Genomic DNA, 72,089 nt, shown 5'->3' with positions numbered 1-72,089 from the left:
ACATATGCTTTGCGGTGACATTTAAAGGTTCACTTGTCTACATTTGTACTTTAAATTTTAATCATGTAATCGTGGTTAGTTTCTTTGTAATATCGATTTAATTCTTGTTTTGTCTATTTATAATTTTAAGTATAAGGATGTGGTATAACTTTATCAAATGTTTGCATTTTATGTAGGAGGACTCAATATAAATTTTAATTCATCATAGAGTATGTATACATTAAGATTACATTATAATTGCTTCATGCGTCATGAACAATATATCATTAGACCATATATTTACACTAAGGTTACCCCAATAAATAGGCTCTTGGATAGGAAATAAAAATATAATACTTATGAAGAAAAACACTCAACGCGTCGTGCGCCATACAATTTTATTTTCAACATTCAAATCGCCGAATTGATGCCCACAAAAATATAATCCCTAAATACAATAACTTTAGAAACACAATGTAGTGGGGTAACAGTTTAATATTTGTATTCTTTTTAAACAAAAAGCTATATTTTGAGCCTTTTATTAATCTTTAAACATTGTTCAAGTCATATTTTAAAATGTAATTTTACAAACATTATAACGAATACTCATTATCCGGTATACAAGGTTATTTTAAAATAGTAAATAATTGAATCGAAAAAAGTAATCATTTCATTCTTGATAATTATATAACTAAGATCTTTTACTGCCATTTTAATCATCCACACATAAGCATACAGTTATGTTTAACCTTTTGTTCAATGCTTATCTGTTGAACGAAGACAAACAAAATTATATCTCTACTGTGTGATTTTTTAAAACTTGATTTTGCAAAGAAAAAACACCTAGCATTTTTGAATAATCTCTAACCACGATCTACTTGGTAAAAGTAGAAATACAGAGTTATCTCTCTTTATCCAACAATCTATACCTCTCTTCCACACCACTTCTTGTAAATTTTACCATATTAGTGTGCTGAACCTAATTAGCATATTCATAGTGAGAAAAGTGTAATAGTGTTGTCTATGCTCTATGGTCGGGTTGCTGTCGCTTTGACACATTCCCATTTCCTTTCTCAATTTTATTGTATGGGAGTGTGGATCAACATGTCGAATATTTATATTCCGAAAAGGGCCCTATGATTATAGGAATAAGAATGAATTTAAATTTGAATTTAAGATATTTATAAAGCCAATAACGCAAAACATATAGCTATTAATGTAAACATTGACAATAACCAAGGGAATCAACTGTCGAATTCAGATAAGATTTTAGTAAAAAAAAAAAAGGCATTTATAGCAATAGCTCATATACAATAGTCGATTAATGATTTTAAAAGACATATATAATTGATAAAGGAGTAAGTCCGGTAAGGACCGATTTTTGCCTCAAATTTCAGGTTCATCTTACGAAAGATTTTGACCACTTTTTAAACACTTAAGTGTCTATTTCATTTGAATCAATTAATTTATTTGAAAGATTTTAACTGATTTAGTCATTAAAAACAACCCGATTCAAGCTCAAATATGAAAAATCTACCAAATATGCCGAAAAATGTCACTTTTCAGATGATTTTTGTCAAAAATGAAATTGGCCGCATCCGTGTTCATCCTCAACATTTATATTTGTTATGTATTATCATAAAATACAACTTACATTTCAATATTAAGGATGAACACGAATGCGGCCACTTTCGTTTCACACGAAAACTTTCTAAAATTTAACTAAAATGCTAGAATTGTGAAGATTTCAGTAATTTAGCACGACTTAATGGTGCTAGTACCCGATATATGTGCATTGTATTGTCAAAAACAGCCCATATTTATGTAGCAGAAGCATTCTACTGTCCAATAAATAACTAAAAGTTTACATTTTAACAATTTTGTAAAACTGCTATATTTTGGGGCCAAAAAGGGGCCCTTACTGGACCTACATTTCCAGCTGATAATTTTTAATTTTAAATTTCTCCCCACTTACTTTATAAAATATATAAAGACAATAGCACAAAGCTGAAAAACTTATATTAATGATCTCGAATATCATTTCGAACTCATAAAATTTTCAATTGATTTGAATCAACGATACCGGTTATGATCTACAGGGATGGAACCCGATTTTTTTTTATTAAGGGGGAAGGGGGCACTGACTGACACAAACAGGGGTGGCGCTCCAGTCATGCATCAGTGGTTCCCTATATATTTAACCAAACTCCCCTTGGATCGGCCTATGATCTAGTACGTGACAAGAGGAGCATTTCGTCTTTCAGAGGCCAATAAGCAGTATTAAAGAATTACAAAGTTTAAGGACATTAGATATGAAAAAGTCCAAGTCTGACCTGCTTTTTGCTAATTTATGTTTTTATAATTATTACAGTTTAAATATCAATTATATATTATAATTCAATTTTTTTAATTGTTAAAGTTTAGCTTTCTTACTTAATTGTTTGCCTGTTCTACATGTATTTAATATTAGTTTGACCTAATTTAAATATCTAAATGCAATTCATTTTTCTCAGAAAACTTTTTATATATACATCTTTTCATGTCCAAACCTCAAACCACAAGGTTCAATGAAATAAATGTCATTCTTTTTTCCCGATAATAAACAAGGAACTACATGTAGCCTTTATATCTACCGTATTTACAAAGGTAAGCATACAAAGTATATATGTACACTATTATTTTACATGAATTACGCTCAAAATACACTATCAAATTCAGATATATGTACGTACAATGCAATCATAATTTAAATTATCCTACACATAACGACAATCATGTATTGAAAAAGATAATGTTTTGTATAATCTTCTATTAAAATCAATATTACAATTGATTTGGTTTATCATGTTTATGTTTACAATACGATTTACTTCCGGGGAATACCAGTTTCTATTTTTAGAATAAAAATGAAAAGACAATATCAAATCAAATACATTTATATAAATATTCATCATGGACTAGTTAAAGAGGTAATTATATATCAAGTATTTTAGTATTGTGTTCGAGTAATATTATCTTTATATTTTGAATATTTGATTTCTAAAAGTACAAGCGGATTTTCCGCGTTGTCATCTGGATTTCCAATTTATTTTAAAATGCCCGCTGACGTACTACTGCAGATGTAATGTAAAAAGGTAAGAAATGATTTTGAAAACATAACCGCTCTTTTTATAGTTTTCTAATTTATTTTCATAAAAATATTGAAACTAGGTTTGCCGCAATCATTATATTACCAAAAAAATATAATGTTCAGCGACACTTTCGTTTCATTAAATTTATATCGCTGATAAAAAAAACTATAATAGATAAATAATTAGTATTCAAACAAAGAAACTGTTCATGTGTAGCACCGAACGTTCATTGTCAGGAGAAACAGGGAAGACAGATGCATTTTGGCTGTTAATTAAAGTTATATATATGTAAGGTGAACTGTATTTCTTTTCTTGCACGTTATATTAATTGTTTAGAGTAAAAAAAGGGGGGTTCTTATATTTGAATGACGTACAAACAGATAATTATCTCCGTTTTGGCTTTGGCAATGACTTACCAGTATTTCTTGAAGTAGGCGAAGAGTTATTTTTTTTATGCGATTTGTTTTTTATATTTTCTTTTCTTATTGTGTCCTGTGAGTATTGAAAATGAAACAAATTTAAATGCAAAGTAAAATCGTTGTTATCGTTGATTCTACGTCTTAAGTAGATTGAGAATCTTTTTACTCAGACCAACATTGGCAGCGGTGGGTATTCACAGACATCAATGTCCCATCTTAGACATCATTACCTATAAAATGTATGTCAGAAGTTATATCCAAGCGAGTCGTGTAGCTATAATGCATTTTTTTTGGGTTATTCATTGTCTTATACAACGTATAAGGGCGAGGGTCATCTTTCAGTTATAGACGTGGTTGAAAAGGTACTTATGTAATAAGTAGATCTCTCTGGTCGGTTTTTCCTTCTGGAAAATCGCCAAAAATGATGGGTTACAGTTTGGAAAAGCGCCAAAAATGTGAAACATAAAAAAATATTGTAATCGTCCGTGTATTACTGAAAGAATATATAAGACAGTTGAAAGTGCACGAATAGGTTAATCCAGAAACAGCACAGACGTTAAAAATCATTACCGCAATTAGCATACAGGCGGAGGTGGCAGTTTATTTAAAATGACATGAAAAATGAGTCAAATGAAATAACCAAATTGAAAATTGCAAGGAGAGGTTCAAATTTATGTGGGAAAAGGTAAATACAATGTTTAGTTGAAATTGATAAAATTGATGTTCAGTTATCATTAATGGTTAACCACGTTACGTTCAGCTGCAAACATTTCGGCTAGGGAAAATAGTAATATGAAAATAAAATAGAGAATGGAAATGAGGAATGTGTCAAAGAGACAACCCGACCTAAGCAGAAAAAAGCTTAATATGACTGTGTTCTATAATATGCTTTTAACAGAGAGGATCATATTCTGAAAAAAAACCAGAGAGAAGCAAAGTACAGAAGCTTGTTATTGTGTACCTATTCTGACATCGGACTCGGACTTCTTTGTAATCGAGTTTTACTGTGTGTATTGCTGTGTGTTTGCTTTTTCTACATTGGCTAGAGGTATAGGAGGAGGGTTGACAGGCCCATATACAGGAATTTCCATGGGGGATTATTTGGACTCGCGTACTCAACTTGAACAGTCACAATTCACACAGAATGATGACTTTAGCAGTGCTTTCTTGTTTTCAAAGGAGGGGGTGTCCGAACCCCCTGGCTACGGTTATGGTTGAAATATCAAATACCATGTTTATCCCCGCCGCATTTTAGCACCTTTCCCAAGCCATGAGCCTCTGGCATTTGTTAGTCTTATACGATTTTTAATTTAAGTTTCTTTTTCATATTTCGGAGTTGAGTATGACGTCCATTATCACTGAACAACTACTCATTTTTGTATAGGGGCCAGCTGAAAAAAGCCTCCGATTGCGTCCCCATAAGGATGTAATTGCGTGTCTATATGTATCCGTCAAGCATTGCGGCACTCCCAAGCATAGGTCACGAGTGACCAACCTTAGCTACCCAAGATTAAACAGATGCCGCCAATATCTTCCTTATTTTCGAAAATTAATGAATATGATCGTTTTAACAATTTACGGAATAACGCAAACAGAGGTTTTCTGAAAGTTTGTAAGAGTGTCTTTTGAAAATATATGAAAACAAAATGTTTGCCTGAACAATTAATCAGGTTCTAGGTATACAGCAGCGTTGTACTACTACTGTCTCTTAAAACATGAACCATTATCTTACCTAAATCACGCCTACTAACCCCATATTAAATATACACGTTCTCCACGCGGTCGCCTTTAAACAATAATATTCCTGGAAATGTATAGCATTACTATTAGTTACACATTCGTTCTCATCCCATATGGAATTTACTGACCCTATTTTATTATATATATATGACATGTTAGTTCACTAGTACACTGTGTAACTTATACTAGTATGACCGCGACTACAATGTAGATCTGTGTTAGTTATAATTCTGTTTCTAAGAATATTCAAAATTACAAAGAGCAAAGTAGGTAATAAACTTATATATTTATCATACTTTGTCAACCTAGTAGACAAAGTTGTTATTACGTATTATATATGTACCTACATGTACGTTTGTGATCTATATTATTTTACAGTTTCTAAATTAAGTTTTCCATGAACTTTTTCATTTTAAATTAACAATTTGTAGAATGAAAGGAATTTCCTTTCAGGATGCTATTTCAATTGATAAACTTTATAATTAAATTGTCCATTCAACAATTTGAAAAATCACGGAAGAGCTTTCAAAAATGCATTTTTATACACAATAAGACCGCCATAAATAGACATAGATATGATTTTGTATTGTATCCTACTTTCCTCTTTATTACCTTAAAGCCCTATAAGTACTTTAAAGTGCAAAATACGGAGCTTTATATACAATCGAGTTGAGACTTTAGACGGAGTATGTTTTAAAAAACACTTAAGTGGGGAGGGGTATGTCATATCCAAATAATTACAATTGTTGATGAAAATGTGCTAATTTTCCACAATAATCACGAAATATCGATCCCTATGTGCGGCCTCCTATACAAAAGACGTAGCTTCTTTCATTTTGAAAATTTTCATTCATATTAAACGGAAACTGGAAAAACAATAAAATCATTAATGTGAACACGTGAATGAAAGCATTGTTTATAACTAGAATCTATAAATACAATAGAACAAGTTAAAAAAAAAAACGCGGAAGAATTAAGAATAATTTTATTTTAATACTGAAATAAGCTTTAGTGTTTTTGTAGAAAAACCAGTTTAGAAAGTTTATAAGGTAGAACTCATTAAATACATTACATATTTCAAATCTTTTTGCACAATTTTTATTCTAAGTAACCAAAGGGTTTGGCAATTTACGGACAAATCTTGACTAAGACTGTAACCATGGAGATGATTATTTACGTACAATTTGTTTTCTAGCTTAGACTGTGACAAAGGAGGTGTTAATTTATGCACAATTTTTATTCGAAGATTGTAATCAAAGGGTTCGGTAATTTACGGACAACTTCTATCGAAGACTGTAACCAAGGAGATGATTATTTACGTTCACTTTTTATTTTAAGACTGTAACCAAGGAGATGGCAATTTACAAAGCAAGGAATGGAATATGTAGGAGAAACTGTTAATCATTATTACAGCTTGAAGGATAGACTGGGACAAGGAGCATTCTCTTGTGTATTTCTCGGATACAATAAGGTATGCTGGTGTTGAACTGCCAAAAAAAATGAGACAACCGAACCAAGTATGTCGCCACTCTATTTCAAAACTACAAGCTTTTCAAAAGACAGTTTAAAGTAAAAGTATATAAATTTAAAGGAACTAAAAAAGCAGAAAAAATGAAGGGTCCGTGTGGTTGATTTTGAGATATAAGCCATTGAAAATTTGGCGGCAATATAGTCTTTTTAGAGTTTTCAAATATGTGTTTTTGAAACTATCTGAAATAAAATTATGAAAGGAACAGTAGGAGTTAGTGGACAATTTTTATTTTGGGTAAAGCATGATTGGATAAAACCAGAGGATTTCAAAAATATGGCAAACATTCAAAAACCAGAGGAGCTAACATTTAAAAAAGAATATTTGAGTAAAATAAAGACACTTAATATATCCATAAAAAGCAGCAATTATAGATCTTAGTCGAAGGGAATATAAATGATAAACATGCAAGAGTGAAATATAAGAAATAAAAAATTGAGTTGGTGAACTAAAATGAACTTGGGCATTAAAATGTTTTGCAAGAACACAAAACAAAAACTCACTTAACTCTTATACAAAGATGGTAGGCAACAAAAACCTTACGCATACACAAAACTATAATAAAGAGTGCCGTAAAAGGCGAGTGGATTATGGATAAATTTCAGCTTAACTAAAATTGATAATACAGATACCGACTTATCTGATGTTTAAAAAGCTTAAAAAGACGACAATGGAAAGTAGCTTTTAAATAAACAGGAAAGGAAGATTGACAATAGAGAAGATAATTTATCAAAATAACACATTTTGAATGGATATTTGAACTTTCTATTCCTTTTGACTCTACGAACAGATGCTTCAATGGAAATCATGCTCGCCAGATATTATTCATAGTTGGTAAACTATTACAAAACATATGTACATAATTTTTGTTTTGTTTTCTTTTGTTATTGTTTTATAGTTCCAATCTGAATGTTTTTATTGTTTACTTACAGGTAACTGGTGAAAAAAGAGCTTTAAAAGTACCGAAACGTGCAGGGGCCGATAAAGCAACTCAACGGGAAACAGATGCTCTTCTGTCTTTCCGGCATACAAATATTGTCCAGCTGTTTGGCATTGAAGATGAGGTATACAACATAGACACATTAAGATAATTCTTTATAAAACGAGAAATAGCAATACACGGATTGCCATTCACATTCTCAGAAAAACATTGCCTAAATATATAAACATGATTGAATCTATGGATATGAATAATACATGTAGTTAATTAATTATTTTAACGGTACAGATTTTATAGCAATAAATATGTATTTCCAACATTAATATCTTATTAGGGGTGATCGATGTCAAAATAATTGAAAATCGAAAACCTAGTACCAACTTTGTAGAACTGACAACCAAAAATGGCCAGATCACGTACAAGGAATCAGTTATGCATGAGGAACATAATATTTAAAGATATAAAAAGAAAATATTCAAATATTCAAATATTACATTTTATATGAATAATAGTGAAAAGAACAGAAAAGGCAAGACATAAGATTATTATTTACATGATTCTTAATAGTTGTTCAGCAGTCACGGGTATGTCGTCCCGATCACAAATAATGGTATTTACTGGAGCTGGAATGATAAATTCAAAGCTACAACAATTAGCTTAAAATATTATATCAAACTTTGGTAAATTGTTGTAATCTATTTTCAGATGGTTTCAAATAAAACGGTAATAGTTATGGAATTTTGTTCCGGCGGAAGTTTACAAACCATGCTACAGGAACCAGAATACATGAACGGATTACCCGATATTCTCTTCACATTATTACTAACCCATTTAGGTATGAAATAGATCATGGCTTATTGTATTACATGTGTAGAAATTATTGTTCCTGTACGAATACGCCTCATTACGAATACGAATACGAATACGAATACGAAAATGTTATAATAATTAACTAATTTATAATTATTGTCCCGTAATTAATGATTTTTTTTTAACTCAAGGTTTAAAAAAAACCCAAATTATTTGCAACGAAATGTTTGTATTTAAAAATTTGCCATCAGCATGCATTTGTCTATCTTAGTTTCACATAATACAACGACAAAAGTAGGAAACGGTAACAGAAAACTTCATAGGAATCAATTCATGCTTTTTTAATTTGTTTAAATCCCTTGAGAGAACAATTGTTAAATATTTTATGGTACATATAATTTTCTCAAATTCGATTTAATTAGCTTACGATCAAGGAAGACCAAATATACACAGCATATAAAATATCTCGTCACGCAAAACTGTTATTGTTTTAAAAGGTTCAACTAATGGTGTAAAGGAGAGATGGGGAGGGTACGAAAATAGCAATACAAAGTGGCCGAAAAAATATTTATCTGACCAATGCATGTGCCAAAAAGCTACGAAAAGCTAGTTTTGCTATAGCAAGCACAGAATCACGAGAAGGAACTGGAAACACATTGCACAAAAATAACTCAGATAAAAAAGATAGTGTTTAAAAAAACCCGGATAGGTTCAAATCGCATGTTTTAAATTACACTATTAAATGTTGGACTCTTAGGTAATCACTGATTAACAACAAGAGGGTACTAAAAATAAATATTTATGACTTCCTCCTTAATTGTATAGCACATCCGATATAGATAAATTCTAGATTTCCCTTCAATAAACCTCCACGTGGTCTTTAAAATAGAACAAAATAAAAGTTTGACCATATTTAGTAACGTAATGATCTGCTACTTCATCGATCCATAATATGATTGATAAAACAATTTATGGTCATGGTATAACCTAGTCCGGACCAGATAAATCTTTTCAGCTGAGGGTATTTTTTCAATTTTGAATTTCATAGATTTATCTCAGGAAGGCGTCAAAGCAACTATTGAAATAAATTCCCACACTCGTTGAAATAATCATCAAATTTATGAAAATGTTATCTTCAATGAGTGTTATCCGGTGACTTTTTCTTTCTATTTTTTTTTAAAAACAGACGAATATAGTAAAGATTTATACCTACAGACGAGAATCGAAATCATTTAGTTTTAGAAACAGTTTTCTTTATCTTATAAACAGTCAATGGAAATATTGTCATTGCACTAATTTCTTCCAAGTAATGTATGTCCCCCTTTTTGTTTTATTAATAAATCATGGTTTTGTGAAAATTTGAATTGGAAACGTATGTAAACAACGTACCCTCCTTCATGTGGAAAGTGTACAACATAGACATTCGGTAGCCCCCCTTTTTAATTATTTTATTTTATTAATATATTTTGAATATTGAAAAGTATATTTCTAGCCTGCCATGTATTCTTTAACAGTTTAATTGACTACTAGTTATACTACGGTATTTCATAGAGAGTAAAAATAGATTACTTATGGTCAAGTATCTGATGAATTAACGGCTGGTTTTAAATGTAACAAAAATAAAATAAACATTTCAAATACTTATGACAAAATCAATAATCACGTTATATGTTGAAGAAAAATGTTTCAACATAATAAATTAGTTTAAAGTTTGAAATAATAACACATTCTACCACTATCAGAACTTCTTTTGTGTCGTAACACTGTTTTGCAATATGTTCTTAATGTAATAAATAGTGTGAGACCACTAATAACAATTGTCTCAGCATAAAGAAACTATTGCATTATATTCCAATTAACTCGTAGTTTTGCCTTTTATAAACAACTTGTTTTATTTATAATATCTGTTTCAGCTTCAGGTTTACAAGAATTACATTCTAAAGACTTTGTTCATCGTGATATCAAACCAGCAAATATACTCATTACCAAATCCGTGCCAAATATGTAAGTAATGAACCCCCTCCACCCTCCCCCCCAAAAAAAAAATGAGTATGTTAGAGGGAAAGTAAATAAGAAATTATACGATTTACAATATACTTTCGATTCAACTTTTGTTATTTATTTTAAATACAAAGATAATGCATATAAAATACCTAAAGATAACGTTACTGGTATAATTTATATGTCATTCCAGCTACTTGAAATTGATGTCATCTGATTAATAGCTACAATGATCATCTGCAATCGTTCATTATCTTCGATTTTATTCTAACAAACAGTTTACTCCTTTTTTTACAATTATTTTCACATTTAAACTTTGTTATTCTTATTCTAATAATTTTTCTTTTAACAGAATAACCTTTAAAATATCTGATTTTGGATCCTCAAGACAAAATCATTCCCAGTACGACGAGGAAATGTGTCTTTCATTGGCGGGTACAGAAGAATATCTGGTAATTGTTTCTAATATCTACATAAATATAAAGTTATACGGGTCATGATGGGGTTGGAGGGGGGTAAGGCATATTCTTTATTTCCTTCGAAATGCGCATCTGATCCAGAAAAAATGGAACCGTTAATGTTATTGACAGATTATTTTCTTTTCTATAAACCCATCAATTTAAGACTTTGCAAAGCAGTTAATAGAGGTGTTAAATCATAAATGTAATTATAACAGATAAATATTTTACTTTGACAAGCTTTAAACAACGAGACAGTTTACTGGAATATTTATAATAGACATATTTTGCAAGATTTTTGTGATTCTTTTGGTATTCATTTTGAGAAAACAATTTCTTTCATGGTAATGCTAGAATGAGACATATTTGGGTAACTTACTAACATTACTTAACTGAACTCACAAATCTACGGTTAGCGTAAAGCAACAATACATTAAAAGTAAATGGCTTTGTCTGTACTAAAGTTTACCTCGCATGTGAAACTTTTATACTGAATGTATTCAGGATGCATTGCGGTAAGAACATGATCCGATTGCAATACATAGATTATGTAAATACTTCTTTTAAACACGTCAGAGCTAAAATGTGGTTGCACGAGAATTAAGTTTACTGGGAGTGTATGGGGAAACTAATGCATTTGTGATTCCCCTTAAAAATAACACCAGTAATCACCAAACCTGTTGGTTTAACTACGACCCATTAGTTACTTGAATATTTTAAATAAATAAATTATATAGTTAAAGTGTACATATATATATATATACCCAAAACCCAACATTCTGTTGTTAATGATTTGTTTTTGTCAAAACCATTTGACAATACATACTTGCATATGTATATTGAAGCCTAAAAAATAGGATTTTTCTAATTTATCCGATTTTCAATTACTTATTTTAACATGTCTTTTATTTCTAGCACCCGTTACTTTATAAAGGAGCTTTCATACAGAAATCTAGTCATGTAAAGGTGAACTCATGTGTTGATAAATGGGCATTAGGGGTAACGTTGTTTCATGCTGCATCGGGTAATGTTCCTTTCAAGCCTTATGGCGGCGCAAGAAGGAATAGGCAAACTATGTAAGTACTAGTATTATAAAGTTACGTATTTGTATAGAAATGCATCTATTTCATAAATTAATTTGAATAATTATGTTAATCATTGTTGGATATTTACTATGTTTAATATATTAATTGATTTTTTTCTGACGAAGTAAGAAAGCTTCTTGCAGCAGATAGTGGGTTGTTGATCGTTCTAATATCAAAATTAAGTTGAAATTATAATTGAATTTTATAGATGAACCTTTAATTATTTCGTTTCCGTTCTGAGATTATGAATAAAATAATGACAAAAGTACAGAAAAGGAAGTTTTCTTTTGTTGCGTTACAGTTATATTTACATTGGTAAATAATTTTAGTTTTAAAAAAGTCCATTGTTTGTAAGTGTCTCATTGTAACTTAAAATAGATAAGAATATCAGTCCTGTAATTTGGAAAAATTCTTTTTTTGTTCTATTGAAATCCGAGGTAGTTTTCCTCGTTAAGACTATATTTTTGTTTTATGCAACACCGGAAGAGCATGACAATTGAAACTTTCGGGAGGAAATGCAAACTCAAATTTCAGAAGTATCAAATTTTTTTAAAATTATGCAATGAGGAAATATCGGAATTAAATTTTATTTTATATATTTTACGCAATAGTAACAATGAAACATTCTTTTAAGGTTTTTAATAATTAGTCAAAAACCAAGAGGAAAAATATGTGGTATACAGGAAACGGAAAACGGAAAGATTCAGTGGAGTTCTGAGTTTCCAACATCATGTAACATATCAAGGTATCTATTCAAATACTCTTGTCTGATCTAATACACGCTGAAGCAATAGAAAGTGAAATATCAACTGAAAAAAAGACAACAACCCGGAAGCTTAGTGTCAAGTGCCATATCAATAAATGTAGGGCGATACCCAGGAAGTAAAAATAGGAATAGGGAAATTTTTATTTGTATGCATATGACCATGACAAATATAAAATGTGGTCTACATATATATAAATAGTATATAATAGTTAAAGATACAAATGATTAATGATTTTATTTATAATACCCTCTTCAAATCGAACACTTTCAATTAATAGTATATAAAGATATACAACAATCTTGACGTACTCGATAAGAATCAAAGGTCCTCCTAAGCACATAAGGAAATGACCTTTATTCAAAACTTTACTATAGCTTGTTTGATATTGGAATATTTGAGTTTTAATCTTAAAGTCATAAATATTGACTTCGACGGTAATACTACCTAAATTACAACTTTGTCATTGTAATGATTTCGAAATGTAACGCCCTTTGTAAATATATTATGACAAATGATCATGCAGGTATTCGTACAAAAGAATATCCGAAACTAAGGATGGAAGTAAAAACTAACAACAATTCGAAAATTACTTAGAAGTCACGCCTTCATAAGAAAGAAAAATCGTCATCATGACTTATGCAGAAATTAACTTTAAACATATATCAAAACTAAAACAGACTGAGCCTTTATTGACAGAACAATGAATATTTTATGAATAAACTAACAGACAAACACTAAAAATAAAATGCCCGAAATGGAAGAATACGAATCGGAACATCTCAACAATAACCCTTACGAATACTCCAATTTGTACACCAGAATTTAAAACCAGAAATGACACCAACAGATCAGTTGAATCATCTCAAATTTGCTCGACTTAAAATACATCAACAGTGCAATCGAGATGTTAAATAACTATACAGTGGATAGCAACCGTCTTCAAAACAACATTTATGCAAATATATGGTTAACATAGTTCAACAATGAAAAGATATTCAACAAGATAAGTTGAAGAAAAGAGGGACGAAAGATACCAAAGGGACAGTCAAACTCATAAATCTAAAACAAACTGACAACGCCATGGCTAAAAATGAAAAAGACAAACAAACAACAGCACACACGACACAACATAGAAAACTAAAGAAGAAAGAAGAAAGACAGACAACACCAATTATTTATTTTGGAATAATAACATTAGATGTATGTTTCATTATAATATTTTATTCTGATTGGCTAACTGCACATCACGTGTTATTCCGTAAGCAGTTGCATTGCTCAATACAACTTTTCACTCATGATAACACGTGCTCCAACAATAAAGTGCACAGGTGAATTAAATAATAAAATATATAAAATTCGTGTTTTCATGATCATAGCTAAAAATGTAATTATAAGTATTAATTTGAATGCTTCTTTTTGTAACTTTATAGGGTTGTAAAAGCGTTGACCGTGCGTACATTTTTAGAATGAAGCGCTTCCGCGCTTCATACAAAATGTACTTCGGTCAACGCTTTTACACCCCAATAAATTTACAAAAAGAAGCATTCAATTCTTAAATCAATTTACAATATACATCACTATAATTTCTCAAAATAAGAGTCAAACACATGCCGTAAAGATAGTTTACAGATTTATAGTAATTTCAGCTTTTTCATATTTTGAATCAAAATAATAATGATTATACACCCCATATTAGATTTGAAAATGCTGTTCAATTTTTTAGTGGTCTAAAATCAAGATTGGTACCTTTGATGTCCGGATTGTTGGAAGCTAACAACGCACACCAGTGGTCCTACGAAACCTTCTTCCAGGAAGCATATAATTTAAATAATGCGGTGCCTATTCATATTTTGAACATATGTGATTGTCAATACTTAACTGTTTATTTGAATAAAAGCTCTAGGTATGTGAAAAACACTTTTAAAAAATTATATTATTTCAACAAAACACACAGATTTTCGTGAAACTAAGATTTGTTTTTCTCTTTTGTCATTCAGAACAATTGTTTCTTTTTGAAAAAAAAAGCCAAACAGGAAACATATTATAATATTACAGTCAATAATTGTTCTACATCAAACTGTTTTCAATATATTATATTTTAGGGTTTCTACATGATATTTTATAAGTGTATCTTTAATGCTATACGTCAAGAAAATATGAATATTATCATGATTTTCCGAAGAATGCATAAGTGTTTCGAAGTCGTATTTCTAATTTTGAACTTGCAAGTAGATCGAGGCATATCAATAAATGGTATATCGCACCTTATACAGCCCTTCAACTTTTAATATTTTGGCCTGCCAAATTTATAAAAAGAAAAGATAATACAATTATTTCTAGCATTGTGTCTGCTTACATCTCGGACATTTGATTTTTCTGTTGTTGTATTAATCAGACCATTTGTTTTATCTTTTGAGTTATTTAAAATATTTTTATGCTGGGTTCTTTCATATGGCTATCGATAAGAGATGGATGTGGTTCGTTTAACGTTGAAGTCCTTACAGTAATTTTTCAAAGTTTTTCTTTGCTCGCTATCTTTGTGTGTCTTTGTTAATAATACCGCCTTTCATTATTGTTATCTGGCGCAAAGTTTTTTTTATCTTAAAATTTTGTATTAATTCTTTCGTTTTCTAGTTGAGACATATGCAAATTATATATTATGTTGTTATATGAATAACCTGATTATATGAGTAGCCAAATATTTAAAAACTATATATTGCATTTATCAAATTCAATACATTGCAGGTTATCGATGCTTTATGAAATGATTGCAACAGAGACTGATATTGACAGACGTTATCAAACAATTTATTTTGAGAAAACAAATATTGAACATCTTAGCTTGGACACAACAATAAAAGATTTACCAGTTACATCTCGGGAAAATCCCTTATTGTTAATTTCCACTATTGATGTTGATATTTTTAATTCTTCACGAATTCAAAATGGTGAGTTTAATATGCATGTTTATGACATACATGTAACAGCAGTATTTTATTAACCTTAATTCTGTCACAGTTGTTGCCAATTGGCAATAACAATAACAATGATCACCGACCATGGACAGTGCAACAGACAATATCGATTCCTCCGGAAAAGCAGACGTACTAAAAGACAAAAAATGACGCACACCATATGGTCCTGATAGCCTCACGATGAATAAGCACAACATGAAGTGGGTTATACCAATTACATACATGGAAACCTTCCCTTTGAATCCTCAGACCATATGCTATAAAACTAGATTTAAACACGCATTCGTGTTGAAAATGCATTCTTAGATAACTATGAATTTGTCATTGGTGGATTCATTAAGATAACCGCTAAGTACTAAATAGAGGCAACAGTAGTATACTGGTATTTAATAGTCCAAATCGTTTGAGAGACAAAAAAAATCGGTTTACAAACTAAAAGCGAGGGCAATACACCAACTAAAAGAGGAAAACATGAATAACAGGAATAATGAAGTTCAACAAAAACAAACACCAGCACACTAAAATTTCGCACATCATTAATCCTCATGCAGCTATTTGAGCTAAATAAAACTTTGAAAATAAAACTTTTATTTTATTTCAATCGAAAAATATAAGTCAATCATATTAATTTACTCTAGCAAAGATGAACTCATTTATACAGTTGAGCAACGATTCGTTATGTTTAAGCTTGTATAATCTGAGTCGTACGCGGCGTCAACATAAAATAGAGATTGTCACATGTACATAGGTTGGCAAATATCGCGTAAACAGTTCGGCCAACCACAGAATAAAAATATATCCCAATCTTCATGTATCAACCATGTTCGTTTGTACATTTATAGATATTTCAACACTGGACAATGCAAATTTAAGAAATGAGATGCTTGTCAAAGTTGGTCGAAAGGCAGCTTGTATTATAGCTTATTTGTGCAATACTGTAGAGGACATACATCGAGCTAAAAAATGTGTTCAAGCCTTTCGATCGGATTTAAGGTAAGATGCCTCTTTTGATTTTCTTTTTTGACAAGACTATATATGATTGAAATACACTTCACTTGATGGTGACCATTATCCTACACATTCATGCATTTAAGCCTTAAATTGTGATACGTCCGAAGAACGTGACTGGATTAACCTTTATACCTTTAGCAGGAACTCTCAACCCCAAAATGTTAAAGTCTTGGATGTATTAATAGTTGAGACTAAAAAATAGCTAAATACATCTTGGGTAAACTCTGCATGCGAGAGTTGGAACTTAAGTATCTGAATAATTTCTGAATTAACATTTTGTCGGTTCCAAAGCACCACAAGATAATAGAGGTAAAGACCCAGTATTCAAAAACGTTTTTCATTTTTGATATCATACCTGATACCATACAATATATGTTTTGGTGTTACGCAGTAAATTTCTTTGGGGTTTCTTCTGGAATAGTGGAGTTTGCATCAGTATTTTGTAATTTTACTTTTGAAATAATCAGTAAATACTGGCGAAAAAAAATCTTTATATGAAAAGAATTGTCTCATAAAAATTAAATACACGGGAAATGGAAAAGTTCACGAAGTCTAGTCTAAGTCCAAGCAAAAAGAAGGAGGGGCGTACGCCCTCATGCCCCTTCTGTATCCGCCACTACACGCAGTTACTGATACATGTAGCTTGTTCAAAACCAATTACAACTATTAAAAAAATCAAGCATCTAAGACTAAATTCTTACCAAGATTTCTGTAAATCAGTGTTGATTGAGACCCACTGGAAAGAAATGCACCACTATTATTCTGTGTAACAGATTGTCATTGTTGCGTCAACCAGATTGATTTCTTGTTTTACTTCATTTGAATTTTAAAAGTGTAAAAAAAATTGATTTCTTGTCCAAAAATATCGTGTGTTGCACTTTTAAACATTTCTTCCTGTTTTTAAAACATGCTTAATGTTTATAATTACATGATTGTGTAAATTTACATTCAAACATTAGATGAATTGCATTTATTTCAAACGTGCCAGAAAACATGCACATATTCGAATAAGCCGACAGTAATTCAAGTGAAACAGGGATGGGGATATACAAAGTACTGTAAAAGAAAAGTTAGAGTATCTATACTAATAAACGAGAAGACCTAATTGTGTGTGTCGCTTCTCTTCCTTCTACAATGAATTAATCATCATGCCTCTGTGTTCTATATAGGTATAGTCGCATTTGTCATCTTTTCTTATGATTATTCAGTTTGGGTTATTTTGGGAGGAAAACGAAAATAAAGGTGTCAGACCACCAATTAAAAATCCCTATCTGTTCAACCGAATCTTGCAATTTTCATAGCTATCTAAATATTTTACCTTACGTTTAACTTCAAGGAAACCAGGTATATCCTGAATTGTACATGTACATGTATCACCTTTCTACATGCCAATTTTCAACCAATGTTTAAAGTCTTATATGAAATTTCTGATCTTGAAAACACAGGTACTACCAAAATAACTCCCTGTTTTCTGGAAATCTTAAATTAGTGTACTATGTAGCGCATTAATCCTGAATTTTTAACGCAAACTCATAGACAAGTGAATTTTGACTCAAAATGGTCTAAATATATTTCCCTTTCACCAGAAGTTTCATTTCTGCACATTTGTTGGTTTGTTTAAGTAAAGTTGAACAATGACATCAAAAGTACTATTTTGTGTCAGAGTTCAATATACTGTCGAGACCGCACTGTTTTTCCTCATCACAATTATGTAGAAATAGTGGTGAGCAACAGTGATCAACAGTTTTCACACTTGTTTTAACTGGTCGGCAGATATCCAAACTCAAACACCTGATTTTCGTTTTGAAGATCGTCTTCATGACTGTTTTCATAATTATTTTCAAAATCCTGTAGCATTTCTTCAATTTTAGCAAACAAGTTCATTCTCCTAGAAGATACATACTTTCCGTCAGATTTACCGTTGTCCCATTGAAAAGTCGCCGGTTGAAATTTTAACATTGCAAAATCTGGTCAAAGGGACGTAATTCGTACAAAACGTCGCAATATTTCGCGGAATCCGCTAGACGGCGTTCATTTACTGTTACTTGACCTTAAATATTAAATACAATACCAAAATGTTACAATAACTATTAAAATGATTTTATGTACACGTATTTTTCCTATGATTATACTGACTGTTTTTTTTCTTCAGAAATAGTAATGAAGTAAAGTTAAAGGATTTACAGAAAGAATTTAAGTTATTAAAAATGATTGCAAATGAAAGACTTTCTCGATCAAAACCGTGTAGTTCACAAATGTGTTCAATACAAACAGACAGCCCATTAAGAGCAAGAGGAACACAAAATAGTTCAATGCACCAATCAACCATGGAGGTATGTTTATCACATATATATGTTGACTTAAGAATTTCTAAAATTTTGCATTTATTATAAAAGACTTGCCATATTTACTCTGTTTTATATCCCTCATGTTTCTGAAATTGACATTTGCTACCGTTACTTTGATTTAAATAATATTAAAAATGTTGTTTGCATACCAGGAGATACTTAAAAAAACGTTTTGGCTTATTTATTTTATCAATCTTAATTTAATCTGAAAAAAAATGATGATTTTAGTCTCATATTGTTATCGACATTACTTGAACATAAAGTTTATTGGTTGACTATGATACACATGTTAAGTCTTATACATTTGCTAGCTTGGTCAAGATGTGAAGTCAATTAGTTTCATACTCATGTGAAGTTTCTTGAGCCAGATAAAATAACAGTTCATTTAAAAATGCCGGTTACCTGTTTGGAATAGGAAAGTCTGTTATTAATAACATAATTGTTCAAACAATGAATATTTGTTTGTAACTACCTTGAAGTTAAGATATAAGTAAAGAAGGATGAGTTATAATCATCGTATTAATCGAAACGGATGAAGCATTATGATAAGCGTTTTTGAGAGTTGTTTTCTTAACCCATGTCTTTTTAACCGCCTGTGGTAGCGTGCTCATTTCGAGTGTTGGAGGTCGTTGGTTCAATTATCGGCCATTTCAAACCAAAAAACTTGCTAAACGCCAATCCATTATCATTTACATCCTTTATATACAAATGTAAAATAAAAGATGTAGAAGAATTTGTACTACCAATTATAATATATTTCATGAATTTTATTATTTTCAAAGATCACACAAGTTACAGAATACATCACGGAGAGAATACATGATGTATCAAGTATTATGAAAAGAAATTTAAAATCGAAAGATTTTACGTCTTTATGTACTGACGAATGGTAAGTTATAACAAGGATCTGTTTACCCTTCCGGAGCACCTGAGATCACCCCTAGTTTTTGGTGGGGTTCGTGTTGTTTATTCTTTAGTTTTCTATGTTTTGTCATGTGTACTGTTGTTTTTCTGTTTGTCTTTTTCATTTTTAGCCATGGCGTTGTCAGTTTGTTTTAGATTTATGAGTTTGACTGTCCCTTTGGTATCTTTCGTCCCTCTTTTTTTAAATACTGAACAAATCAAAATAAAATCTATTATTATCTGTATTTCAAATTTATTATTGTTCAAAAACATAAGCAAAAATAGTATTCCCATTTGATAATAATATTACGGAAATCGACTACGACTGTTATGCAAGTGAGCTGTTAAGCTAGCCATTAAATGAGGTTAAATCCACCATTATCTACACAAGGAAATTACTGTACTAAGTCAGGAAAAGGACAGTTGTTTTTCATTCGATTAAAATGTTTGAGCTTTTCAGTTTGCATTTTGATAAGGGAATTTACATGTTGAATTGTCATTGTAGTTCAATATTATTGGTTAATTTACTTTTTTATGATCTACCTTTCCCTTCCAAATATGTCATATGTAGAAACAGTTCTATATGATATCGAATTGTATTCCAAATAATGGACTTCATTAAAAAAAAAAAAGAGTTGTGTGTCTTAGTGCATCTTGCTTTTCTAATCACAGAAGTCTAGTAAGAAAAGTCAACATTGAAAAACACCCTTTGTGTTTAAATAAGTAAAGTTCACACTTAGTTTAAGCTGTTTATATGTTTTAAGTATATTTTTTTTTACAGTATTGGAACATTAAAAAGCTATTTGAAGACATCAAAAGATACATTATCAGATATTCTGAAGTATTCTGCCGTCCGGGAGAAAACACCTCTGGATTTAGTTCGTAATAAAAACTTAAGGTATGAAACATTTCATGTTTTCCTTCAACGTGTTTAAGTTAAAAATCCTGCAATTTTGTAATTATACTTTTAACATAACGGCGGCTTGTACTTGACCATCTTCATTATGTGCTTTACAAAATGAACGAAAGTGTCACATTTTTACGGTTTTCAAAGGAAATAACTTTATAGAAACCTTTATCGAAGCTAAATTATATCCTTTTCATAGAAATAAACAAGGACTTTTTATTTTTAAATTTACGATATTATTCTCTAGATATTAGGCGTCGGTAGATTGGAAGACTATTTTTCAAAATATATAAATAAAAACTATTGACGACTGTATATGAAAACAAGAAACCCCTATCATGGAAATGTATTATGAATGAATATGGAAATGTAACGAATAAAATTCAGTAACCTTAGTTTTTTTGTTTTGATTTTTTATCTTTCACATTATTTGTTTTTATATTTTCAGAGACAGTATTTTGAATTTAGTATACAAAGCCAGAAACCATTGGATAAACCATTGTGATTGTGATAATAAAATATTCGTTAACAATATCCAAGACATTTTAAGGTAATTAGAAAACATAATCATATTGGAACGTCTATAACTTTGAATAAAAATATTCGTAGGCAATATCAAGTCATTCTTAGGTTATTACAATATAAAAACGACGATAAAATCGACAATGACATTTAAATGCCCAACAAAATTATGGAATTTACCGATCTTCTTCGTTCAGAATCCTATTTACAATATCAGAAACAAAAGAAACTCCACAACATAAACTTAAAGAACGCGCGCGTCGACATTGTATGTGACTTTTGCTATACATGTCACATATAATTCAGTCAAACACGTCATCGGATTATGATTATGATATTATTGTTGAATGTCAGAAAAGAATATTATTCTGGCATATAAAGAACAGAGATCAAACCTCGTGTCTCTAATGGGTTGAGATACAGATTCATGGTATCTGTAAACCAAAAAGCTTCGACCTTGTTGTTAGGGTAACATTTGGAAAACTCAATAAAATACTGAAATCGAATATTAAAAGTTTGAAATTATTTCCTGAAAGAGCGGAACTGCGATCTCTTTCACGTGTTTTGTTGAAGTTTTGAAATTTTTCCTGGCAACAAATTAGACAATGACTTTTATTTGCTTTGAAGGCATAAAGAACAAAAATCAATTTTAGATGCACAATTATGAGTATGTCATTAAGGGTTATTAATGGTGCTGGTTTCATCATAAATATCAGTGGACGTTGTCTCGAAAAACAAATATAAGATTATGCTATGCTGCTGAAAAAATAAAACTAAATATGTACAAATAACAATCAAGTTACTATTTTAAAAGAACAATTTCAAGTCAGTTATATTAACTGCTTAAAAAATACAGAACTTTTTTTTATTTATCTTAAATTCCGATATTTAATTCAGAAATGAGCTACATTTGAATGAAAAATTTCGAGAATTGTCGAGAAACATGGAAGAGTTAAAAGACATTATTGATGATGGATCAGTGGTGAGTTTATGCTCTATATTTAAGATAATATTAACGATTGGTGTTTCCTCACAAATCCGTCATCAGAAACCTCCAATCAATCTCCACATTTTAAAAAACCCAAATAAACTTAAATATAAAACATCCTACATCTGAACAAAGAAGCTCTTTTTAAAGTTTTATCTTAAACACTTTCAACATTAAATTCAATGTGGTAACATTCAGGCAATATTTAATTTTATACAGAAGATAACACTTTAAATTGTAATAAATTGAAAAAAAAAATATTGAATATTCACTATAACGTCATATAATTAAAAAAAATACAATATCTGCAATAGAAAGAAAAACAAAATATCACCTAAAGATCACTGCGAAATTAAATTAATGCAAAAATACTTACATTCACGCATTATAGCCACGAACAAGATTTACTTCACAACAAAATGAATAATTACTTGTTTTTATTGATTACCATGAATGAGAAATATAAAGTTGAAAAAAGAATAGATAAATGCATGAATATATAAAAAATAAATAAAAAAAATTGATATTACGAAAATGTATACATTTTTATTTCCGCAACAATTAGATACCAAAATGAATGATAAAATATGTACATTTCAGCAGCCGTTATATCGAGATACATGCAACCAGAAGATGTCGATTAGTTGCTCAGAAGATTTAGAATCGTACGTATTTTCTTTTGCCATTCAATTAACTGATGACAACTTGAAAAACCTTCCCTTCACCAATCGTATCCCTGAAAAAAACCAATTGTTATTCCAATATAAAATGATTTTGAGTAATTAATAATTGTTTTGAAGAACGACCAATAACTCGAGTTGATGAAGGAATCATTCCGACACGAACACATGCATGTGAATGAAAAGAAAACAAGAACAAAAAAAGATTATTTTCTCCCTATCAAAAACATGTAGAAAAGTAGATTTTTTTGCATGCGCGTCCTAAGCTTCCGATAGAAAAACAGTCAAAGGGAAACGTCTGCACGAAAGAGAAGTGTCACCTGTGTCGCGATTGTTAACCAAGAAACACAAAAAAGTAGTCTTATAATAAATCATTAGAAGTACAAAAAGTAAAGTACCAAAGAAGCGTAACTCCAAGGAAAATTCAAAACGATATGTCTATAATCAAATGGTAAAATCAAAATCTCAAACACATCAAAAGAATGGAAAACAACTATCATTATCCTGACCCTGTACATGCATTTCCTTTGGTAGAAAATGGTGGATAAACCTTGCTGTACAGCCAGCTAATCCTCGAACTTGTATGACAGTTTAAATTGCTTTATACTGTTTTTTAATAAAATAAATGAATTTGCGTTTTTTTATAGAATATTTAAAGAAAAGACACAATTAGAAACAGACGGATTAATAAATTCAAGCAAAGAATCATTACACAGGTAGGATTGTGGTTTACTAGCAGCCCGTCAATATTTCTACATGCTATACATATGTTATGTTCTGGCACCTTAAGGACACTTTGATAATCGTGTGTATCAATACTGGTTAGAAAGTTTCATCGACATTCCTTGATACATATGCAGGTGCTAAAGTATTCTTATAAAATCTATACAAAAAGAGGCAAACGGATTTAAGTTTTTTTCTCTTGTCTTCCTCGTGTCTTTATTAGAGACAGGACAATACGATTAATTTCTACATGAAAAAGGAACTTATGAAACCAACGTGTTATCAAAAGTCTTAAAAAGAACATTAACAGACACAATCATTTCATATAAGTATATAAACAACGAAAAGACAAACAATAAGCTACACAAAAAACACAGAAAAGTAAAAAAAAATATCGATTCACAGACCGGTGGTGACCTCAGATGCTCAAAAAAGGTATTGAGAATTTAATGTACTATTGGAACCCGTTATAGTCAACATGTAAGGATACCGTTGGAATGTTCGTGTAAAATGAATGTAGTTGGTCAAAATGAAGTTAACATCAGGCAATTTATATAAAATACTTAACACAGTATATGTAACCGAGCTCTTTTTCGAAATAGCTGTTATACAAATTATTTTATTGGCAATTGCATTGTGTGTATTAGTTTATTACCATTGTATTGAACGTTATTCGAAAAGCAAAACTTCATAAACATAAAAAATACCCAATTTGACGATTGAATAGAGCTATAAACAACTGAAATTCAATTGGGTGGTTTTGCTAGCTATTAAACCGGTTTTAATCTTTTATTTTGTACTCAGAAAATGCCTGCACCAATTTAGAACTACGACAGTAGTATTTCACTCGTTTAGTGGTTTAAAGACGTTTGGTTTTGCCAGTTTTTAAAGACTTCCCCCTTGTTTGAATTTACCTTTGAGTTTGGAATTCTTTTAATCCTTTTTTTTATTTTACGATTTAAACAAAAAAAACACGATGCAAAAGATTCTGAAACGGCAAACACTTGTTTCCATATCGATTTTTTGATGCACAATAAAAATTGAGTTACAAATAGACAGTGCAGTATTTTGAAAAATGAAAGTATCCGAGTTACCACATTACCGTATTAATAAAAGCCTTTACTTTTTGAACAAAGAAAAAGTACGAAGAAAAAAAGTACGACCTTATTTTAAATTGACTTATTTTCTTATGTTGTATATAAAAATAAAATATTATGATTATGTGCACAAAATATAGAAAGCACCTCCAGTCTGCCTTTGAACATTGAATTATAAAATATACAGTTAGAAAATTGTAGCTTAAATATGTTGAAATATATATAATGATGATATTTTTTGATTACAGATTCATGAAGGAGTCCGATGATTTTGAAAGCCTACTTGAGAGTATGACGACACACGATTCGTAGTAGTATTTTTACTGCGAAATACTTATATGCTAATCTATCACATGCTGTCTTGTGATTCAGCTATAAAACTAGTATATAGAGCGGATATGTCATAACACGAATTCATTTGTTTTTGTGAGTCCAATTAACTGAAGACATGTAAATGTAGTCTTTTAACTAATAAGACGCCGAATAAATGAGGTGGATTCTTAAGAAAGCGTTATATGAAATGTTTTGAGAACCACCAATACTCATTAGAATCATACAACTTTTACATGAATCTAACATACAGACTTTATTAAAAACTGACACTTGTGTTCATCAAACATTTTCTGTAAGAAAATTAGTTGAAATACAACATATCTTATAGTTCAGCCCTTTACGCACACTATCAATGCAGAAACACTTTATTATTTAAATTATTATAGGTAATACAATTTGTGTTCATTGTAAATTCTCTGTAAATATTTGTAATATTTATTAGATATTCCTACCATGTATTTAATTCAATCATTTACAACTTGACTTAATTAACATTGGAACAGCCATTTTAGCGTTGTATATTTATTGGACTGATTTCATACAGGTTGTCATTGCATTATGCTGCTGCCATTTGTTTGAACTGTGATAATTTGAAATACAACTTCAGAATAAAAAAAAAATATGATAACAATTCTTGTTATTCATTTAGGATTATTATTTGTTATAAGCAATTATTTTATAATAAATTGAAATATATTCACAATGTTAGTAAATTGTTAACAACGTTACCTTGTAATAATGATCAATAATATAACTGTAGTTTATCGATGTTCAAATTACTTAAATCATCAAGGCAACGATGAAAAACCGAAAGAATAGCAAAAACTCTGAACATGAGCTAGACCGAATGTGTTGTCAGGGTCAAGTCTGCTGTTGTGCATGATGCTAACCGCCATGAGAATGTAATATTACTTCAAATGTCACAATCGGGAATATTATACTATTTGTTAAAAAAATTTCACCCAACCCTACTGTGACTTTTTTGCTTGGAAGTTTACATCCTTATCATTTTGATAAAAAGTGTGCAAATCATTATTTATTGGACGGGGGGGGGGGCATGGTTGGACACGGCAGGACGAACAGACAAACAAACTGTCGAGGTTAGTGTTATGTTATGGGAATCATTCATGGGACGCGCAGCTTATAGTTTGTTGGTGTGTCCTGGTGTGCTGTAGTAAATTCATTAGAGGTGTCCGTTGTAATGCACTTTTAGATTATTCATTTAGTACGTATTTCTCTGTGCTGAGTGTGTTTGAGTTGGTTTGTACTGTATTCCTTTCACATATTGCTGTAATTGAAGCGGTATTTTCAACATTGACATATATACGGGAGTTTTGTCTATCCATAAAACCATATATGTCATGTATAAGTCTGGAATATGGCAGTTGTTATCTACCGTCCGTTTCTACTTATGTTGACGTTTTTTTCTTTTGATGTAGTTGTGGTGTTCCGTTTTTTTTTAATTTCTTATATTTAGGCCACACCAATTTGATTCCTTGTTCGACGGACCCGCCCGCACCTATTTTTTTCAAAACAGAATTTTTTTATTTTTTTTATATTCCCGCTTCCCGCATCCGGAAATGTAATCATGTCCATTTCCCGCACTGTTTTTTTTTTTGTAAATATTATAAAAAGATATCAACATTTGTTTTTAAAATCACAGTCTAACCTGTATATAACGGTTTTAAACATGAAAGCACCCCACACACTTTGTAAATATCTGTGAGAATATTTGTTTCAGCATGAAACATATTTATCCAAAGCGGGAGTGCTCCGGTATAAATTTATAACAGGGGATACACGTAAAGAACAAAAAATTGGTTACTTTCTCCCTTACTTATATTCCCTATCAAAAAATATTCGTTGTTAGAATAAAGTACAAAGAACTTCTGAAGGATTTGCCTTCAACTGCAATTATATTGTATGCTGGCGAAACAAAACTATCCATAGCCGCTGCATGTTTATTCACCTGTCATGATTGATTGAGGGGCCTGTCGTTCAGCAGTTAATTATTGTTTGTTGCTGACTGCTGTTGTTCATTGGTATTTTCCCGTTTGGATATACATGTACCTGATATTCATATGATGAAGACATAATCTTTCAATCAGTTTAATTGAGGTCTGGAGCTGGCATGTCAGTTAACTGCTAGTAGTCTGTTGTTATTTATGTATTATTGTCATTTTATTTATTTTCTTTTGTTACATCTTTTGACATCAGACTCGGACTTCTCTTGAACTGAATTTTAATGTGCGTATTGTTATTGTTTTACTTTTCTACATTGGCTAGAGGTATAGGGGGAGGGTTGAGATCTCATAAACATGTTTAACCCCGCCGCAATTTTGCGCCTGTCCCAAGTCAGGAGCCTCTGGCCTTTGTTAGTCTTGTATGATTTTAAATTTTAGTTTCTTGTGTATAATTCGGAGTTTAGTATGACGTCCATTATCACTGTACTATTATGCATATTTTAGGGGCCAGCTGAAGGACACCTACGGGTGCGGGAATTCTCGCTACATTGAAGACCCATTGGTTGCCTTCGGCTGTTGTTTGCTCTATGGTCGGGTGGTTGTCGCTTTGACATATTCACCATTTCCTTTCTCAATTTTATGATATATAAATTAGATCGTTGGTTTTCCTGTTCTAATTGTGTACGCTAATATTTTTGGGGTCCTTTATAGCCTGCTGTTTGGTCTATATCAAAGCCCTGTGTAAAAGGCCGTACTTTGACCTGTGTTTGTTATTATCAGGTTGAGAACAACCCTCCCTCAGACAAGGGGTCAGTTTACTGATGTAGAAAAGAAAATAGAAATACCAAGGATTTGTATAGTTCTTCTATACAAAATCTTTGAAAACGGAGAATTTTGTACTCAAAAAGAGGAGAGTTACATCATATTTTAAACAACTTTTTCTAAAAGAGGGGTCCACTTATTTTGAATAATATTAAACTGTTAAAGTAAATGTGTTAACTTGGTTAAAGTCCAGGAATATTACAAAATTTTTGGACATATTTGACCATTTAATACCAGATGGATATATAGTTCTTTGAGAAAATATGAGCCCTTTTGTACAAACAAATATATTATAACTTATATTGATCCCTCATAAAATATGTAAAAGGGATATTTATAACATTAAGGGGTTGTCCCCAAACTGATTATGACTTGGATGGAGAACTGTCTCATTGTCAGTCACACATACATAGACCAGATTTAATTATTTCTTGGTGAACAGGGAAAAAATACTTCAGAAATTAAAGAAATGTCAAAGTACAAGTGATAAATCAAGCTTTAATATTGTCAAAACCTACTATTTTATGTTTACAAAAAAAATTATAATCGCTCGCCTTTACTTTTCAAGCTTCGCCTCAAAAATTTGCAAATTAAATATTTTTTTTATTAAAATTTTCAAATCGCTTGCTCGCCCCAAATTTTGGAGTCCAAAAATCCGTAGAACAAGAAATTAAATTGGTGTGGCCTTAATGTGTTTCCCTCGGTTTTAGTTTGTTACCCGGATTTGTTTTTCATTAATCGAGTTATAAATATCAAACAGCGGTATACTACTGTTGTATTTATTTATGCCCCACTTCTATAATTTGGTTAAAGAAAGTATGCATATGTGTATATCAATAGTACCGCATCACCTTAATTTAAGTATGTACAATTAAAGATGATAAAATAATAGCAGGAGTGTAAGTTTTTTCAAACATTTATTTAACAATAATGACAGGACTAGAATTTATATAATTTATGAGAATCAGTTTCATAGTTTATCAACATTTAAACAATTGTGAGAGTTTCTAAGAAATCCGAACGATTTCGGTAACAACAAAACGTCTGTCTATATACATATGTGATGTACTTAGATCTCTATATATATTCAGTATAGTCAACGGATCTTGCCTGTTTCTTCTGACGTGATCTTAATTTCCTATTTCTTTCAATTTTCAACTCTATCTGCCCAAAAATAAAAATTCATAATTATATTTTGCTTCTCAGTGTTAAGGTTTCTGATTAATATTTAAAAAAACTATTGTTTGTTTATTCGATTTTATTGCATTTTCAATAGTATAATCATGACAAGACATATCGATCTTACAGAGATAAGCCAAAAACTGTATTGCAATTTTTGTAGTATTCATTATGGAAAACGCAAATTTCATGAATATTTTATTTTACAAACGACTATATGATAAAGCATACTTATCCGCATTAAACTAATGAGTAAATTTAGGCTTCAAATAACTCATTAATATAAGAGTCAACAACAGAAACAATACCAGGCAATACATAATCAATATATGATAACAGTTAATACTCAGTATCTAGCTAACACATAGACAAATTGGTTCTACAGAGTGCTGCTTATTTGCTAATTTTAAAAGCAAAGATCTCACATGTTTTAGTCATGTCGTCAGTCGAAATTTAATCAATTTTACCTAAAAAAATAATAAAACAGGATATCAATATTCAAATTTAAACATGGTTCGATTAAGATTTTGATAGCATTCGAAGAGATTTGTATATTTACCTCTCATCTATATATAAAATGTAGTGCCAATTTTTCATTATTATTTTTTACCGTTTATTTCTGTTTCATGTTACATTGTTCCAACATTATATCTTTATTTTCGTGACAAATAAATTTGAATAAAACTATCGATAGTCGAGCAAACACATAGAAGTAAACACAATGCGTAGTAACCCTTCCACACTTTGCACAGGCCGTTAAACAGATACTATTGTGTACGATAACACGACAGGCCGAGTGGATTGTTGAATGTCTACCGGTTTTGATCATTTCACTTTTTGTTCACGTACATTCACTGTTTTTCTGGAAATTTTGCATTGAAATAACTATCACTGAATGAAAAAATACACATGGTCAACTACTTTCCAATGGTCATTAGATATTATACCGTAATGTCATTAACGAGTCCATACAAGTAACAAGTAATAAGACATACTGCTGAAATGATATTAGGTCCAAGGCTAGTCATGAACAATTCATCAGCATATTACTTCTTTACAGTATTTCATTTGTCTTGATGAAAATGCCTTTCCAATACAACAACTAAGTATACTTGTAAAATTACCAGCTCATGTCCTCGTATTTGCCTCTGTGACATTGTTTAGTTGTGATACGAGTGTTTCTATGTCATCTGCATCCAAGGTAGAATTTTGGAGGGAATGTTCTACAGCTTTGAGGATTTTTTTAAAAAGACCTTCTTTGCTTGTTATATCATCAAACGAGTCCTTGCTGTTTTCATTGGTATTACCATTCGAAACTATTTACAAAACGAAAAAAGAAAAAAGACATAATAAGATGATCATATTAAATAAATAATTATAAAAATTATAAGAACAGAACTTAAAATAGTTATCTTCTGGTTATAGTAATATGTTTCGTCGTCTTCTTTGATTTGAACGCAATTTCGAACACATTTGAAATAGATCTTGTATCGGTTAATATGTTTACAAATATCCATTAACGAGTAATAAAATTCAAACATTGTGTAAAAATATTGTTTTGAACTATTTCAAAAGTTGCAAGAAGTAAGATCACAAAAATACTGAACTCCGAGGAAATTCAATTGGAAAGGTCCTAATAACATGGCAAAATCAAATTACAAAACACATAAAAAACGAATGGACAACAACTGTCATATTCCTGACTTGGTACAGGTATGCAAATTATCTTGCATGCACTGCACGAGATCCTTAATATGGTTGTGCACCTGGTTTCACTAAAATCTTATTTTTTTCTTGCATGTTTGTCTTTTATTTATATTTCAACTCATAATTTTTTTTAATTTAAAAACACTGTATAAAATTTCTTTTTTTCTTGTATGTAAATGAAAATATACATGTATCCACGATTAAAATAGTAAATCTATTTTACTGAAAATTGTCCCCCGTTTTACAAGCAATTGCCCAACACCATTGTGGGATGATAATCGTTTTAGACTGCAGTATTTGTTTCGGCATTGATCATTGTTAAGTTACCATATTTTCCTATATACGTGTAAGCAGTTATAAAAATACCACATTTTACAAAGACATAATATTGAAAATATTTAATTTAAAGACTTGACTTTATCGTTCAAAGACACACCCGCCCGTTTTTTTACAACTGGGTTAGATTGATATATCGAGAGACATTCAATAAATTATAGTTATGCAGCACTAAGAGTTTGTTTGATTTGAATAAAAAAAGAGATAATTGATATTACCGATTGACATCTGAGTCGTCAGGCACTTTTGACTGGATGCTCTTCTCCGAACACGTCTCTAAAACATGATAACAAAAGGTTATCTGAATAATTTGAACAAACAATTCAAAAAGACATTTCATAGAATATTAGTCAGTATAAAACAGTTTTCGATTAGTAACTATAAAGATAAATTCATACACAGTAAGAGTGATGTAAAATATGAAGGTAATTAAAAAATAAAAATATATTTGCTTGACGATTTTTATTGTTTAAAATGTCATTCAGATATGTCACATAAATGAATAACTTAATACGAAAATTGATTGATTTTCACATGAAAGCGTTGAATTGAAATAACGGACAAAACAGGAAAACACACATATGACATATGTGTACACAAGATTAAAAGAGCTAACTGTTCAAAGGATAGTTTTGTCTGTTTTTTTGTATTCTGCAACATTCACAAAAAGACAGTTAATAGTAGATTATCACAATTTGTAAAACATTGCATTTTGAATAATAGATATAGTGACCAATATTTTCATATCTATCCTATGAAATAAATCATTTCACAATGAGTAGACATTTGTTTAACTAACTACTGTACGCTGACCTCTAGATTTCATTTGCTTTTAGTTTCATTCTTGGCCATCAATTGGTTGAAGCCTAATGTTAAATGCAATATTTCATTTTATTATATGACTATAAATTTTCTGTTTTCTCATTGGCTAAAAGCATAGGAAATCCTCTTTGATAAAACATTATATTCACCGCGTCAAAAATCACGAGAGGTTAATATAAGATTTGGAACAGCGTCCGTGTACCTAAATATCGAAACGGGGAATTCTTGTTAGCTATTTAAGGGATGTATAAAAAAATGGTTTTTAATTGGACGACCGAATAAATATCAACCAATCAGCGCTCTCGACATAAAATCGTTTCGATCTAACAGACGACAGTTACATGTTTCCGGCAACAAAGTATGGCTGGAGCAGCAGAAGTAGCTACTGAAAAACGCTTTCCATCGTTAAATAATGAGAAAATTAAGAAGCTTTTGATAGAAAAGGATTCTAAAAATACTCGCCGATCAACAGATTCTAGCGTGAGGACATTTAAATCTTATTTAAGAAAGAAAAATCTACCTGAAGATTTCGAGAATTTGAAGAGTCATATAATAAAGCAATTGTTGACTTTTGATATCAGTTGATACAATGATTTATCAACCCCAGATGTGATATTCACCTCGGCCGTTGGCCTTGGTGAATATCACATCTCTGGGGTTGATAAATCATTGTATCAACCTCATCAAAAGTCAATAATTGTATAATGTTTGACCTAAGCTACAAGTCAAGTTTTTAAAAATAAACGAAATCAAAACATAAAAAAGTAACAAGAAAATCATTTACTTTTTATCCTTTCTTTCGTACTTTATTTTGCCTTTTTAAAATTTTTGATTCAATTGTCACTGATGAATCATTTGTAGACGAAACTGGAGTCTGGCGTAAATATGAAATTTCAATCCTGATATCAATGATGAGTTTATTTGAAATGTGATACTGTATAATTTCAACTTACTGTTCGAATTATAGCCGAAAACGTATACAGAAACGGATTCAGAGCCGAATTAATTGGCAAAATGAATACAGCAGTCCATGCATAAACCTCAGCAGGAATCGAATGTCCATGTAATGCCATTAAACCTTTGAAAAGAATATTCTAAAATATATAATAACGTCTTAGTTTTCTTGAAAAACAAGCCGCCTGGCTGTTGTTACCGGTGAACCATGAAATAAATGAGCAGCGAATAACATATGTCTTATAGTCTTATTTGCGGACCACGAAACCAAATACCATTGAAAACGCAAGTTTGTCTGATTCCACGAAAATTGGTATCCACGAAAAAAAATCCACAGTATGTTATTCAAGACCGATTGTTGAGCTGTTAATGTAATGTGGTTTATTGTCATTGTCGTCTCATTGACGTATGACCCACTATTTCTCGAATTGCCCCTCGATCTATCTAAATCCAAAAGTTAACCTGCTCAAAACGATTACTTGTATACAGATAATCTGAGATACATGTGATGATAATTATACAGATAATCTCAGAAATATGTGTAGATATTAAATTTTGATACATTTCTTCATTACTTGCTTAGTCAATAATTTTTTTTCTTTCTTGCATATATTTATAGTAAAAACAATTATTATCATTATACATTATTACGATTTAATCATGTATAAATAACATGAACGAGACCAGTTGCTTACCCATTACACCAACGGGAAACCAACATAGGAAGTCACTGAACACAACAATAAAGAGATTCCTTGCAATTGCTAAGTCTTGGTTCTTCTTGGTGGATCTAACACTATTCATAGTATTTGTCACTTCTCGATAAATTATTAGTTGCATACCAGCTATTATCAAGAACAAGATAAAATTAAACACAATGAAAATTCCGAATGAGTACTCCCAGCCGTTAGGTTTGTCGCGGGTTAGCGGCAACGCAAGGCAAACTGCTGATCGTGAATAGAAATTTCCGTCAAAGTATGAACCAGGTAAAATTAATGGTACGACTGCTATTATGAAGCTTATCATGAAAACTGAGCATGAAATACACCTTGCTGACGTTTTCCCAAATCTTATTTCACCAAAAGGATATTTGATTGCAATAAAACGGTCGATAGTTATCAGAAAAAGAAAGCATACCGAACTTTCACTGGAGACTGTTGATATAATTCCAGCTATTTTACAAGGGACTCCATACCGCCATGACAGATCATTCCAAACATAGTTTCCTCGAAACATAACATCGGCAGATGCTATAGTTAGCATATAAACACCCATCATGAAATCTGAAGTACCTAAGCTTGTGATGAAAATACCATAGCTTTTTGACAGCGAACCACGGTCATAAATAATCCTGTATACGATAACAATCAAATTTCCAATCAGAGCACATAATCCAATTACCCATAAGCAGGTTCTAAGTATATCGTTTCTCATCATATCAGAGCACGATGAAAATTCATCTCTTGCTGGTAAACAGTTTTCATCTTTTACAGAATCAGGCCTAAGGCAACAAAATACGTAGGCGTCCGAGTAAAGCTTTTCAAGACTTGTAAGACCTTCAAAAATATCCTTTTGAAATTCAGCCAAGCGATTTCCTCTTAAGTCAAGACTTTTTAAACTGTTCAAACCTTCAAAGGTGCGGTCTTCAACCTTTTCAATCTTATTATATGAGAGGTTTAGTGCGATTAAATTTTCAATGCCTTTGAAATTATTACTTCGTAACAACCAAATGTTAGATTGTACAAGTGACATCATCGATACACTGGGTAATCCTGCAAACGATTGTGGATAGACTATTTCAAGTAATGAGTTTCCTGCGAACAGAAGTATTTTCAGATGTACCATTCCTTCAAATGTGTGTCTTGGTATTGTTGATATCTGATTTAATGATAGGTCCAATAAATACAAGTTATTATGGAATTTTCCAAAATGGATGCGTTCAAGATCACGAAGTCGGGTTGATGATAAATTCAGTTCAGCTAAAAGAAAGTTATTTTCCAATACGATATCAACAGCTGATAAATTGGACATACTCAGATCTATTTTTCTAGTTTCGAGAGGAAACGAAATTACTGAAATGTTTTCAAGCACACATTTACTGGACAAACCATTACATTTACATTTTGATGTGCAATTAATCTCACAAAGTAGTTCATCGTCAAACTGTGGACATTCAGCAAAACCATTACAACGTTTGTCTAGGCTTAAACATATATCACTTTTATGACATCGAAAAAGTCCATTACAATCAGGTTTTGCTAAAATAAAAAAAAATACATACATATATTTAATAGTTCAGAAAGTGGTGCCAAACACGGCTATGGTAATCTATGCCTAAGGTAAGAAAATCCCTACATTTTAGAAAATTAAACGTTTTGTTAACAGGTGGAGTAATTGGTTATCAAAGTGACCAGGATCATAATTTAATAAGCCACACCCGCGTTTTGTCTACAAAAGACTCACCAGTGACTCTCAGATCAGAAGAGTTATAAAGCCAAACAAGTATAAAGTTAAAGAGCATTGAGGACCCTTAAGTCCAAAAAGATGTTTCAAATACGGCTTAGGCAATCTTTACCTTGGTTAAGACCCATTCACATAGTTTACATAAGAGGAACGTTGATGTCAGTCTATGACGTTTAGAGTGGTAAAAGACACATGCATACACATTTTGATAAGACTAACATTACCATAAATATATTCATTTGTATTTGTGTAAAACATCATTGTCAACTTATTGGCTGGTCTAGCAAGTCCTATTTCTTAGAACAAAGTGATATATCATGTCAAAGACGTTAAAAATTGTGAAAGCAGAATCTACGCAAATGATAATTACCAGAATTAGTCATAAAACCCTTTACCAATATACATGTTAAAAAAACAAACAGTTAAATATTGTTGGTATGTTTTGTGTTTCTTATATATTTAGCCTTTACTTTTTCAATATATATTTACATGTAAATTGCCAATTAATATTAATCAATAACTATATTTTAAGAAAAACACGTACTTTATACCAAACGAACCAGTTTGGTGTATCACAACAACATGAACAATTAGAAAACCTGGACAATTTACTCACTACAGCCACTCTCGTCTTCTCCTGCTGGACAATCTTGAACCCCATTACACAAAAGGTTTGGTGGAATACAATAACTGTCTGTACACTTAAGATATCCTGGAGGACAATTGGACGTTTCTAAAATGTATAAAACATCAAACACTAGAACATGTACATGTGGTACTGCACACATGGACATGTTAATAGAAATCCATTTATCATATACTGATAGGCTTTAAAAACGCATCACTAGATTATTCTTTTTTATTTTCATTTTCAATTAGGCAAATTTTGTATAATAAATGCATATTAAAACATAAATTCTATTCTTTTCTTAATTGTCTTAAACAAAGTTTGCAGTTCAACAGCAGAACTGATAACGTAATTTTTAAAGTTCGAATTATGTGGTATGCACTGAAACCCTGGTTTTCCTTTTATCAATGGACGTGTTACCGTCGAAAGCAATGCCTGCATGTAGCCAACGCCAAAATGATTGTCAGAAAGGTCAACAATTTCTGTTGGGCATGTTTTGAGATATGTTTTTGTACTTTCTGATTTTGCATCCGTCTTTTGTATCACAGTGTGTTTAAGCAATTCAGTGGTGTAAACGTTAGTGTCATTTTTTTTCAGTCAATTTTATGGGCATTTCAGTATATGGGAAACATTTGTGACATGAACCTGTCTGTCATGGCACTCGTCGACCTTATAAGCAGTTGACGTTGCGGCCGAACACATGTATCGCAAATTACGTTACATAATCAAATTGTATTGACGTTACGTTGACAATACATCTTGATCAGGTCTTGAATGGTCATTTACAAATCCATTCTGCCTGTACCATTGTTTTAAGGACAGTAAAACGAGTTTCTGACGTGAAATTGTCTAAAACAAGAAGTTTACGTTTTACTGCATGCAATACTCTTGTGACTTTATTCAGATTGTCATTACTAAGTCTCGGCAATATGGAGCTGCAACATTTTTCTTTAAATGATTCAAGTGTGGGTTCGAATTCCCAAATTGTTTCACAAAAAAACCCAATCCTTAAAAACATATATATGGGTTTCAAATTTTCGTTTTCAGAATTCGTGCGACTTCAATAATCCGAGAGTTCAATATCATTAGGTACGTCAGGTATTGGATTTTTCTAACCATAAAGAAGTATGCATAGTAGTTCTATGAGGATGAAACATGATTTGGTAAAAAAAAAAAAAAATGTCTGTCGCGTTTCTTTAGTCCGTCAGTATAATACCCAAGCTTGAATCAGAATGTCTCTTGATTGACTTTGCCTAGGGGTGTTTTAACCTTATTTTCTAGATAGGTATGTTATAAACCATGTTCTGGTGTATGTACGATGCATAACTTTTACCACAGTTTGTAAGATGTGACAGGTCTCTGCATCCAAGAATTTCCTTTTTTTCGTCATAATCCAATATACACAAAACTTCTGATGGTACAGTTTGTCCTCCGCTACAGCGAAATATGTTCGACGATATTTGAAAATCTACAATTAACAAATGAAATTGCGATTTATTACAATGAATTCTTATTTAAAAAAAAAAAGAAATACGTGAGAATGAGACCCTGTCAAAAGTTTCGAATTGACTATTAATATCAAATAGATATAAAAAAAATAGTTCCTTCAAAGAGATTTCAACAGACTGTCGACATTCCAATGGGAACAAATTTTTCCCCTCTACTTGCCGACTTGTTTCTTTATTATTATGAGGCTGACTTCATGCAGGAACTTCTTAGGAAGATAGATAAGAAGTTAGCGATATCCTGTAACTCTACTTTCCGATGATGTTCTTTCACTAAATAATTCAAAATTTGGTGATTATGTGGAACGCATCTATCCCATCGAACTAGAGATATAAGTTAAGGATACTACAGATACAGTTAAGTCAGCCTCATATCTTGACTTACAACTAGAAATTGACAATGAGGGTCGGTTGAAAACAAAACTTTACGACAAAAGCGATGATTTCAGATTTCCAATTGTGAACTTTCAATTTTTAAGTAGCAACATTCCAGCAGCACCTGCATGCGGGGTATATATCTCCCAATTGATACGATATTCCCGTGCTTGCATTTCCTATCATGATTTTCTTGATAGAGAGTTGCTGCTCACAAGGAAGCTATGAAATCAAGAGTTCCAAATGGTGAAATTGAAATCATCCTTTTGTAAATTGTACGGACGCCATCACGAGTTGGTTGACCGTTATGGAATAACTTTTTCACTAATGATATCGGATATATTCCTTGCGTCTTAACTACAATCCCCTTCCCTTTCATGAATGTGACCTACCGAATTAGACTATTTACCGGATTTGTTATTACAGAAGCAACACGACGGTGCCACATGTGGAGCAGGATCTGCTTACCCTTCCGGAGCACCTGAGAGCACCCCTAGCTTTTGGTGGGGTTCGTGTTGTTTATTCTTTAGTTTTCTATGTTGTGTCATGTGTACTATTGTTTGTATGTTTGTCATTTTCATTTTTAGCTATGGCGTTGTCAGTTTATTTTCGATTTGTGAGTGTGACTGTCCCTTTGGTATCTTTCGTCCCTCTTTTTAATAAGAAAATTAGAACAAGTGTATAAGCAAAGCAATACAAAAATGAATAAAAATCCTAAGATAAAATAGAGTGGATCGCATTGCAGTTTATCAACTTGGACGTTTGAATAATATAATAAATCATGCTAGTGCTACTTAAATGTGTGTTCGTCATATGCAAGTAACATCAAAATAAGTATACGAATCTTATATAAGAAATACCTTCGATGCATTTTAAAGGTCCAAGATGCAATTTATTGTAAGTCGACGTTGGCAGTGTGTAGGTATGATTTACAGGAAGTTGTGTTTCATTGTATATAACTCCTATGTCTGATCTTATTTCATTATTATCAGCTGTGTACCAGTCGTATGGCTCATTCCCACAGTTACATCTGAAAGTTACTTAAATATTACTAGTTATTGGAACAATAAATTATATATATCATTTTTTAGTCTTTTTATTTGGGATGTTCAACTTCTTGTGTATCAGGTAAAACAATAAAGGAAAAAAAACAATTCAAAGATCCCTCGTTTAACAATCTATTGAAAACGCAACAACACAATTTCAATCCTGTTTGTACTATTAGTTACATAGTGTGCTAGTGACCTAATATGGTATATATGGGGTCAGTAAATTCCATATGGGGTGAGAGCGAAGACCGTATTAGGTCACTAACACACTATGTAACGAATTTTTACGACTATCTTTAGTGTGAAATTTAGACTAGTGAACTATCAAGATGAGCAAGTCTTCAATACTGTTAGCATTAGTCAGTACCGTTTTATTTTTATAAATGAACCCAACAACACTACTAATCGTGTACGAAATAAGCCCCGCCCCCTTCTTACCTAATATGGAATATAAAAGGACGTAACTCCACTACTAACCGTGTATGAGATAAGCCCCGCCTCCCCACTAACCTAATATCAAATATACACCGTCTCAACGCGGACGCTTTTAACCAATCGTATTCCTAGAAATGTATAGGAGGTAAGATAAATCTTAATATCGTACATCACAGATGGGTGAATAGATATTCAATTCTTAAAGCCCAATAAACAAAGGTACAGAGAAGGAGATATAATGGTTAATAAAGGCAACAGTAGTATACCGCTGTTCAAAACTCATAAATCCATGGACAAAAAACAAAATCGGGGTAGCAAACTAAAACTGAGGGAAACGCATTAAATATAAGAGGAGAACAACGACACAGCATTAAAATGTAACACTCTCACACACAGAAACGGACTAAGCATTAGACAAAATCCTATGAAAATAACAAATATAACATCAAAACCAAATACATGAATTTGGGATAGATAAACATACAATGATAAACGTGATAAATCATGTAAATTTATACAACAAGAAAATACCTTTTAACCCCAGAATCACAATTTCCAACGAATGGGCACCCACAATCATTCTTGGGCGTTTTGTTGTCAATGATGTCCCCGTATATTGATGATCTGTACACCCGATTTTGTGAAAAATGGCAATAAACGCCAATTGATTGGCTGCATTTGCCAATATCCTTTAAAACTGCTATATGTGCGTCACTTGCAAAATAGACAGGTTTTATATCGTATCCATCAAGGGTAGCCGTAACTATCTCCTCATTGTCATGGTGGACTATCGTTGTTATTTGAGTATAGTTTTCCCATTCATTAAATATGCATTCTACTGATGCACTATCTGAAATAAGAGTTTTGAAAAAAGCAAGTTAAAAAAATTTCAAAGAAATGTAAATATACGTTTAAATTGTTATAAATATCCTTCCATACCAATTATATAAGACATCTTGGAATCCCAAGAAAACCAAATTCTTCAGTTTTGTATCACTAATAGATAAAGAAAGGCAACAGTAGTATACCGCTGTTCAAAACTCATAAATCCATGGACAAAAAACAAAATCGGGGTAACAAACTAAAACCGAGGGAAACGCATTAAATATAAGGGGAGAACAACGACATAACACTAAAATGTAACACACATAGACAAAATCCCAAGAGAATAACAAATATAACATATATATATAACATCAAAACCAAATACATGAATTTGGGATAGACAAGTACCGTGACACGTCTTATCGCAATGTGAATTTACACTAACAAATAAGAGAAAACAAACGACACAACGTTATAATGTAATACACACAGAAACGAACTATAATATAACAATGGCCATATTCCTGACTTGGTACAGGGCATTTTTAAAGGAAAAAATGGTGGGTTGAACCTGGTTTTGTGGCATGCCAAACCTCGCACTTTTATGGCCATGTGAAATATAACATCAAAATGACAACACAGGACTACACTATAAATAAATTGGAGAACACAATTGACAAAGAATCACACGAACAACAGCAAACAAAAGGCAACAAGTTCAAAATTTTAATACGCCAGAAGTGTATTTTGTCCACACAAGACCTACGTGTGACGCCCAGATACAAAAGTTTGAAAGCCGAAACGAGTACAAAGTTGAACAGCATCGAGGACCAAAAAGATCAAAAAGGTTGTGCCAAAAACGGCAAGGGTTTTCTGTTCGTTACCAGAAAATCCCTATAATTTAGAATAATTTATACTTTTGCAAACAGTAAATTTTATAAAATGAATATTAAAAAGATGATTGGTTAATAGGACATTATGCTCATTGATAATACCCTCAGACCTGTTTTAAAAGATTACGTATTGTAATGATTAAATGATATGCTTGTATGTTAAGTTCCAGTTTATCAATTGCGTTCCTTTATTAAACTGATTGATTAATGTTTTACGCCATTTTTAAAGCTATTGTGCTATTTCTTGGACGTCAGTTTTTATTGGTAAAGGACGCAGGAGCACCCGGAGAGAACCATATACCTTTGGTAGGAAAACGTACATTGAAAGTCAATATATGAGTCACTTCCCACTTGCCGGATTCACTTGCCGAGCACTCATCGTTTGTTTAAAATGAGCTTGCAAATATATTATTCAAAAGTTAACCTCGAATTGTTTTGTACACTTCGTTTATTTTGCATTTTTTCATATACATCTTTTAAAATATGTGTTATGCTTTGCTTTCTTGTCCTGTGTGCTCTAGTGTCTAAATAGAGAATACTTTCGATCGAGTGTCTACCTACAGACATCAGTTACATACATTTTACAAGCATATAACATTTATAATGATAATAATATTGTGTATTGTCGACGTGCAATGTGTTCGTTGTCTTGTTTTTCTTTTCACCACACAATATCTATCATCACTTGAACTAGGTGATACACATGGTAGATATATTACATACATTTTACAACAATAACTTAAAAATAATACCGTTTAGATATAAATCAATAAGATAGACTCCTTTTTCCATCGAACCACTAGCGTACCAATCTTTGCAAGTGTGTTGTGTTTTCTTTAGACAGTCTTCAGATTCATCTTCATGGAAAAGGCCGCTACAGTCGATAACTCCATCACAAACTCTCGACAAGGGGATACAGGTCTGGTCGTAGCATTGGAAACTTTCGGATCCACAAATTTCTAGAATAGAGACAACCACAGGGACATTTTAAAGGTTTTTAATGCTCTAGAATAATGACAACCACATTGACATTTCAAAGGTGTTTCATGTACTAGAATGTGAAGTCCTTGATAAAAACTGAACTAAACAAATAAAACAAAAGCAAAACCGTAGATTTATTATACACCTTCATGATATACATCTAGTGCATTACTACTTCAATCATAACATATATATCCTGTTTAAAGATAGTTTCATTTTATTAGGTTCATGCATGATGCTTCATTGGAAAAAGAATCCAAGATTAATTTTAAAAGATGCAAACAATATTAAGGTGACGATACAAAACCTTAATCGAAAAAAAAAGATAACAACGTGGCAAAAACGAAAAAACAAACTTGTTTCAAATCGAACAAAAGACACAACGTTAACACTACCCAGAGCAAACCACAAATATATAAAATCATAGTAAAAGTCTCTGTAAGCGATAACAATTCCGTTCAAAGAAATGTCTAACAATCGGTACTTAGTAGTATTCAATGATGGGAAAAACAGAATAGGTTTGTGGCTTCGACAAGAACATATCAGAGTGTATATATGTAAGACAGATATTTGATAACAAGGAGTCAATAATGATGGAGTCCGTTAAAAATCAAAGGGATGATTTCAACTTAATGAGTAGGTTCTATAGCTTTTATTAAACGAAAATATGGATAAGAAAACCAAGCGCTCAAATGTTGGTTTTAAGAACGAGAAAGTTGAAAATGGATCCTCATTAAATACTTTCAAAATATTATGCAAATAACGAAGAGGAATTGTTTATAAACTCTTTTCATACATTATGCTTTTGCTAAAGTTAAATTCAGACCGCAACATTTCTTCTTCGCCCAAATTGTGTCAATCATAAGTATATATGTTTTGTGATTTCAGAAATCGATAGACATGATAGCACTCTGTAACAGTTAACTTTATCACTTTACATCATGAGTTGTAGTTGAAAAAAAAGATGTGTTTGATTACTTTAGCACAGTTTGACATATTTTATTTAAATGATTTATATTCAATATTGAAAGATTTGTGTACAGGCAGAGCTAATTTTTAACAGTTTGATACAAACGAAATATACGGATAAACATATATATTCGTTTAATAACTATCTACAACAACATGTTCATTTACATACATGTATGGAATAATATACATGAGGGTACTTACCACACAAAATCTCATCAGATTTGTCATAGCAATTAGTAACAAAATCACATCTTTGATGAACAGGAATACATTGCATATTTTTGCACTGCCACTCGTTTGTTGAACATGTTCGTCTTTCTAATATGTAAAAAAGCAATTTAAATTAAAGACAACAAGGAGTCTAAGAATGAATGACAAAAAGATATATAAAGGCAAGGTAAAACAGAATCTAAAAGAAGTTACCTCGACAGGATACATATATTCTGCTATGCATGAATAACACGTTATGCTAAACAACAGTTATGCTGACATAACTGAGGAAAAGTTTTTTGTAGTCATCTCAATTGCAATAAAACAGTTGATTTCAAGCCGACGTATATTCAGTTAATTCTTCAAATACATAACATTTAAAAGCTTACTATTCCAATGTATTTAGCCTTGATGAGTTTGCATAGGAATACCAACCACCCCACAAATATTTATATCAAACTTCAGTAAGATAAACTGTTCTTGGTGTTAGGAAAAGTTTTCAGTGACAACAGAACCGTACACAAATACATCAACTATAACTTATAAATAACATTGATACATACATGTTAGCTTTAACAAAAGTATTGTGCACCTCGGTTCATAATTAAAACACACATCGAGTTTACACTTTCTTAAGATATAATTTAACTACCACAAAATTGTTCATCCGATCCATCTTGGCAATGCTGAATGAAATCACAATGTAAACTGATTGATATACAGCTTCCATCATCACATGTAAACTGGTCATTGGAACAGGAAGATGCTTCAATATATTGAAAAAAATATGCCGTCAATTAAAGATTGAAGATTGAATAATAAAGATTCTGGTACAAAAAAATTGACAACTCATTTTCAATACGACACATTTTTACATCAATACATTGTCATATGTTTTGATATGCACTATTAATCTTATCAATCTATTAAACAGCGTCCTTGTGTGATAAATGAGATAATGAAAAATCAAATACTGATGGAATCAGAAAAAGATATGATTTAGACATAATTTTGATTTATACTTTAATTCAACTGTGACACTGCAAGTTATATACATATCAATATTGATTGAAACAAAATCGTCTCTTTTTTATAATTGTAGACCAATCGCAAAATTTAGAATACTTGGCGTCATGTTGATTCGAAATATAGCCTTTTCCTGTTTGAATATATAATTTATTATGCTTGTTTGTGAACTAATTCTTTATTGTTACCTTTAAGTCTTATATAAAGAGATGCGTAAGTATTATAACGTGTTCAAAAACAATACTCATAAAATAGTTAGACAAATAAGAATAGATAAATATAAAATACTTACAACAATTCTGTTCATCATCGCCAGAAATGCAATCTATCACTGAATCACATATTAATATATTTAGAATATATTCACCAGAGTTGCATAGAGACAGGATCTCATCGGGCTGTGCTGTCACTTGATTTATTGAATTTCTGATATTATCTGCATTTTATCAAAATAAAAGAATCAACTTGTGTAATACTGTTTCAATGAAAACGTTATCCCTTTAATTAACATAAAAGATAATATTTTTTTTATAATATTTAGTGGTAAAAGATTTAAGGCAATATCTATTTTGTTTCTCATTGATTAATGGAGCAATGAAACTTTTAGCTTTTGGGGTAAACATCGTGTAGTGTAAGTATTTGAAAATTTGCAAATTGACGGACAGAGAACACCATTGTTTGAACGAATGCAATAATACTATAAATGATTGATATCACAAACGGAGAGTTTGAAAAAACAAAACAATTAGGTCAAAGAGTCCCTGGTGACTGTCGAGTCGTCTGATGAAATAAAACAAATATAGACTTGTCAAAGGTATTGCATTTTCATAAGTTTGTTAGAGGATGCCTATTAAAAAAAATGTTAATGAACATGTTGTTTGCAATAACAGATATTTCAAATTGACGAAGGAAATTTTAAATACATTTAGACAATATTTCGCTTTCATTAAGTATACATTTAAGAAGTTAAATTTCGGAAAATGCACAATTTGAAAACAATTATTTTTTTGTTAGTATGTCTTACCATTTACGTTTGAAATCATTTCTGTCTCACAAATGAAGTTTGATATTTTGTTGTAGGCGCAAGCAACATCATGCCATGCGTTGATATTGTGTATACTAAACAGCTGAATTATTGAGCATTGTTCATTCTCTAAGCCATCTGGTTGTGCAAATCCTGTACTTTTATCAAAAAACCTGTTGACCAATATTTTTTTTAAATGTAAAAGTTAAACCAATCAAAACTTAAATACAAATACTAAACATTCCGTAAAGTTTCATAAAACGTGAACTTAACTGTATCAGTACACGCATTTACAAGACGTTTGTAATGCTACAATTTACCTTTGCTAGTATTCAAATCAGAAATCAGTAAAGGGTTTGTCATTCCTAAAACATTCATGACAATTATATGTGTGTATACAATGGAGAAGATTTCATATCTTGACATTACTAAAGCATATACGAACAATACTCTGACGCATGATAATCTGCGCAGGAGAATAGACATAATAGATAGTTATCAAAGGTACCAGGATTTACATAAGGAACAATGGACAATTATAGAAACCTAGAAAAAACAAACAAGTCTATAAACACTACATAGCAAAATACAAATCTCAGCAGCACGAACCTAAAGAAAACCCGTGAGAATTACAGATTCTATAGACAGGTATGCATCCTGCTCCTAAAAAAATCGTTCGTTCTCGGGATGTGTTTCCCTGAAAACCCAGGTCTAGTTTATTGCAGCAGCTGTGCATGACCTTATTGAGGACTTAATGTTTAATTAGGCAAACTTTGCTATTTAGGATGCAAATGTTTTATTTTCAAGGGTAATTAATCTTACCATGCAGTGAACGTCAAAGGTTTTTCATCCGACCAAATATAATCGCTCATCGTATACCCATTAGTCTTCTTTCTCAGGCCTTTGTTGTAAATATGTTGATAGTATTATTATTCATAGTAATGAAAACACTAATACGAACAGTAAACAATTCGCAAAATGATGTAAGCTTCATTATAACATATTGATGAAACATTGGTAGTTGGTGTTCAGGTTTCCTATTTAAAATCACACCAAAGCTCCATTCTATTGTAAGACAATGAACCCATAACATGTGTCGTTATTTAATCAGGAGAAGATTGACAAAACTTATTCATGTTCGTATTATTTTTTCTATATTTTTCACATGCATTGTAATTGAATACCGTTTGGGTAGTTTAGAAACATTGTTGGGATAGTCAAAAATGTTATTTCAACAGCCGAAAAGGGACATTAGATTAATGATTTAAAAGCAAAAACAATTCAATGTTGGAATTATTTTAATTTTAAATATGTAAGATCCTTCTTGATGCAGTCTTTTTCACAATTGAATTTTTTTTCACTCTATAAGACTATTAGTAGACAAGAAGGTTATTTGTTGATTTAAATTGTTACTGCTTATCGCAATTTTGATTGTTTATATATTTTCACCTGTAGTCTGTTTTTGTAGAGGAGTACAATTAAAAACATATATTTATTCCTATATTTAAACGTATTACCTACCTATATATGCACGATCACCTTCTAGATTATCTTTAAAAACAGTAATGAGGTAGTGAATAAATTTCATTTCTGAAATGTTAGCTATGCTAACAAGATGACCGTTGTGATTGTTGCATTCGTTTTCGGCTTCAATCCATGTAATGCCAAATTTCTTCTTCTGTAAACTATAACAACTGTTCCTAAATGCATGCCAGTTGTCCTGGCAACCTATTGATATTATATATATAACTTTATTTTTAAAACATATGAAACTATCGTGTCTATGTCTCAATATATATATATATACATGCAAACTTTACATGCATACTTTATATACTTCTAGGTATGATAAATGTGTAAACTATTTTATATGAATTAATTTTACAGAATCAGATGAGTCTCTGAGGTGTTTAAATTCTTTGTCTAATGACTTTTTAAAGTTAACCCGAAAATAGGTTTTAACACATTGAAATTATTTAACTTGTTGTTTTATTTTTTCGATGTCAAAACGTATGTATATATACATGTTCATAAGATTTATTTTAACCAGGTTTGCTCAACCATTTTTACATAACGAAATACCTGTACCAAATCAGGAATATGATAGTGGTTTTCCATTCGTGTCATGTGTTTAAAGTTTTGATTGCCATTTGAAAAATTATTCCGTTTAAAATTTTCTCGGAGTTCGGAATCCTATTTTATTCGTTGTTTTAAAAATAGAAATCTCAACTTAATCATTTTAACAACAAATTTATAGAAATGATAATATATTGTAACATTTGTTTTATCTACAGAAACTTACAAAAAGGGAAAAAAAATTCCTTACTGTCATTTGAAACATCGAATGATTCTTGTATAAAAGTTTCCATATTATATTTTCCCAGAAATCCTCCACTTCCCGGTATATCAGTAGCAGCTTTAAATTCAATTTGAAGTCTTTCCCAACTTGATATAAATGTTTCGTATGGCCGATTATCTTTACAAAATTTTCCTAAGGATTTTGCTTGTCCTTGTAGGTCTATATCATAAACAGAAATAAAGGATTTTTCACATGATGAGTCATCTGTAACATCTAAGTTGATAATAGTGAGTTTTACAAATTGACCATATGCGCCTTCGATCTTCCAAAAGCATGCCTCGCCTGGTTGATAAGTTATAGGAAATCCAGGTGTATAAATGTAGGCTGAAGGCTGGTTACATGTTTTAAAGCAACTGTCTAGTCCGCCACATCCTGGTAAATCTAAAATGTTTGTTTAAAGTTTAAATAAACAGAATTTTGGGGATAAACGCAAATGAGACATGTTCCTACGATTTACACACTCTTTCACAAAATACAATCATCCTAGTTGCGATAACAGATATCTATGACAAAAACTGATTTCTGAAAGAACAAACACATTAGGAGTACAAATACATTTAATTTTCCTTCTTTGTAAGAATATTGAATTTATCTTGCAATTTGATGCAATCCAAATGGTTACATCGAAATTCTTGAAAATTGATTTCCATATCCAAAATGTATCATAAACGTCGCATAAAGATACAGCAGTTTCATAAAAGTTACTTGACCAGATTTATAACGTTATTAGCCATGACGACATGACGGTCCTTCTATTATGATCCTCCCTTTATCGCAATTCGCGAGTTAACACATAATTGCAATTCATCAAATGGCGATCCTTAACTCACTTGCATGCACTTGTGTTGATATTTTCCTGTACATTGAAGCATATGCCAAATCTGACTTAATGTTAATACAGACGAAAAAAACACTCATAATTACTATCACCCATGGTCACAATGCTATATGTAAAAGTAAGATTTTGGACGATAGTTATTTGAATAATTCATCAATGAAATGCATAATATTGAGTCTTGCTTCCCAGTGAACTCCCTATTTCAACCATATCTTTGTAAAACAAAAAGATGAAGATGCCATGTGGGGATGAAAATTCAAATTACGTAGAGAAATTGACAATGTTAATTGAAGCTTCACATTTACTTAACACTTAATGTAGAAAACAATGCAATTTTGTTCGTTTGATATAGCGAATAATCTATAACATCACTGCGGGGAATATTAAAGACTGTTATAGAAAGATGATACCCATTTGAAAACATTCGGGTATTCTACAAGTTAATTGTTGTTCATGCATGTGAGTAATTTTATCTCTGAAATAACGTACCACATGACCTTGTACAAAATAAGAAGGATAGGTGGAGCTCAATATATATTTTGTTATATCAACGATCTGCAGAATATATAACCCGAAATATAAAAAATAATATCTGACTAAATACAATGAAATTGTTAAGTTTAAATTGTGAGCATGATCCATCATGTCCTTAAAAGATATTCTATGCGTATCTAAAATTGCAAATAGAAATATTATTATTTCATAATAGTATACTTTTTGAATGCACGGTTACTAAGTTCCCTTCACACTTTCATTTATGACTTTATACTTAATATTATTATTGAATTATACACACCAATCGTGGATACTTTTAATTCGAAACTCTTTTGATTATTCCTTTGAAACTGATAGCAGGATGTTAGTTGTATCTTGATTTTATTGGACGCAGATAACAGCTTTACTCCATTTAGTTGATCTTCATTTGGTAGAATAGTTTTTCCATATCCGTCGTGATCTATAATGCTCAGTGAGTCTTCACATTGCCCTGGGTTAATGTCATATATACTCATCTGAATAAAAGAAAAAGAAATAAAATCATTGGCAAAAGGTAAAACGGTAACGATTACCAATGCAGATGAAATAACCTTTCCATATATACAAGTTGCAGCACTGATAAGAGATACGTTACTGTGTTTTGCAAGGCTAATTTGATTGCAAAACATTATTTTTGTTCTGTAGGCGTTTAACCAAGGGAATCATATTTCGTTGATAAATAAACCAACTACTACTGAAATGACATAGCAACAAAACAAGGCAATAACTTTCGACACACGTTTTTGACAACATTAAAAAAAATATTTGTTATCTTACAATTTTTTCTACTGATTTCCTTTTTTGCTTTTCATCGAAGACAAATGTTAAACAGCTGTAAAAGTTTTGAGTTTTTGAGTGATTATCATACATACCTTTTGTATTTCACTTAATAGAATTTTCCTCTGAAGTGAAATAGACACAATTTCTATTTCAATAAACATGGTTGAATGAATAGACCAAACACAAGTTAATCCTTGACCATAATTAAAGGGGAAATTCGGAGATAAAATAGTTGATTCATCATTATCATTCTTTAAAAATACATCTCCACCACAAGTGTTGAACTCTAAAAAGTCTGAAAAAAAACAAACTTGTTGTTGATTTATTGATGTATTGATAGTTTAAATTTTATTTTTTGTAAACATTATAGATGGAAAGTTATACTTAGTAAACGACAATTGGTCTTCGACCAATCGACACAACAAACTAAAGTGTGAAAGAGGTGATAGCGTTCAGATCCTTGAACAATGCCTTTTATGACTTTTATGACAAAAGGTAATCTCAAAAAGGTAATAATTTTGTTACAACGGTCAATTTAAATGTCATATTCATGTTTTCGTATTTCAAATTCTAAATAATTCTTCGTTTTATCTCGGTTTTATGTCTGTTCCCTCGTTTGTATTTTTTTTTTTCATTTTGCCGTACCTAATAATATGATTTTAATTTCTATTCAGGTTTCGATAAAACGCAAACCTTTGCATAAATATTAATAATTCAAACCTTTAAAACACAGTCTTTGATAGCAGACATTTCCAGGATCAACTCCCTCGATCCACCATCTATGATACTCTGGAGTATATTTGTGTCCAAAATGTAGTGTACAACGACTGTCCCAGTACTCAGAAGAGAAGGAAATGCAAGATATATTTTGACAGCGTTCAAAACATTGTTTCAAATCTATTCCTGTTTTGCTCATACGTTCAATATCATGATGCTCAGCCATCCAAAACGAATGATATCTGAGGACTTCAAAACCAAAGTCGAATTTTGTATCTCTACACCACAAGTCACGTCTCACTGCAAATAGCACATCGAAATATAGACAGTGGCTAAAAGTGATTTTTTTGATACACGTTTTTTTGAACGTTAATCTCCCAGGTTTTTATGCTATAAAATCAAAAATTGTAATACGAATGTTTTCATGTAACATCTGATTTGTTTTGTTCAGAATATCATTTCTGTTTGTTTAACAAATGTATATTATGTACAACTTTATGTGGAAATAGTAAATGGACTATGTCGCTGAATTTGCTAAGATTTTGCACACACAACCTTAGCTCGGTGAACTTCAACTGAAAATCGAAAAAAAATAATGCATTTATCTCTTTTATTATCTGAAATATTGCGGATTGATTTTTTTTAATACGGGTGAATATTTGTATTGAAAGCACATGAAATCGCTGAAAAAACATACAACATTGTCTATTGTATGTGCTTTCTATACAAAGGAGGGACGAAAGATACCAAAGGGATAGTCAAACTCATAAATCTAAAACAAATTGACAACGCCATGGCTAAAAATGAAAAAGACCAACAAACAACAGCAAACATGACACAACATAGAAAACTAAAGAATAAACAACACGAACCCCTATACAAATGTTCACCAATTTTGTAAGAATTCAAACAGTAATATTTTAAATGATGTATGCGATAAATTCTTTTTTTCGATTTTTAATTGAAGTTCATCGAGCCAGAGCTGTATGCAAAATTTTACTGAAATATGTGACATAGCCCATTTACTGTGACTTGACCTTAAACTAACACTGTAGTTGAAATAAAACTGTTTATCGATTAGTGTAAGTGAAACCAGTAAGATGGCTTTTCCTTTCGGTAAGGTGTTACTTTTTAATTCGTCAATTAAGTAGTTCGTATAACTAATAGCATACAGCAACGGACTGATCTTTCCTTTATATTTATTTTTTCTTATGATATCTCTCAAAATAAAAACGCAAAAACTATTGTTTTGTACTAAATATTTATTTTCTAAAGAAATTTCGTGCTCATGTTATAATGTTATGTCAGATTATTAAATTGAAACTTCTTAGAGTGGAATTTGAAGAAACATGACATGTTTGCGTAATCATGTGTAAGATATAAGGGAATAATTAAGGCAGTTTCACCTACGATCCATGCCTTTTTTGAGCGGGTTTAAAAGGTATGTATACAAAGACCGTTAACTGTTTAATCGCATTTAGTCATTTAATTGTTTTTCAAACCAGATTAGATATGCAAAAATAAACACAGCGAACTGGCATATCAATGTTGGTCGCGTCTAGGCAAGTAGATTTTATAAACAAATAAAAGACTGTATATTGTTCCAAAGAGCACAACTTTCACAATGATACCAGCTGATCGTCAACGTTCTGATCGTCTCAGGATCTCAGCAGCCACAAGTCACTAAATCCGTGTATTATACCACAGGTCTGCGACAATTATCAACCCAGGAAGCAAGATACCCCGTCTGCGTGAAAACAGGATACGCGCCAAATGTCCTCACCTGGTGCCCTAATGACGCGTGAAACGATTTGCAAGGATTTACTTATGAAACAAAGAAAAGCAATGGAAAGGAGTCTGGTTCAGCAATGAATGAAAATTAATTGCGTAGAGTAGGGGAGAACAGACACGTTATAACAGATGACAAAATGAGAGGTCCACAGGAAATGCGTTCTTGAAGTCAATATTTTATAGCGGATGAAATAGGATAACGTGTGGATGCGTGCGCAGTCGTCAGTCGTCATCTAGTAATAAAAACCCTACAAGAACTGTATCAGACTGCTCTGAAGTAATAATTGGTTAGAATTGCGCAAGAAAGTATTCGTCCATTGCCGGTTAACGAATTGGAAAGAAGCTAAGCCTTAGGTTTAGCTTTGATTTTTTGAAATTATTTTGTCATCTGACAAAGTCATGCTGATTATATTAAGATGCACAGTTCTTTCAGCTTTTAAACTTTTTATGTTTTAATTTGTCCTGGTTCTACAACTAGGATTTCAGCGGTATATTTTATGATTCCAAGTATTCGTTACCGGGTTTCTCTTCGTTTCCGTGGGTTTTGTGCGGCATCCAGGGTGATCTTTTCCTTATTTTGTATATGATTGATTTTAAACTTCTAGTATGCCTTGTTCGTCGGCCCCCAGCATGTAGGAAAATACGAGAAGTCCTAACATTGAACTATGGTAACGTTGAAACTATAACGCTGTAGTGTAGCTATCACGACGATTAAACGTATAATACAATCATAATGTATTGAAACGGAAGTAGATAGTGTGAGTGTATTCGTGTTTTTTAATGCACTTCACTTATTGTTATGGAGAAGGTTAATTTCCATGTAGTAAGAATGTCACGGCCAGGCCAGGAAACTGGGTTGTCAAATGCTCTTATTTAATATGTACCTATACAGTGTGATATATGTTCTTAATTAGAGCATAACCCATAGTGATGCTCCTTTTAAAGTAGGAAGGTTCAGAACAGACGTACAACTAAATATTTCATGTGACATATACTATTTGTATAGGAATCAGATTCGACCTGGTACTTGTTAATCATTTGTGATATTAATAATGTGGGGCACATAAGGACCATGAATGGTGTTATTTTTAATCAACAGCATTGTCCTGTATTTGTTATATATCAAGTTAAAATCATCATCATAGATTTGTCGTGTTTATGTAATGCCGGCGTCTTTGACCTATTCAGGAAAAACTATAGTATTCCATTTATTGAATGAAAATAACTGTTTAAATTTTGTGCATCCGTTTTTTACTGATTTAGCTCAAACATAACATTTCAAGACTATAAATATCCATTGAAGCGTTACAAACTATATGATAAATAGGGAGATAAAAGGTTATAGCCAAATTAATCTAAGATCAATTCTACTTGAGGGAGGCGGAGTTTTAATTTCTATATAAATTCCTAATTGATGGCCCAAGAACACGTTAACCTCGTTGTAGTATGCTGAGTTCAATTTAAACACGATCTAATTCTATTTCATTAAAATTGGCAATAGTGTGATGTACTTCTTTTCAAAAAAAAAAAAAGTATCAATTGTATAAATTTGAGAAATGTCTTAAATTAAAAAGCAAGTTATAAACTGTCCACGCTAGGGACTAATAACAACGAAAATTATAGGACTTTGTGATGGTTTGAGAAATGAATGTCACAAATAACGTTAAGATAATACAACAAAGGATATGGGGTATCTATCCTTGACACGCAATCAGTACATGCACAACAATATAACACACAATCAGCAAATAAACAGCGATTGTATTACTATTCTTTATCTTAAAGTCGCATTGAGTAATTTAGTTCCTTTTTCAGAGTGTACTTTTGCGGTAAATTGAGTACTGTTCAGAAAATTTATTTAAAGCCAATTAGATATGTTTTGTCTTCTTCTGTCTGTGTGTCTTTTTATTTTTAGCCATGGCATTCTAAGATTATTTTCTATCCATGAGTTTAACTTTCCCTCTGGTATCTGTCGTCCCTCTTTTAACACATGTTTAAGGCTTTGTTCAAACTAGCAGTAGCATCCATTAAGATTATTTTCAATTATATGAACGAAATTGTTCGAATGGTAACGTTTGAAAGTTGACTGAAAGAATGAAATGAGTTAATAATGTAATGCTCATATAATGTTAAATTTAAAATAACTGTATAAGACTAAAAATCATCTACGTGTGCCATTCTATGTATCTTTTGTTTCTCATACCTTGTTTTGGACAACCAATGACTTCAAGCTTTAAACATGCTTCTTTATAATCCACTGGAACCACTTTAAGGTATCTTCCATAAATTTCTTTATTAAAAATAAACTGATGAATAGACAGTGCGCTTATCATCGGATTGATTCTAAACATCTAAAAAAATGTATTAATATCAGTAGCATTTACAGTAAAGTTACAGAAAGTGAGCTATGTCACAGAAAATTTTACATAAATCTTTGAAAATTGAAAAAGGAATGCATTTATCTTTTTTGATTTCTAAAATATTACTGATTGAAGACTAACAAAACAGGCGAATATTTGCATAGAGAGCACATAACAAAATCGAAAAACGTTAGAAGATTTTTGTCTCAAAATCAAAATTTCAAATTTTGCCTCTATATATATTCCTTGAAAAACTATATTTTGTTGGTACATGAATTTCTGTTTTAATGATGTAAAATAATAGTTTTTAGCAAACCTTCACTGTTCCGATCGGGTCCTCGTAAAAAGTTAGGTTGCTCCTGTCATTACCATACATTATTTTGAACGAGTCAATAAATTGTACATTTGAACCGTCTTTTATTCCCTGTAGCTCAACACCTTGGAGTTTTAAAGGCACAATAAAATCAACCTTAAAAATACAGTTACTGAAGATGTAAGCAAATTCGAAGTTCAATATGATGTACATGTATGTATATATAATATATACATTGAACAAATTAAATCAAATTGTAGCATTTTGTTTTAGGTAGTTATGTATATTTTCTTTTTTGCCATGGCGTTGTCATTTTATTTTCTACTTATGAGTTTAAATGTCCCTCTGGTATATTTCATTTCTCTTTAATGTCACCAAATGACGTTAATTTACAATTGTAAGGAAGCACAATTCAATTAAATAGATTAAACATCTTATATATCAAATATTGTTAATAAAATTGTAAATTACAAAAGGTATTAATTTATTTCAATAAATGTACCATAAACCATTGAGATTCCCTAACTACAGACTAACATACTATAAACCATGGAGATAAATCATCAGAACTAGAACACCAGCCAGTTTCTGGGAAGAATAAACGACCATAGTTTGATAGATGTTCTTTGTCTTTCCTCGAGGACGATTCTAACTGGTAATCGTAAACATCACCAGATATGAGACCTAGCTGTCGTCCACACATTGTTGCTTTGGAAAAAAAATAATTGGTAAGCATCATTGAGCATACACATCAAATCAGCGTCACAGATATTTTAAAAGAAGAATTTTCAGACCTGACAGAAATCTTTTTGACATAACGAATTCATTGCGTGTGAATATTTTATGTCTATCTCTAAAACATAGCACACTTCTTATATATAAGAGATTTAACTGAGATTATGCTGAATTTTGAAGTTGGCTATCCTATTTTGGTAATGAATTAGAGAAGAACTATAGTTCAAGCCTCAATGAAATTGGTACAGCGTAATTTACACTGACAATGTTTATGACAAACATAACAAGCATTTTTATAGAATCATGTGACATTGAGCTATTTAACTCTAAATTGGTACAAGTACTAATAATAATTATAAATAATATATATGGTTGAAGATTAGTTTTAAAACTTTTTTACTTCGTTAACATGGTAAATATTTCGTTTTGAATTTCATACTCTGGTATTTTTTCACAAATATCTTGCAGAGTAAATTTCCTCTGCAGCCTCTGAGCCATTACATATCATTAGAACCTAGAATTCATAAACGTAAATATATCGTTCAGTTCAGAAGTAAAAACATAAACAGTTTCAATTTTCTTTTTTATTCAGTGGTTAGCATGTGGAAACAAACTATTGTATTGTAAAATTTTTATTTCTCTGTCCTGGATGTTTTTTATTTATTTGTACTGTACATGTATTCCTGTCCTGTAATGTTGTCATTTTAGTGTCATGTTTAACATTGCCGTAAAAGCGCTGGGTTTGGCTAGCCACAAAACCAGGTTCAACCCATCATTTTTTTTTAAATGTCCTGTGCCAAGTTAGGAAAATATCAGTTGTTATCTTATAGCTCGTTTCTGTGTGTGTTGCAATGTCGTTTGTTTTTGTTGCCCTTCAGTCTTTCTGATGTTTCGTTGTTTTCATCTTATAGTTGATGTGTTTCCTTCGGTTTTAGTTTGTTACCCGGATTTGTTTTGTCTCAATCAATTTACGACTTTCGAACAGCGGTATACTACTACTGCTGCTTCTTATTTACTGCACCAGTTTCGCAATTCGACGATCAATGTCTCTTTAATGTACTTGATGCCAAAATATTAAAGACTAAAAACGTTGAGTTTAAACTTACATTTTCCTATCACTTGAATCTCTTCTATTTCAAAGAAATGGTAGTAGCCCTGTTTAGCGTTTGCATTAGTAAAGTCAAAATTTGTCACACTGACATATTGTCCGATAATAGGACGTTTACACTGATATCGAAATATTGTACTTTTTCTAGGATTTCTGTTTTCCTCACATCTATATGCTCCATATGTTAGGAAATCCCATCTGTTTTTACTAACATACGTTCCTACATATCTATGGTTTACAGGGAACCAGACTGTAAAAATGCAGACATTGTAAATCAATCATACTGGTATTCGTTTTCTTAATTGCAAAAATCTTGCAGAGTTGATACTTTTCACGAGTTCTTAATTTCCTTTTCAATATGTGCTCTTTATTGTATCAACTACGGCTTTCATATAAATTACTCTCTTTAATTTTTATTTGTAACATTTATTTTCGATGTTATAAGCTGTGTTATACAAATTCGGTAAAGTCTTAGATACCTCAAATGATTGTTTTAAGATACGTTCAATTACAAAAGCTTTAGTTATGATGATTAACAGTAATTTGTTTATTCAACGTTTATAACGATATGTGAAGGGGGAGAGCTCATCGAACTGAAAGATCCAAGCAAAGAATCATCGATGAAAAAGTTGTTGTCTTTAATTATCATTTCCTTTCTCACTTATCACTTTATCATTATTTTGGAATTTCGGGCTTTATAACTATTTTGATATGAGCGTCACTAATGAGTCTTATGTAGACGAAACGCGCGTCTTGCGTATAAAATTATAATCCTAGTACCTTTGATAACTATTCCCAATGTTCATTATTTTAGTTTCTCAAACTTTCATCCTTTCTCATTTTTGCAGATTATCAAAATATTTCGTCTCGTGTACTATGTCTACTGTAGAATGAGATAACGCGAGAATTTAAATTAAGAGCAAGACTTGTAATTTAGGATTTAATGACGGTGTCACATCTTCGAGTGGCATGAAAAACTATTACAGCAACTATAAATAAATCCAGAACAGAGTATCTGTTCATAATAAAGCAAAGCTCATATTTATACAACACAAAAACATGTTCTCGTCTTTATATGTGTGTGAACATAATATTAGGTTAAGTCAAAAAGTAAGGCCGTCGGTTTTCTCGTTTAAATTGTTTTACATTAGTCATTTTTGGACCGTTTATAGCGGACTATGCGGTATTACCATTGCTCATTGTTGAAGACCATACGATGACGTATACAATTATTTCTAGTGTAGTTAATTTTTGTGACATTTGATCACTTGTGCAGAGTTGTTTCATTGGCTAATCATACCACATCTTCTTATATAGACACTGGCATTATTATAAAAAAACAAAAGAGTAATTATAGCCATCACAGTCATCATGGTCATACTTTAATCATCGCATAACATGCGACGTACGTTTATGTACAATTTATTACGATTATCAATATGTAAATATCTTACTTTGCATTCGGTAAAGAACGATTGCATGTACTTCAATATACTCTTGTAAGTTAAGTAAATACCATGGCTTAGAATACGATCTGGAATTTCTAAAAGTTAACCCTGCACCTGTTGATAAAAAAAAACTTTTACAATATGAAGACAACAGAGCTAACGACAGACGTCCATCAGCCAGAAATCCCAATGTTTTCATTGATACCCTTTAATTTCACGACCAACAGTCTCTTATATTTGATGACGAAGTTTGTATTCGATATCGGACTAGTTCAATTTGTTTAACGTTTTATAAGATTAAATTTTAAAATGATACGAGTCTATATCCATGATATGTGTTTTATTTAAATTGTTCTGTTGGTTTCTGATCATTCTATAACCGTACATCTTATTCTATTTAATTATATGAAAATTCATTTCACTTGATTTGAAACAAAAATCCATAGACTCGCTTTCAAATTTTAAGTTGATTTCAATGAAGTTTGAAAAGAAGACAATTTAACCGATTGAAAAAAAAACTAACTTTTGCTTTGATGGCATATCGATTGAATGAAATATCGGTTATGTGTACTTTTTGACATCATTAATTTAGAACATTACTATATATCATAAAACAAACATATTATAAAACTTTTATGACATTTACATTGTTCTATATGGATTATAAATCCTGATTTTTTTTCCTATCGAAAGATCATATCATGGATTACAGGTTTAATAAGTTTCTAGTTGATTGCACTTCAACTTCATATAAACTACCATGACTAAAAACTTTAACATGAAGCGGGACAGACGGACGAACGGACGCACAGACCAGAAAACATAATGCCCCTCTACTATCGTAGGTGGGGCAAAAAAAAAATCAACAAATTGAAATTCTATGAGTATAAATTTCTAAATACGTCTTGGACAAACAGATTAAATGACGAACTGAGAGATGACCCGACAAAGTGCAACGTGTAGTAACTTTTGGTTTCTCAGACAAGGAACTAATTATTATGTATCACCAATTAAACCATCCACTGCATAAGAAGCAGGTTTGCTGCTAAGTGATGGTGCTGAGTTGTAGCTTCTGCCCTTTCCAAATATTTCCAAATATTCTGGGTCGTCCTCTGAAATAAAGTTTTCATTTAAGTATCTCCTGTCTTCCGATAAGAAATCTTTTACAAAAACAAAAAACCGTAATAATGATGTTAGACATTTAAACTGACGTAAATCTGTTTATTTCACTTAACGCATATTGAACACACTTTATAGCGAAAATTATTGAGACTGTTGACAAAAAGATATCGGATTGTACCATTGAAAAAGAACAGAGCACATTTATCTGATTGAAAAGCAGTCCAGGTTATACAACTTATTATAATAATTGTAACTATATTACCGCATTCTGGAATATCACAGCTTTCAAATTCATCATCAATGTAGCAACCAGGGGGAGTTTTCAATCCCATATCGATTTTCCTACAGTAATTTTCTTCAAATTCTCCTATCCATCTGGTGCTTGTAGTAAAATCACTGCTATTATCCTCCCATAAGCTGCAATGCCTCCCTGATTTCGTAATATTTTTGTGCCCTTTATATGAAGCTCCGAAGTCATTCTTGAATACACACTCTCGTTTTCCTGTATCATGACCATGATCATTTTAATCATTGCAATACAAGTAAATTTGACCCACCTGACATTTAAAGAAAGCTTTTACTCATAATCTTAATAGAATTTTCAGATATACGACTGACCTTTGAAGTGTTTTTCTGTTTTTCTGGGTTTTTTTTCTTTTTTTCTTGTTATGTTCAGTTTCTTTTTGACCACCTGTATATATCTACACCTCCTTTATTCTCAAAATATTTTATTTTATTTGACAAAGATTAAAGTTTTGATAAGAGAAAATGAATATAAACCAAACAACTCTCCCATGATCCTCTAAAGAAGAAATACACCTATCAACATTTTAGTTAAAGTATGTGTGTATATACAGTTATATTTAATTCGAGAAAACTTATTTGTACCTTTAATCTTAATGCTGGCACACGTTTAATGATAACATGAGAAATTTATTACAATATTTAAAATGATATTATGAAGTGTAAACAAACGGAAGTTTATTTTGAAATTACCGCATAATTGTGGCTGAAGATTACGATCAAATATTTTGGGATAAATCATTATATATACAAGTATATAAAAAAACGACTAATGTTTATGAAATGATTACCAGGTTTGTAATAACTACGTACTTAATGGCTCATAGTAACACAACGGTAGGCCTACATGTCTATGATAAACAGCATGACCAGAAAAATTGGGATGTAATCCATCATATTCAAAGTTAAGATGTTCGTTGACCAGGTAAAATCCATTCAATGTCCATTTCATGTTATCCACTTCTTGGCACTTTTCGGTAGTTGGCCCCTTAAAACATATAATTAGTGTACACATACATGCAAACTATTGTATATATAGAGTTTCCTACTTATACTTTTTTAATGGCTTTCGAAACACAGGATTTTGTTTTGTTCTTACTTACTAGTTATAAATGTGATTTTGTTTTAGCTTATAACCGATTCACACAGAACAATATAGGACACACTGTTGTGTTGTTTAAAGAATACATCTTATACGGTCGAAAAACATTATCGTATTCCCCACTTTCTTTTGTTATACCTATTGTAACATTTCTTTTTATCAACAACCTTGTGCTTTCACGAAAAATGCTGTATCTTGTCAGATTTAAACGATAGATGACTCATAACTTTTGTGTTTTCTTTGGGAAGAACAGATTGATAAAAAAGGGAAACGCATACTTTGTCTATAAATAAATCATAAAAGTAAGTAAACGCATACTTTATTGCAAGACGGGCTTTGTCAGATGGACGAACGAAATTTAAGGACAGCAGATAACAAACGTGTGTTTCGATAGCGAGTTTCAACGCTAGCATAGATATCAAGACAATTGTGCTGAGGTTCCACATACAAACATGACACTGGTTTGTAGAACATCAACCCAGTATTATTGTCAAGAAGAAAATTAAAGTTCTTTAAAAATTCCATGTACAATTAAACTAGTAAAAGATTTAACTTTCCATACATAAAAAAACCTAAACGTTTTGAGGAAGTTCACCACATGCACATTGTTTCGGATCTTGTTAGACAAGACATAGTTATAACAAAAGGCAAGTGGTTGAGCACTAGTTGCATTCTGGATAGAATCATTTTGATATCCATAGATACAAAAAAAATCAAATTTCAAATTTATACATACCAAGAACAAAATAAAAGGGAAGTCGTGTGGCAATTGAATAGATTCATCGGCATTTCCATCTTCTCTACAGCAATACATTAAAGTCAGATCTGTAGAATTGTCTATTTGTAAATCTGGTAGATCTCCCCCTAAGTCGTAAGTATAACCACGTACTGTCATGCTTCCTTCGTTAAAACCTGACGTAATAGATATGGAAATTAAGACACTACTTTGAGCAATGCAGCCGAACCAATAACTATAATTACAACGTAACAACCTTCAATAATGCAACCATAAATCTTCGGATCTATGAAATATTAAACGTGTTGCATTGTCTGCATGAAATAATCTTCGATTTTTTGTGTATCGTTCAGACGCCGAAGATTAACCGGTTATAGATGATAAGAAAATGTATTAACAGTTCTTATTGAGATACACATTTGATTGTTTTAATGGCAACAATTGTATAGTAAATGTATTTCTTTTATGTCCGAAACATTAATTATTGAATTCATAACATTTATGGAAATACGATTAAGACGAATTGAATTAAGATACAAATGAGGTTTGTGTTTACTTAATAAATGAGGTTTTGAACAATACAATTTCTTTAAATTAAGAGTTATTTTATACAATAATATTATATGTGTTACCCCTCGAGACGATAACATTTTTCTATGGGTATATATGGCTCGGTGACATATTCTCAATACCCTCTTTTATTCAACAAGACATGATCCTAATAGTTGCTGCATAAAAATAGGTACTTCTTGTTGCTGCATAATAATCTTAATATATATATCTCATCTTTAATAGTTTCAGGGACTACATAAAAAATATAATTAGCGATGCTATTATTTTCAGTAAAAGTAAACAATTTTAATAACATAATTTTCTCATGTTGTTTTTAATCTGATGCAATTAATAGGAATGACATTGCTACTTCATAATATTACCGATCGGACACATGTCACTAGCTTTGTATATGCAATAATTTCCAGCTGGCCATGGATTATCAGCTGTTGCAGTAGTGGTTGAGTTTATAATACAAAAATTAATCTGAATAGCTTGCTGTGTGTACGGACCAAGGATATGGGGTTCGAATGTAAACCAATCAAGATCATTCCAAAACATATTCCTTGATTTCGGCAGTAGTGTCATGTTGACATATCCCGACATCCATCCGTAGTCGACGTCTTCTGGACAGCCAAACATAGATGTATGGAGTGCATAATTTCCACCAGGCCACTGTGTTAGCTTCATTTCTGAAGAATGTTTAACGATTATTATGTAAAATTCATAAAATAGGTACAATTGCATTCTTTTAAAATATTTTCAATGAGCTCGTAGACACATAGTATTGCCGAAAAAAATGTTAAATTACATTGTAAAAAACGACCTAAAGGAGTTACTGTAATTCACAGGGGTTTACAAACGAAAATGTTCTACTTTATTTCATCCAAAGAATTCTAGTTAATAACATACATTGTATAACGTGCAATTGACAGACATATAGCATAAAGGAACAACTTTTCAATAGAAAAGTGTTGCCTACTAGGTATTGTGTCTTTAAGTTAGTTCAATATCAACGTCACATACTGCAACTATGAAATTTAAACAATTAATGTATGTTTAAAAAAATCAGTATATCAAAGCGGTAGTACAGTCAGTATAGGACGAAAAACCAATACTTTATAAAAAAAAGTTATATATAACTGAAAATAAAGCAGACGGGAATTATACAAATATGTGTAATCTCAAATCCATACCTGTTTCACAAAACAGTCCAGAAAAGGGAGATAAACAGCTACAGGTACATGTTTCCAGTAAGAGTGTTCCATTATTATAACATTTCACAGCAGGACAATCTGAAATTCAATCATAAAATGAAAATTCTGCAGTATCGTTATATAATTTTCATATATATTCACGTTGATCCTTATTCATAGAAACTGACGTTTTACATAACAACAGGTTTAGATTATTTTTAGGGATTCTAAATTATCTTAAATCATCATCAAAGTAAAAAGGTAAGTTTTGTTGAATTAAGCAATGAATTGGAAATTAGATGGATATTTCTGAGTTTGGCCATAAACTTTGATTCATATTCATCCAGGAACAAGTCTGCTTTTATCTAGCCTACATTTACATTTTTTAAATAAAGCAGACGGCTTTACATGAGCTGGGCGCGCGCAGCGTACAATCCCAAATCATTGACCAGAATTCCTTCGTAAAACCCATTTAAAATAATAAAAGATCAGGCTTATACTATATATCATGAAAGCTATTACATTGTCATTTTACCAATTTTAAATGTATGTGTGATAATCTAAAAACATTATTCATGACCATGAACTTTAACATACAGATAAAATTGAGAATGGAAATGGGGAATGTGCCAAAGAGACAACAACCCGACCATAGAAAAAAAAACAACAGCAGAAGGTCACCAACAGGTCTTCAATGTAGCGAGAAATTCCCGCACCCGGAGGCGTCCTTCAACTGGCCCCTAAACAAATATATACTAGTTCAGTGATAATGAACGCCATACTAATTTCCAAATTGTACACAAGAAACTAAAATTAAAATAATACAAGACTAACAAAGGCCAGAGGCTCCTGACTTGGGACAGGCGCAAAAATGCGGCGAGGTTAAACATGTTTGTGAGATCTCAACCCTCCCCTATACCTCTAGCCAATGTAGAAAAGTAAACGCATAACAATACGCACATTAAAATTCAGGTCAAGAGAAGTCCGAGTCTGATGTCAGAAGATGTAACCAAAGAAAATAAACAAAATGACAATAATACATAAATAACAACAGACTACTAGCAGTTAACTGACATGCCAGCTCCAGACTTCAATTAAACTGACTGAAAGGTTATGATTTCATCATATGAACATCAGGCACAATCCTTCCCGTTAGGGGTTTAGTATCATACCATCATAACATATACGAGAAGAACATAACCCGTGTCATGCCAACAACTGGTTTTTGAATAAATGTGTTTAGTTCCGATGCAAAGACCCTATAAGTGAATCAATATTAACGCCAAAATATGCAATCTTTAATGACCTGACAACAGTATCGTAACTATGTCCCTTCTTAATAAGTCTATTCAAAGGTTTTGTTAGTTTTTGAGGTGAATACTGACACTTTTGTGCTTTATAAAGAATATTTCCATAAAAAATTGGATGTGAAATACCTGAACGTATAAGAAGTCTGCATGTTGAGCTATATTTACGAATGATGTCCTTATACCGATGATAAAATTTAGTAAATGTTTTGACTAGTTTGTGATATTGAAAACCCTGGTGTAATAATTTTTCAGTAATACATAAATTTCTCTCGTTAAAATCTAAAACATTGTTACATACACGAGCGAATCGTACAAGTTGAGATATATAAACAGCGTAAGATGGTGACAAGGGAACGTCACCATCTAAAAATGGATAATTAACGATAGGAAATGAAAAATCATCTCTTTTATCATAAATTTTAGTATTCAGCTTTCCGTTAGTGATATAGATATCAAGATCGAGGAAAGGGCAGTGGTCATTGTTAGTATTAGCTTTATTTAAGCTAAGTAAGTTCAACAGGATAAATTTCTTTAATATACATACTGAAGTCGTCATTATTGAGAGCCAAAATATCATCCAAATATCTAAAAGTATTATTAAATTTGTTTATCAGATGTTGTTTCGATGGGTCTTTGCTTATTTTTGTCATAAATTGTAAGTCATAGCAATACAAAACAGGTCCGCAATAAGTGGTGCACAGTTAGTCCCCATTGGAATTCCGATAATCTGACGATATACGGAATCCCCAAAGCGAACAAAAATGTTATCTAGTAAAAATTCAAGGGCATATATAGTATCAAAGCATGTCCAATTGACATAGTTTTTTTGTTTATTGCTACTAAAAAATGACCTAAAAGAGTTTGAACATATATATTCACATTCTGACTTTTTAAATGCCCATTTAATTGGGTGTGTGAATTTTTTCTTAATGAGAATGTGAGGCAATGTGGTATATAGGGTAGAACAATCAAAACTTTGAACAGATTTAAAATCACTAATATAAGCATGCAATTTATCAAGTACTTCCAACGAGTTCTTGACACCCCAAAAGTAATTAATTCCACTATTTTCGAAGGCCTTATTTGAACAATTTATTATCAGGTTTTTAATTGTACCAAGTGTGCTGGTAAGAAGAATAGACAATTTAGTAGTGAAACAATGGCTTGAAGACGAAATAAATCTATATTTGTAAGGTGTTTTGTGTAGCTTCGGAAGCCAGTACTTAGTTGGGACTTTCATTGTATTTGGCTCTGCTTGTAAAGCGGTAGCTAAAAGTTTATGTTTGTAACAGATGTGGTTTTCTGAAAATGGAGTCAGTTGGAATGTTGGTGAATTGGTGATTTCTTTTTTCAAAACCTCAATGTAAAAGTTACGTCAAACAATAATAATATTATAAGCAGCTTTATCGGCCAGGACAAAAACAAATTTCTTGGCTAGTTCTTTTAGTTTATGTTTGATACGAGAAATAGGTTTTTTGTGGTTATTGTTAATAGTAAAATGTTCTTTAAAATGTTGAATACGTATATCAACTATCTTCATTACTGAATTAAAAAAAGAGTCCAAAGATTTGTTGTCAGCTTTTTCCCGTTTTATCCATTTCATACAGTAAGTATGGAGTGAGTCGTGGATGATATTACGACACTCATTCCAATTAATAATTGACGTGGGACGATATTTAGGTCCTTTACTGAGGAATGAGTTTAACTCTCGGTCTTGAACGATGTTAAGATCTCCTGTTATAACATGGGAAATGGGTCCATAAATATATTCGGAGGTACTACAATTACATGAAGTAGGTGTATTTTCACTGATACTAACATCTTTACACAGTTGACTATAATTAAACACAAATTTCCGGGTAGATTTCTTGTAAATATAACAAATAAAAGGTAGCTCAGTATTGTCAAAATATCCAGGAATTTGTTCTTTAACAGAATGGTCGTTGAATATACCGGCAATATTTACAAAATCAAAACCTTTATTGACATACTTTATTTTAATAAAATGTTTTTTATGTTCTTTAGGGCGATCAATTTTGGGAAATAGTTTAGAATAACAATATGCCATAATAATTTGAACAATTTCATACTTAGGACTGCTATATGAAATTGTGTTGCAATCCTCCAAAATTTTATTTAACTTATTAACCGATAATGAAAAGAGTTTTGTTAACAGATAATGTCTGCCGTTGTTTTTTGAAATAGAAATTAGGTCCGAAATATTGGTATGATATCGATTGGTCCGAAATTTTCTTTGATTGCGATTTGTCCTACGACCGTGAGAACGGTTTTTACAAACAGTTTTAGAAACTATATCCAAAATGTTAACGGAATCGGTTCTAGATATATTACCAATTCCCATGATATTATCATTAAGACCGAGAGGGTACTAGACTGTCTGTAATTTTTTAATCCAATTTAGTTTGATCGTACAAACTTTGAATGAGATTCACCAGGCTGCTTATTTACTACTTCTAAAGGTTGAACTGCTAAATATTTAAAAGGATGGTTGTGCTTCTTAAGGTGTTGGTAAATGATACTTTTGAATTTATTGGGTCTTTTAAAACGATACAGATGTTCTTGAGTGCGTTTAGATAAATATCGTCCAGTTTCTCCTACGTACTGAATACCACATCCCGGTTTGTTTCATGTGAGTATATAAATTAATATGTATTCAACTTTTTTAAAAATGTTAATGTCTAAAGTGTAATATGTGTTTATTAATATAAATAAAGGAAGGTCCAGTTGCAACTTTAAAAGTACAAAAAAAAAACAACAACAAAAAAACAAAAACACGTTCACATGGTTCGGGTTTATCACCATATTACGGTTTTAACAAATTTAAATGCCGACGTCTAAATAAAAACAGACTTTTAGATTTCATTTTTTTTTAAATACTAATATCGACATTTTCTTTTAAAAACAACATGTAGTTTGCTGTCTAGACACCTGTTTTTAATAAAGATGTATGTATGCAGCTAGTCATGGGCCTAAGCGTCGGGGGCATAAGGTTAATCCAGGAAAACAATGAATAATTCAAGGGTTTTAACAGCTACTGAAGTTTCTTTTGTTTCAGAATTATTAAGGGATGATCTTCGAGAAGTAATTACATGTATCACCATTGAACTGTCGTTTACACGAACTAGCCCTTTAAATAACGTATAAATATGTAGACATTAAAGTGTTATTATGTCATTTCATATGAATTAAGAACAAGGACTCACTGGAATTCCCAAATGTGTGACCAATGGTGCAAGGGACAAAGAGTCATACATAATTTAATTGGACCAATTACCGTTTAAGTATTTCTAGTGGAGGATAAATTGTCATAAATTAATTAAATAGATGTATGAAATTGCTGAAGGGATGAATCTTACATACATATAAAAAAGAAGATATGGTATGATTGCCAATGAGACAACTGTCCACAAGAGACCTAAATGACACAGACATTAAAAACTATAGGTCACCGTACGGCCTTCAAAAATAAGCAAAGCCCATACCACATAGTCAGCTATAAAAGGCTCCGATATGACAATGTAAAACAATTAAAACGATAAAACTAACTGCCTTATTTATATAAAAAAATGAACGAAAAACAAATATTTTATGTAACACATAAACAAACGACAACCACCGAATAACAGGCTCCTGACTTGGGACAGGCACATACATAAATAATGTGGCGGGGTTAAATATGTTAGCGGGATCCCAACCCTCCTCCTAACCTGGGACAGTGGTATAACAGTACAACACACAGTTTTAACAGAATCTAATTGTGAAACGATAAGTCGCATTTGCAAAATTCCTTTACCGTCCTTCATGACAAATATTTCTGGTGATTTTGCAACATTTCAGCGTACCACCTGAGTGTATGGTTTTTCCTTAAAATTCTTATTATACATAATATATCAGATGACTGTTCAAGTAGATGTTGTACTCTGAAGAAAATGACACATTTGAAGCATTATTAAATCTGTTACAAAACAAGTTAGATTGATTCATTAATTTAAGTTTACGTAACATTCAGTGGCAAATATCACGCCTTGATTTGTTCTATTTTGAAAACGCTGTCTTATATGGTCGCTTTAATATATATATATATATATATTAATTACATTGTGTTTAGATTAAATGTACAAGTGTTTTGCAAACTATCTTTCATAAGCTTACAAGTAAATCTAAAATTGAGAACAGAAACGAGGAATGTGTCAAAGAGACAACAACCGGACCAAAGAGCAGACAGTGCAGAAAACAGCCGAAAGCCACCAATCATGGTTCTTTTACACAGCGAGAAAATCTCGCACCTGACGGTGGGCTACAGATGGTCCCTTCAAACAGTGTATACACGTTGAGCGAAAATGCATGGATGTCACACAATACTCCAAAATCATATAAATGAACTAAAATTACAAGAACATACAAGACTAAAAAAGGCCACAGGATCCCGACTTGGGAGAGGCTGAAAAATGCGAAAACTACTCAATCAGGTGTTTTTCATTTTTTTCCTCACATTTAGGTAAATGATTTATTCCAAAAAACAAAAATGATTGAAAAGATAGATCATGCCAAAAAAAACCCAAAAAAAACCCGAAACAAGAATTACAAATGTATCTATTGAACTGTAGTCATTTCATCATCATAATATTGATCGAACTAACGGTCATTGTCATTTACATGTACTATAAAAAATCTTTTACTCCCAAACATGTATATGGACAAATCCTCCTCGGTGTGCTTGCATTGAGTGCAAGGGGTCCTGAGCTTGATTATCGGTTTGTTCAAAACAAAGATTTAAGTTTGGATATTTGCGCTTTCTGTGCATGGCTGAGAGTTCAAAGCAGTAAGGAGAAAAACTAGTATGATTGTAGTTAGATAAATGTATAATTGGCTTTCAGATACGCATAAAATAAGGGTTACAATTAAGTAGGTAAAACAATCAAAGAAACTGTGGACTAGTTGCATGTACGATAGTTTAAGATATTCTGAATACTGTCCTCTTACTAAAGTGGTTAAATATCAGATGAATAAACAAATACATTTTAAATTAAATGAATAACAAACACACGATATCATTAATGATACAGTTTATACACAAAGACTTACCGATTGATCTTTTGTTTAGACGTTTTTCTGCAATTAAACAATATGAGTAACAGTCAATTCAAGGAATATTTCCGAAATGTATATTTTTTTAAAACAATTATTATATTGTATTCAGAAAAAAAAGTAACGCGTTCAGGACAATAAATATTTGAGATATTACAGGTTCCTAGTTAAACACGTATAATAGGGTGCAATGTTCGTGTGGAGTACCACATTAATTTACCTTATACCACTGTTTCATTCAATAAATGGTAAATTATAGCGCGACAATTTGGTAAATAAGGATACTTAAAACTGAGTGTCAAATTTTTGTTCACTCCTACGCACATTGGTTCTCCGTACAGAAGTAAAAAAAAAACGGTAAATAACATTTTAAAAGGTGTTCAAAACAATAAAATAAAAATATAATTTGAATATTATCATTGATAAATACAATCTTCGTGCTATCTGTCAGCAGACATTAGAACTACAGGTTTCTTTTCCGACTACTTTAAGACAAAGAACAGAAAGAAAGACTGCGTCTCATAGTCATCCGTGTTTTAATCTTATATGTCTGGAATAATGCTTGCTTCCTACAAAATACCAGTATGTAGCCTAACGTAACAAATGTAATAGTTCAAATCTGAAGTTTCCCTCTTCTCGACTTTTTAGAAGTTATTCTCATCTAATGATATCAAAAAAATATAATGAACGATGAATTTAAGTCTTTATTTGAAAAAAGTTATCTTACCACATACTGGGATGTCACAATACTCGAAACGTACATTCTCGTCTGTCGTGAAACACCATGGGCCTCCTGGATCCAAGTGTGGATTTCGACAATAATTATTATTTCCTAACCACGTTTTATCGTGAGTATGTGGAGTCCGTAAAGACCATTTCTGACAAATTCGCCCACTTTTGGTAGTATTTATTGTCCCGCTATATACACTGTTCATTCCATCAGCTATACAATCTGCTCCTGTAGAACCACAAATATGTTGTTTAAAGATATTATATTATTGATAGCTTCGAAGAATACATACAGTAATTGTATAGGATAACAAAAAGTAAAATCACAAAAATGATGAACTCCGAGGAAAATTCAAACCGGAAAGTCTCTAATTTAATGTCAAAATATCAAAAGTGCAAACACATCAAACGATTAGATATCCTGACTTGGTACAGGCATTTTTATGTAGAAAAAGGTGGATTAAACCTGGTTTTATAGCTAGTTAAACCTCTTACTTGCATGACAGTCGCATCAAATTCCACCATATAGATAGCAGAAACAATAGGTAAAAATGTTAAAAAACAGGGGTAATCAGTTAACATTGTGCTTATCCCAATCACTATAAAAACAAACAAATATGTACCAAAGAAACACAAAAAAGCATATAGACAAAGTACATATTAAGCAAAAAATGAAGACAAGAATACACAATATTACAATAACGAAATAACACAATGACGGGATGCACAAGCACAGATTTACGCCAAAGAAACACTAGCAAAAATGAAAGACAAGAATACAAAAATTATCAGAATACAATCATAATTTAATGACGGGATAAACAAGTACAGAGTCGGTCAATTATATACATGTACGTTATGAAATGTTACGACCAAACAAGGCGTAAAGTTACATCGACAGGTCCAATGTACAGTACTGGTGACTTTGTCCAGTTGATATAAACATTAGGGGTCGGCCATTTGATATTTAGAGGGAAAGGATGCCATGGGATTTTTCTCAGGATTTATTATTAAATTTTTATCCCTTTTTTCGCACGAACATTTATTTTCTCTTTTGTATACATTTATGTTATTCATTTTAAAAATCCTCCTGGCCCCTACAAAATCCTTCTGGCCCCTACAAAATCAAAGGATTGTTACATCACATCTTTTCTGGTTGAGTTGTTTTTTTGTCTACGCCATTCTTTAAAAAAAAAGTATCGCACTGCAGGTGTACGAAGAAAGAGGGACGTTTACTCGCTGTAACCATGCCAATAAGTAAGCAGATTCCTGTAAATCATCCACAAACGTATTACTTGATGAATTGTCTATTTATTGACAAAAACAGTAAAATGCAATATGATATTATCGAAACAAAATAAAAGATGATTAATGTAAAGAAAAAAAAAAAAAAACACCGGACAACGCTTTCCGGAATCTGAAACTACTTAGC

At 31.5% G+C, this 72,089-nt stretch overlaps 3 protein-coding genes across 8 annotated transcripts; 1 reads left to right on the top strand and 2 right to left on the bottom strand.

The window, feature by feature from the left end:
- The first annotated feature begins 2,853 nt into the window (after positions 1-2,853).
- Positions 2,854-25,976, top strand: LOC139488378 (serine/threonine-protein kinase TBK1-like). Of its 6 annotated transcripts, none has more exons than XM_071273962.1 (19): positions 2,854-2,948; positions 6,608-6,740; positions 7,730-7,861; positions 8,443-8,572; positions 10,461-10,551; positions 10,901-11,000; positions 11,922-12,082; positions 12,726-12,836; positions 14,582-14,761; positions 15,604-15,806; positions 16,676-16,826; positions 18,997-19,177; positions 19,975-20,081; positions 20,877-20,993; positions 21,451-21,552; positions 22,422-22,506; positions 23,116-23,177; positions 23,840-23,908; positions 25,261-25,976. In XM_071273962.1, exons 2-19 carry the CDS (start codon positions 6,645-6,647, stop codon positions 25,322-25,324), a joined length of 2,142 nt encoding a protein of 713 aa, XP_071130063.1. In that variant the 5' UTR covers positions 2,854-2,948; positions 6,608-6,644; the 3' UTR covers positions 25,325-25,976. The 6 variants fall into 6 exon arrangements, with proteins under 6 accessions (XP_071130063.1, XP_071130040.1, XP_071130032.1 ...); XM_071273939.1 differs by having other exon boundaries at positions 23,113-23,177; XM_071273931.1 differs by having other exon boundaries at positions 2,948-3,113; positions 23,113-23,177.
- A 4,300-nt stretch (positions 25,977-30,276) lies between these two features.
- On the bottom strand, positions 30,277-60,091 carry LOC139488330 (uncharacterized). The gene is made up of 26 exons (XM_071273865.1): positions 59,883-60,091; positions 59,506-59,610; positions 58,505-58,612; positions 57,049-57,300; positions 55,749-55,915; positions 55,211-55,363; positions 54,738-54,885; positions 50,747-51,043; positions 50,119-50,321; positions 49,509-49,722; positions 47,842-48,255; positions 47,037-47,243; positions 46,338-46,416; positions 45,516-45,688; positions 44,784-44,927; positions 44,118-44,231; positions 43,457-43,573; positions 42,055-42,261; positions 40,116-40,434; positions 38,961-39,130; positions 37,554-37,688; positions 36,209-36,325; positions 33,825-35,387; positions 33,129-33,253; positions 31,572-31,629; positions 30,277-30,626 (listed from the first exon to the last, which is right to left on the bottom strand). The coding sequence occupies exons 1-26, from the start codon at positions 59,950-59,952 to the stop codon at positions 30,439-30,441; spliced, it is 5,847 nt and encodes a 1,948-aa protein (XP_071129966.1). The 5' UTR covers positions 59,953-60,091; the 3' UTR covers positions 30,277-30,438.
- A 637-nt stretch (positions 60,092-60,728) lies between these two features.
- LOC139482181 (uncharacterized) lies at positions 60,729-63,604 on the bottom strand. The gene is made up of 4 exons (XM_071265922.1): positions 63,510-63,604; positions 62,697-63,005; positions 61,762-61,937; positions 60,729-60,911 (listed from the first exon to the last, which is right to left on the bottom strand). Exons 2-4 carry the CDS (start codon positions 63,001-63,003, stop codon positions 60,729-60,731), a joined length of 666 nt encoding a protein of 221 aa, XP_071122023.1. The 5' UTR covers positions 63,004-63,005; positions 63,510-63,604.
- Between the last annotated feature and the right edge of the window lie 8,485 nt (positions 63,605-72,089).

This window comes from Mytilus edulis, chromosome 1, assembly GCF_963676685.1.
Source record: "Mytilus edulis chromosome 1, xbMytEdul2.2, whole genome shotgun sequence".
NCBI lineage: Eukaryota > Metazoa > Mollusca > Bivalvia > Mytilida > Mytilidae > Mytilus > Mytilus edulis.
This window is presented reverse-complemented; position numbering and strand designations above follow the sequence as displayed.

Excerpts from the sequence above, each read along its gene's own strand:
- LOC139488330 (XM_071273865.1), bottom strand. The coding sequence starts at position 59,952 with ATGGGATTGAAAACTCCCCCTGGTTGCTACATTGATGATGAATTTGAA. Across the intron at positions 58,613-59,505 it reads TGCAGTGGATGGTTTAATTG|GTGCAGGGTTAACTTTTAGA; the intron begins GTGATACATAAT and ends TTTTATCAACAG. Across the intron at positions 47,244-47,841 it reads ATTCGATGTTTCAAATGACA|GTTGCCAGGACAACTGGCAT; the intron begins GTAAGGAATTTT and ends TAATATCAATAG.
- LOC139488378 (XM_071273939.1), top strand. The coding sequence starts at position 6,645 with ATGGAATATGTAGGAGAAACTGTTAATCATTATTACAGCTTGAAGGAT. Across the intron at positions 7,862-8,442 it reads TGTTTGGCATTGAAGATGAG|ATGGTTTCAAATAAAACGGT; the intron begins GTATACAACATA and ends ATCTATTTTCAG. Across the intron at positions 12,083-12,725 it reads AGAAGGAATAGGCAAACTAT|GTTTTTAATAATTAGTCAAA; the intron begins GTAAGTACTAGT and ends CATTCTTTTAAG.
- LOC139482181 (XM_071265922.1), bottom strand. The coding sequence starts at position 63,003 with ATGAAGCTAACACAGTGGCCTGGTGGAAATTATGCACTCCATACATCT. Across the intron at positions 61,938-62,696 it reads TAGTGACATGTGTCCGATCG|GTTTTAACGAAGGAAGCATG; the intron begins GTAATATTATGA and ends CTATTACGTCAG. Across the intron at positions 60,912-61,761 it reads TCCCTTTTATTTTGTTCTTG|GGGCCAACTACCGAAAAGTG; the intron begins GTATGTATAAAT and ends ATATGTTTTAAG.